Source organism: Cervus elaphus, chromosome 15 (assembly GCF_910594005.1).
Source record: "Cervus elaphus chromosome 15, mCerEla1.1, whole genome shotgun sequence".
In the NCBI taxonomy this organism is placed as follows: domain Eukaryota; kingdom Metazoa; phylum Chordata; class Mammalia; order Artiodactyla; family Cervidae; genus Cervus; species Cervus elaphus.
This window is the reverse complement of record NC_057829.1, coordinates 19,063,053-19,135,141: the sequence shown is the minus strand read 5'-3', so window position 1 is coordinate 19,135,141 and position 72,089 is coordinate 19,063,053. Positions and strand designations below refer to the sequence as shown.

Genomic DNA, 72,089 nt, shown 5'->3' with positions numbered 1-72,089 from the left:
GGTGGAGTCATCTGCATATCTGAGGTTATTGATATTTCTCCCAGCGATCTTGATTCCAGGTTGGGCTTCTTCCAGCCCAGCATTTCTCATGATGTACTCTACATATAAGTTAAATAAGCAGGGTGACAATATACAGCCTTGACATACTCCTTTTCCTATTTGGAACCAGTCTGTTGTTCCATGTACAGTTCTACCTGTTGCTTCCTGATCTGCATATAGGTTTCTCAAGAGGCAGGTCAGGTGGTCTGGTATTCCCATCTCTTTCAGAATTTTCTGATGTGGCCATTAGCAGATGGCAAATGCTGGTGCTGCTCCCTTCTTATTAAGCTGTGAGGAGTCTTGACATGAAAGTGGACCCCCAGTTTCTCATGTACACTCGTGCTGCCAATTGCAGTCAGTCCTTTAAAAATAAATAAAACAAAGCAATTCCTTATGTTCTTTCTGCAGCTACAGATCATTCAGGCTGACTTTGCAAAGCTCCTGCCCTGGTAGACAAGCCCTGGTGTTGGAATCTGCAAAGTTGATGATTAGTCGAAACCGTCTGGACTGCAGCCACAGGACATCTTGTAGCACAATCAAGCACCACTTCATCATGCCTGGTGACAGGAGTTTTCCCACTAAGTTTCCATCAGGAGTGAGGAGCCAGGGTCCAGCTCAGCAGCTAATTAGACAAGGCAAGGTACAAGGCTAGTACACGCCAACTTCAATAGACTGGAGTGGTGGGTCTGTCAAACGAATCTGTCTTGCCTTCTGTGCTTTATACCCATTACTGTACCTGGTTGAACATTAACACTCGGAAATCTGCTGATTTTCTCCAATATCCTGGCCCATGCAGAGAAGAAGCTGAAAAGGAACTGTATGTCTTTAAGGTAGTTCCATGCTTCATTATCTTGAAAAGCATCAATCTTCAACTAATTGTTAAAGAGGCACCACAAGATGTAGAAATGTTGAAAGGATGGGTGGAAATGCAGTGTATGGACTTTTTAGTGTCTCTGCTACAATTTCCTCTCTTTCCTGTGATGTTAGTTTTGAAAAAAAAATCAAAGATTTTTAAAAAATGAAAACAAAAGTCAACAAATTGCAAGTGTTTCCTTCCCTCTTGCTTCTGTGTCTCCCAAAAGATTAAGGTTTAAACAAAAATCTTAATTTTGTGTGTGTATTTAACAAATTGCAAAATCATGAAGGCAGAAACTCTAGAAAGCTTATAAACACATATCTGGAATATAAAGGTAATAGAAAAAATATTTAAATATGCAGCAGTAGAGCAGAAACACAACAAAAAGTCAAATATCAGGTTGTATCAGGTTGGGCTACATGCTTGACCACTGAAGCAAATAACACTATACAATATGTTAGCCCTAAAGGTGCCAATTATGCATGTGTTGTGTGTATGTGTTTTCCATCAGAAAACCTCAAATAAATCTCTATTTGCTGTGGTAAAAGCAGCATATGTTGAAACTTGGAGACGTGTGGAATCATCTTGTTCAATCCTGTCATTTTAAGGACGAGGGTGGACATACCTACTGCCAGTAGTCTTTACTGCTGGGGCCCACTGATTTTTCTGCAATACTATGCTTTCATGCTATAGGAATCTTAGGGTAGAACCTCTTTTCATAAGCTGAGATACTTGGGGCCCATCTACCCTGGAATCTCGAGGGCTAGAAACAATGACTTCAAGGGACCACTCCAACCTTCCACTTAACAGTCTGCCTGTAGAAAATATTTAATTGTGTATTTATGAGAGTGAGGTACTGTCATCTTCTGATTGAGTAATTTCAGGGGAAAAAACATTCAGAGCTGAGTCATAATGTGCTGAGTTCATCTGTGCACTGCTCTTCTGTGTAGCACAGTGGACCCTGCTACTCACAGAAAGAGGAGCAGAGTGGCTGAATAGGAAACCTTGATTTACTGCTAATTGAAAAAAAATTAAAAATAAAATAATATGATCATTTCCCCCCCTCTGGAGCTAAAGAGCTATGTGACATGCATCCAAAAGTAGGTCCCCAAATCTATGAGTGTGACTGACAAAAGGTATGCTACTTTTTTGCTCATTTTCAACTTGGTGAATAAAATTTCCAATCACATACAGTATTGTTAGAATTGCTAATAGATAGTAACAAAAAACACACTGAATGTGGAAACTGGAGACTTCAGTCCCAGATTCAGTTTCTTGACCAGGTAGCTAGGTTTCTGGCCACCTTTAAATATTGAATCTCTCTGGGTCTCAGTTCTTACTGGTGTAAAATGAATGGATTGAAGTGAGCTTATGGTTAAGGCTATATTCTACATCTGAAAGATCCTCTGATTTTAACAGTTTCAGTATTACTGCCATGACATATTTTTTGCTCTCATTGCTTAGTTAACTTGTTCCTGGGTATCTGGGGTTCAACTCAATGTGGGCCAATTGGCACTGTTACATTTCATGTCCATGGATGTGACTCCTCACAAAAACAGATTTTCTTTTAATACAAAGTGCTACTCACAGCAGAGATTGCACACAGGTAAAGGCACACCAGTTGCTACAATTGAAAGAAAAATCTCAAAATGTATGTCCTGTTCACTGTTAACCTCATTTAGGAAGCAGAAGTAAGCAAATGCTATCTTTGCTGATCCCAAAGTTGTGTACTGAATTTAGATTTAGTCAAAAGTGAGGGCTGTGCATGAAGGATGAGGGCTGTGTGAGTGACATGGAGAGATATGGGTAGTAAAAACTGTGGAGCCAACCTCACTGCGATCTCAGGACCTAAACACACAGGGTACACACAGGTTTTTTTGTTTTGTTGTTTGTTTGGGTTTTTTTGGACCACATGGTATTACCTGGAAACAGGGCTTCTTAAGAAAAGTAAAACAAACAACAACAACAACAGCAACAAAAAAATCCAGACTGAGTTGCCAACTTGGGAAAAGTCCAGATATCTGGTTTCTCCTGAAACATCAGTTTGGCAACCCTGGGTCCTGAAATGCAGCATGTCAGCAAGATGCTGGAGGTGTGCAATGTCTACCACTTTCATACGGGCTTATTGTGTTCCTATTTTCCACAGTCCCCATGACTCTCTACTGCCAACCCTGAGACCTAATATCAGTTGCCATTTACCATGTTTCTTGGAATGTTATTTTCAGATAGTAAAGTTAAAAAATAAAACATGTTCCTTATATCCATGTTTTCATTTAAAGAATACAGGACTTGCCTGGTGGTCCAGTGGTTAAGAATCTGCCTGCCAATGCAGGGGACATGGAGCGGGAAGATCCCACATGCCCCGAGCCAACTAAACCTGTGCACCACAGCTATTGAACCTGTGTTCTAGAGCCCGAGAGCTGCAACTCCAAAGCCCACATGCTCTAGAGCCTGTGCTCCACAAGAGAAGCTACCACAATGAGAAGTCTGCACACCACAACTTGAAAGCAGCCCCTGCTGGCCACTAGAGAAAGCCCATGTGCAGCAACAAAGACCCAGCACAGTAAAAAATAATATTAAATCTAGGCCAAGTGGGATGTGTGCTTCTTATACCCTCTGCTTTGCATCTTATGTTTTATGCCTCTCTCCTGCAAATAACTGAGTTTTCAAGCCTTGTTCTAACTTAAGCTCTGTCTTTGACATAAGCAGCAAAGAAGAAGAAAAAGAAATCCAGCTGAACTAGAGAAGAACAGTGTAGAATATTAGCTGAAATCCTCTTCCCCATTGAAATATATGTTTGATTGGATTGTGATTCCTTAACCAGTTTGAAGCAGTCAGGGCTAGATTTTTGGAGATCTTCCCTATTTTGTAGGTGAGGGCTGGGGAAGAAAGAACAGGGAGGAGGCAAGCAAGGCACTGATACGGGAGTGAAGACTCTTCCTCTGGCCTCTCTTGCCTGGGAGCCAGCTCACTAAGGATGCCAAGGAATGCCCTTGTGGTAAATTTGCCAGAGCAGCTACTGTCCACAATTCAGCTTGCTCTAATTATTTGTGGTTCCCACTTTAACCTGGAAATCTCTCCAGAGAAATACTTTAGGGTTTGAGGTTTGCTGTCTCAAATTCTGAAGGCCTTGGGAAAACTTGGAAAGACTGCTGCAAGGAACTTTTATTAGTTACTTCTTAGACTAGATCCACAGTAGCTGATCACTCCAGAAGGAACAGCTTAATAGTGAATCTAATTAAATATCCAAGTCTTGAGCTATGCGCTTGTTCTTGTGTGACCTTATTTCTCTCACCTTTTATGTTCCGCAGTTCTTTAATTAATGAGACTATGAAAATTTCAAAGGAACTACACACATGTGGCACCCTTAAAATGCTAGTATAGGCATGAAATTAGATTATGAAATTGGGAATAAAGACAAGTCATAGCATTTAAATTTAACTTAAAGTGAAGTTTTTAATCAATTTTATTTTCAGTTGCTCCCTTATTCCCCCAAGAGAAAACAAAACCTGGAGCTATCAGGGATGAAACTGTTAAATGACCGTAGAAATTGGCTTGTTTTCTGGGACTCTTTTAGAGACATGGAAACACAGTTTTTGTGTGAGCACATCCTGGTGGGAATTTGATGGAATATTTAGGTAGGAAAAAGTCAAACTCAAGACTCAGATAAACATGCCGACACTACAATATTCACCCAGTGCTTAGCCCTCTTTGGTTGGGAAACGACATGAGAACAGTCTTTGTTTTTATATTCCAGTTCATTACTGGTGGGACCTTAGCCAACAAGAAAATGCTGTCCGAACAGCTTCAGAATTCAGACAAAGAATCACGTCAGTTCTTATTTTAGACGAACTGGTTCTGCCGTTCCTCTTTCAGAGAAGTACAGTGGGTTTCCCCTGGTGAGCCTAATTGAAAGGACTTGCTTCCACTTGAAAGATGCAGTAAACATCTGGCAAGTGAGGAGAGGTTGGAACTGTGTAGAAATCTTGGAAGAAACCAGGAGCCAGAGGCATAACTAACTAGATTCAGGGCCAGGGTCACTGGTTTCATCATGACTCCTCCATTCATTTGACTTTGACCTTGGTTGTGACTTGATTATGTGTTTCCCTCTGTTCAATGGGAATGATGAGATGGTGAGTCACATTTGCCATTGAGACTATTAATTGTGAATAACTAAAAAGCCCTTTGCAAGCAAGGGCTTCCACGGGAGCCCAATTTTGCTAAAACAGTTGGAAAAAAATTGGTAGTGTACACATTTCAAGGCAGTAATAATAAACTGTAGATTTTGCTGTACAAGGAAATACATTCTTCCATCATTCTGGGATAACTGTGAGCTTTTATTTATTTACTTTGCCACTCCACTCAGAATGTAGGATCTTAGTTCCCTAACCAGGGACTGAACCTGGGCCTCCTGCAGTAGAAGTACAGAGTCCTAACCACTGTACTGCCAGCGAAGTCCCTGTAAGTTTTTATTATTAAATGCACCCCATGGTAGAACAAGGAGTGCAGAAGCAGCAGGTAAGACCAAAAGTAGTAAAAAGAGATTTTCATTTATTCATTCACTCAACAAATATTTATTGAACTCTTTCTATGATCTCTGCCCTGGGTTGGAAATAGTAATAAATACATATAGTCTTTGTCCTTATGAAGCTCACTGCCTAGTGAGGATAGAGAAAATTGCAGTAATAAATTCTAATCCCAGTAGTATGGGCAAGGAACCCCTTGTGTCTTTTTACATGTGAATATGAATTTTTATGTCAGAAAACTGGGATTGTACATAACCCTAGAATTCATTCTAGGATTAAATGGAGTATTTCATATAAAGTACTTAGCATGATACCTGAGAACAATGAGATATTTCTGAAAATAGAGAATATCTTTTTTTGCAAACTTATTTGTAAAAAATCTAGATCACTGGAGGAATTACTATTAACTATTGGAAGACTTCCATTGACAGAGGTTTGAAAAAAAATACAGAATTAGGTAGTTTAGCCTTGCACACAATTATAGCTTGACACACAATGTCAAAGAGGCATCCTGGTAGGTCTAAAAAAAAGAAATAGAAGAAAGGAGAGCTGGAGTCCAGTCTTGGCTGTGTTACAATGTAACTCTGAAATCTGGGAAAACTCACTTTATGGGTTTCAGTTTTTTCAACTATTAAGTGGATTGGTACTTGAATTTGTATCCTATTCCAGTTCTAAATTTGATGATCATCTATAACAAATATTAGAGTGTTAGTCACTCAGTCATGTCCAACTCTTTGCGACCCCATGGTCTGTAGCCCCCCATGCTCCTCTGTCCATGGAATTCTCCAGGCAAGAATACTGGAATGGGTAGCCATTCCCTTCTCCAGGGGATCTTCCTGACCCAGAGATTGAACCCAAGTCTCCTGCATTGCAGGCAGATTCTTTACTCCCTAAACCACTTGGAAAGCCCCAAAATATCATTACAACTAGTAGTCAAAATACTGTGCTAGTACTAATTTCTTTTAAGTGAGGATGAAGACATGGGCCACTGATAATGAACATCATTTATATGTATAGGAGAAGATAATAACAGAAAAGAAAAAAAATATTCCAGACTAAATTTTTGACAGAAAGATTAATATAAGTGTGTGTATACACATATTTAATAGTATTTCAGATTACCACTGATGGTGTTACTTAAGAAAACTAACAAGCAAATCAACTTAAAAAAATTATTTTTTGGCCATGCCATGCAGCATGTGAGAACTTAGTTCCCTGACCAGGAATCGAATCCTGCACTGCAAGCATGGAGTCTTAACCACTGGACCACCAGGGAAATCCGTGATAAGCAAATCAGAGAACTGATTAGGAATATGCTCAAGCATAAAGGAAAATATGCATGGACTACTTAAGTAGCTGAAAACCAATCTTTTTAGAGAAGGCAGTCCTTGAATAAGATAGATCAGTGGTCCTCAAAGGGCAGTTCTTGGGCCAGCAGCATTAGCATCACCTGGGAACTTGTTAGAAATTTAAGTTATCAGGCTATACCTGTCCTGTTTAAAAACAAAAAACAACTGAGCGTGGGGCCCAGCAATCTGTTTAACAACCCCCCCAAGTGATTCGGATGCATGCTTACATTCGATACCCACTAAAGATGGACAGGGAGGCCTGGCATGCTGTGATTCATGGGGTCTCAGAGTCAGACACGACTGAGCGACTGAACTGAACTGAACTGAACTGAAAGAGACTCTTGTCCAGATAAGTACTAAAAACTGAATAAAGACTAGCCAGAGAAAAATGAGTTTGGGATTAATTAATTCCTTCACATATTTATTCAGAATCTACTATAGGACTTGCCTGGTAGTCCAGTGGTTAAGAATCAGCCTGTCAATGCAGGAGACATGGGTTTGATCCCTGGTCTGGGAAGATCCCACAAGCTGCGGAGCAGCTAAGTCTGTGTGCACAACTACTGAGCCTGTGCTCTAGAGCCCAGGAACTGCAACCAGTGAGCCTATGTGCTGCTACTACAAAGGCCCATGCGCCCTAGAGCCAGTGCTCTGCAACGAAAGAGGCCACTGCAATGAGAGCCCTGAGCATCACAACTTGAGAGTAGCCCCTGCTTGCCAAACTAGAGAGAGACCTCATGCAGGAACGAAGACCCGGCCAAAAATTAGTTCACCAATAAAAATGAACATAAAAATCACTTTGCTTGATTGTGCAGGGAGGTAACAAGATATATACTCTGAAATAAAATTAAATGTCGTGATTGACAACATAGGAGCCTAGTGGAAAAAAGGATCATCAAAAGTTAAAATCAGAGTGAGATCACCCCTCTGCTTCCTCTAACCAGTGATGAAATCCTGAACATACCATCTTCAGTCTCTGGATCATGGTTTCTTTAGCTGAACCAGAATCAGAGATTCACCCAGGAATTAGGAGGTGGTAGGCATATCAAAATCATCTAGAAGGTTTTATTCAAAACAAGGAAATGTCTGCCCCACCTTGTCTTTAGAAAAGTATTATATCCTTTCCATGAGCTGGGATTGAGAGAACAACAGAGAAGGGGGAAAGGCGGGTGCGGGGAAGAGAGAAAGAAAAGAAAAGACAGCTGGACTTGAAGTCTATCAACTGACCTTGGCTAGGACCAGGTATGGTCTAGGAAAGCAAATTGGGTGGAGAATTGTGAATGAAGAGTTTTTGAAGGTTAGGTGGAATGATCTGGGGAATGAGGCCATCTGTAGACTGAAAATAAGCCCTATAGACTCATTGCTGGAGAAGTAGCCTCCCAGGGACCAAGTGCTTTGGCTGGATGGTTAATAGAAACAAGATCTGAATAAACACAGTACTTTTCTTCCAAGGATCCGATCTCCATTGTCTCTTTCACTCTCTTGGCTTCTCCGTGAGATAGGCGTGGGTGGGTGCTATTTCCCCATCTCATCGTAGAACAGGAACACCAGGAAAGCCAGTGCCTTTGATTGGAGCAAGCTCCATCAGTAAACAAATATTAAGTATCTGACATTTTTTTTTTTAAAAAAAGCATGTGTAGGGATGGTCCCTTCATTTAGTTCAAGGAAAACTCAACAAGTTAAAGGAAAATTAAGGTTCTACTGCTTGTCTCATATCACTGGGAAGGGTTGTAGGGATATGGGCTCAGTACTTTTTTTTCTACTAAGCACAGTTCTCATCATGACACATTCCTGCCCTTCCAGGCAGTTCTTGCAGCCTGTCTGTGACCAGCTATGAGGACAGGTTGTGGTAATGAGAGACCTCAATTAACCAGGAAAATTGGTTAGATTAAGTTTTGTTATTAAACAAAGTCCAATCAGAAAAAAAAGGTTTTGACTCTGCTGTTTAAATGAAAAAAAAAGAAAAAACCTGAAATAAGAATAATGTAGTGTGTGTGCTCAGTTGTGTCTGACTCTTTGTGACCCCATGAACTGTAGCCCACCAAGCTCCTTTGTCCATGGAATTTTCCAGGCAAGAATACTGGAGTGAGTTGTCATTTCCTTCTCAGGGGATCTTCCCACCCAGGGATGGAACCGGGATCTCTTGTATCTCCTGCATTGGCAGGTAAATTCTTTACCACTGCACCACCTGAGAAGCCCAAAACAAGAATAATAAAGGAGTGCAAGCATTTTATTTATTTTTTAATTAGAAGAAAATTGCTTTACAATGTTGTGTTGGTTTCTACCATAAAACAACTCAAATCTGCCATAATTATACATATGTTCCCTCCCTTTGCAAACAGTTTTAAAACTGAGGATAGGAGATCTTTGTTCTAGCCCTGCCTCTGCCATCCAGTGAATGTTATGACGTTTGACAAATAACTTAGGCTCTTTCTGTCTCAACTATCTCCCCTGCAAAATGAAGGGGTAGTTCCAAATAATTTTTATGATTCCTTTGAGTGCTCTTTTATAGTTCTATGCTTTCTTTCTGATGGCCAGGGACATCATCATTCCAACATGAGCTCATATCCAGGACTGCAGCATCAGACAGAGGAAGTGAAAGAGAATGGGTCCAAGTATGCTCCAGGAATAAGAAAGAAACTTATGTTAACTTTTGGGGGAAAAAACTTTGGTATGGTACCTGCTTGTTTTAATATATTTTCAATGTTTAATATATTTCACTATATTTGGTATAGGTTCATTACGATGTATTTGCAAATCCAGTTATCTCAGAGCAGTAAGATAGCAGATGATTTTAATTGGCTCCCCAGGTGGCGACAGTGGTAAAGAACCTACCTGTCAATGCAGGAGGCTCAAGAGATGCAGGTTCGATCCCCGGGTTGGGAAGATCCCCTGGAGGAGGGCATGGCAATCCACTCGGTGTTCTTGCCAGGAGAATCCCATGGACAGAGGAGCCTGGTGGGCTACAGTTCACAGGGTTGCAAAGCTTGGGCAAGACTGAAGCAACTTAGCACACTTATTTGTTATGACTACACACTGGACACATACTGCTTGAGTAATAAGAAAAATAGTTACTAAAAAATGAACATTGGTAAAACAGAATCATTGAGGTTAAAAGCTGAAAAAGTTTATATGTCTAGTTCAATCCACTCACTTTCAGATTGGAAAACTGAGGCCCATGGAGATAAGTGACATGCTCAAACTCTGAATGGCCTTGGGACTATTGACCAAGTTTCTAGCCTCTTAGCCCAAAAGTGCTTCTTTTACTATAGTACACGTTCATCATGTTTTTCTATTTTCTCCTTGAAAAACAAAAAAGGAGACAAACGGCAATAATCATTGGTCATCCTTGTAATTTAGATTCTGCTTAGCCAAGCTCACATAACCCCCCTGGCCTATCCAGCAGTGATGTCCTGTTCTCTGGGGAGCAGTGGTGGGGGGCAATCTATTAGAATCCAGGCTTCACCAATAGGCTGTGGCCAAAATTCATCTGCAGCAGTAAGGTGGGGTGGCCACCGTTTTGGTGGTTGTGTGTCTCTGCTTGCCGGTGAACATTATGTCATAATAGAGATCATTATTAACTTGTTCAAGAGACTAAACAGGACAGAGGAGCAAGGCAGAAAGGATACATGTGAGCCAAGGAGAAGAAGAGTAACGCCCTCAGCTTGTTTATCCAGAGACAGAAGCACACAGGATGCTCATCTGTAGTTAGCAGGGGCTGTGTGTGAAAACTCAACAGTCTCTTTATATCGGTTTCACTAATTATCCCACCCTTAATTCGGGCGATTTCAGAAAAAAGAGAGACATTTCTGTCAACTTGGAGTTAACTGATTTTTATAAATAATCTAATTGCATTGGTACTCCAAACAAGAGTTTCTTCTAGATAAAGAGTGACAAGCAAATGCCCTACAGAATGACAAATGTTTGCAGGTGGATCTGATAGGGACCATCTTTATAAGGAGACCAAGTTAGCAGAATACTTTCAGCTTATACTGTCAACAAGGTTCCTCAGAAACAAGTCCATTTTTCTGATCCTCATATGTAATCTTTATAAATAAATATTTCTTATGCTTTACATCTGCGTGGAAAATTTGCCTCCTACACAAGCCCCACCTTCCAGCCAGGTCCAAATCTCTCACTACCAATGTTATCATTATCCTTGGGAGTCCAGCTGCCTTGGGTTATGAGGATTTCTCACAAATATGAACCAAAGGGAGCAAAACATAAAGCACTTCCATTTTTTTCCTTCCCATTTCCCCAAGTTAAATAACAGTTTATTCTGCAGGCTTTCAAATCACTCCCACAAAATTGGCAATCCAAGACAATCGACACATTCATGCTAATCCACCCAGAAGTAAATACACTGTGGTAAAACTGTGACATTTGCAAAGACCATAGCTCCCCAATTACTGAAGAATTAACTAGGGATATAATGAGGGAGGGCCAAGTGTGACTCAGCCCAGAGGGAAGCAGCCTTGCCATCCTGTTTCTATCCTCAAGCGAAAACTTTCTATACATTTGAGAACTTAGAAGTGTGGCTCACTTTGACATCTGCTTTAAATAAAATTGTTGCATCACATTTTTCTTGGTTTCAACCTAACAGCTGCCGTAACACTCCTAAAAGGTTGCTGGCATCAAAATATTTCTCAATTTAGCCACTATTGGAACCTGCTCCAACCCTTGCAGGGACATTTGTGTCATGAAGCCATAGTCCATTGGGTCTAATATTTGTTGGATGTTTATTGAAAGAAAAGGGGGTTTAGTCCATGTAGATTATGCTGGATCCTGGAATAAGAATGAGCAACCTGGGTTTGATTCTGAGACTTGCCCTGTTGCTAAATAATGGCACTAGGAAGAACCAATTTGTTTAGCACTGTACAAATTACTGGAATTTTTAATGTGTTTTCCCCTTACACTGACCCTGTGAGGTAAGGAAGTCACTAGCTAGTCATTCCTGGCTTATAGATGAAGCAGTCCAGGCTCAGAAAGACTGGTAGTTGCATGTTATCTCATACCAGCCATTCCCATCATGTATCAAACAAACTCAGGTAGAGGTCCAGAGAAGGCAGGTGTTTCACCTGGCACCACACAGCAAGTCTGATGCAGGATGGGGCATAATTAGTCTGGAATTTCCAGCCCATTGCTCAGGTCACTGGACCATGCTGTCTCGGTGTGTCCAGCCTCGCCTGGGAGAGGAGCGACCTCACATTTCATCCCCTAGGCCAGGAAACTGTTTCTGGGCCCTGATTGGGTCATAGTGAGCATAACAACCATACCCTGGTAGTTGGGAGAGGAAATAAAACACTAATGATGTTCTTTGCAGTTATAAGAGCATCTCCCGTCCCTATAAATGGACGGCTTGGGTAGACTACTCTGTAGTAATAATAACTAAAGACTTGAACCACTTTAATCTCTGATCCCAGTCCACCCACAGGCTTCAGGAAAATGCCTGACCAAGCTTACAAGTTCATAGATTTCAGCCTGTGTCCGATCAGGAAGGGAAGAACATTCCGGAGGCGTGGGCCCTCAGGGAGAAGGCCTAGTCCACTCCCAGACTGCTCCTAGATTGCACGCAGGCAGCCTGGAATTATGGCTCTGCTTTGTCTGGAGCGTTGGACAGTAAAATGCAATAGTAAGAAGTCAATAGGAATATTATTCTCTCTTCCACTGGACACTCAAGAATAATGAAATAAATTTTATTGACATACTATGTGCAAGACCAAATTCAAATATCTAACAGGTGGTGCAAAACTTTACATGACAAACCTTCTTCTCCCAAGATATGAACTTTAAATAAAATAATAATAGTGGGGGGAAAAATCTATTGAAGACAAGGAGAGCAGATGAAGAAAGAGTTGAGAATTGTAGGACATAGTTACTGATGTTACGGTTGCTAAAAGCACCATTTATAAATCTGAACTTACTTGGTTTAGGAACAAAAGATGTATTTTGTGAATTTGGTTTTGTTTATAAAGTGGTCATGTTTTGTATGTTCCTGGAGATTAAATCCAAAGTGAAAAATCTAGAAAGATGTGGGACAAAGAAATTCTCCCAAGAAAGTCTTTAGAAAGAAGTATCTTTTTCTGACTTATTTTGCTATTTTTACCCTAAGAACTTATAATTATATTTAATTCCTTTTTGTAGTTATTCATTAACTGTAAAGATTGCTGTGGATAAAAAATATGATTGTTGGGGGGAAAATAACAAAAACATACATACACACAAAAAACAAACCAAAAAATCCCTGAGAATTTCCTAAATCTATCAAATTAAACCTACCTCATCTTATTCTTTTATTTTCCTTCATTTCATATTTAGTTTTTTCCTACTTATTACTTGTCTAATGACTTAGTAATTTCTGTGGCATTTTTCCCTAATATTTGACCTAAGTACCTATTCCCTTTAGTTGCCTTCAGGGGGACCTCTGTGTCCTTTTTGATTTTAAGCCTCTCATCTCCCCAGCAGAGAGGAGATAGTGGGGAGAGTCTTGTGCTTCCTCGCCTTCAGCAAATTCACACTTGCCATGTATATAGGAGCTCCCTGGCTCCCTGCTCCCTGGTGTCCCTTTGGAGCTATGGGAGGAGTAGAGAAGAGAAACTGGAACTCCACACTAGGATAAAAATGTAAACATTTGGTTTCTGGTGCTCATTAATGAATGGTATCTACTATTTAACTTGTCGGTTGAGTAGATATGAGAAATAGGGGATTAAAAGAATAAAGATAAAATGATTTAAATATAAAAGATAAAATGAGAAAAACAAAGCCGTCACATTTTATTAAATTAAAAACTTTGAATCTTGGGTGTATGTATTTTATCCCTCTTTGTGTCTGCTCACTTTTCGTTCAATATTGAATAAAATTTACTATATCAGGCTCAAGGCTTTATACTGAGGACTCAGAAATGAATGACACAATCTTTGCAGTATTTGGGCCAGGCATTTCCAAACACTGTTTCATTTAATTTTTTTCAATAATGCGCTAAGGTATATATCTTTATCCCTATTTCAGAGATGTAAGAATGGTCTTTGAAAATTTAAGCAATTTGCCTGAGGTCATGTAGTGAGTAAATGGAGGACTTGGAATTGCTTGATGACCCCAAATTCCACGCTCTCTCATGCTCGCGGTACTGGCTATAGCCTCCTAAAGAATCTAAGGCAAGACTAATATTTTAAAAGTGGTCCAGAGAAGGGTAGTGAAGTGCAAGAAGAATGAGAAAGTGGCAAGTGTGAATAGTAGAGGAAAGGGAGAGCATGCCTGTTGAAGTGGGGAGGCAAAGGCAGGACTGAACTTGGTGAGTCATGTGTGAGTGTGTGCTTGTGTGTGTGTGGTGTGACAGGTAAGTATAGAGGCGGTGGGGGAACTTAGCTAAGTAGGCACTGCGGTGAGTTTCGGTAAAGACTTGAAAACCAGACCAAAGAGTTTGAATCTGAAGTCAAATTTTGAATATGAGATTAAACTCTCCAGCCATTGGAGGATGGTGTAGGATTGGATTTTGACGGGAAAAATAAATCTCAATGCAGTCATATTATAAGTAGTGAGAAATGGGGTAGTTCACTGACTATTTCAAAGTCCATCTATAATCATCTATTCCTAGATTCCTCTGCTGTTTCAATGAGACTGGTTTACTCAGGTCTGAATGAAACCTACATGCTTGAGAACTCCCCTTGGAAAGGATTTCAAAGATCTCACATAAAGGGTATCATATTGGTTGAGTCTGGAAAAAGAATCAGAAGATAGTCACTTAACAGATATTTGCTGAGCATCTACAATGTTCTATGTTTTAGACATGGTTGAGAACAAGACATATGCAGAAAAAAGTATAACTAGACATACAGGGAAATCTTGATACACAATATCACAGCCATACAACAAGATACTTTCTGTTGCTATAAATCAATATGGAAAGTGGTCTATGAGATAGGACAGAATTGCTAAGTGTCAAAGAGTGTCAAGTAGGTGGAATAGGGCACTGACCGGGGTATCTGTTTAAGTGAGAACCAATGGAAAGATGTAAATGACACTCTTTTGTGAACTTAAATTCCCTGTATTTTACAGAAAGAAAAACTGATAAAGATGAAGATAATCCTGATGAAATGGATGATGATATTGAGGATGCCTGGGAAATAATGAGTCTGGCCAGTAACTGTTCTTTTCTTTTGAGCACAGAGAGCCTGAAAACTGACAGTATCTGAAGGACATTAAGCTGGTTGCAAACCAATATTTCATTTACTACAAATATTTTTCATGTTAATAACTTTGGATTCCTTGGGGCAGGGAGTATATATCCTGAAAAGAATATTGAAAAATTAGAGAAACATTCTTATTGCTAATGACTTGGTCAATTGAGAATGGGTAATAGACTTCATTTCTGTTTATTATTAGGCATAACATGTTTTATTCCTTAGTGTAGAAAATATGAGCTTTTGATATCACTGCTTAGTATAACTTAGTATAATTGACTCTTCTGAGCCCTGTTTGAACTTAGTGATTCATCATTTTTCAAATTAGTAGGGACATGGTTAGGGTAATCTGAGTCTGTAATCAGTAAAACCTTCCAAATGCCTTCCACAATAATGGATTAGGCTGTCATTTGTAGTATCTCTTATTTCTGTTATCATCTGAGCTTAGGATGTCAATTTAAGCTCATTAGTTTAATTTTTAAGGTGTTCCTCCTTGCTTCCGACAGTCATAGGAAGCATATCCACTTGATGCCTGCTGCCTTATTTGTTGAATTTGGCAGAAGTGACCCCCTTGTAAAAGACAAGATACTCAAGTGTCAAGCGCTAACAGGGTCATCCATCTTCTTTGGCCCTTCCACCCACTGGGGCTGGACCACATGCACCCACTGTTCAGGCTCTGTCTCTGCTTTCTCTTTGTCATTATGCTGTTGTCAATTCCGCCATTTATTCAGTGATTAATCATCATTTGGAAGATTCTGCTGGGAGTCAACAGAAAGGGGAGTATTCCTGCAGGTGGTTTCTCTCTGATTAGTCAGAAGTGATAATGACTTGCTGCTGGGGTTTTGTCATAAGGAAGGGAAGACAGTGAATTCTTTTTCCTTTACAGAAATGCAATTGAATTTTATAAACCTGGGAAATAAACTTAACTGCACAAAGAACATTTGGATGGGTCTTTTAAAAGTGTCCCCCTGAGACACTGTTTTCAGCTAAAGCACCTTTAGAATCACAACTTGCTTACAGTCTTACCATTATTATTATTTTAAATTTAAGGCATTAAGATGCACGTTCGTGCCAACTTAAATGCCTAAAAATAACTCTGTGGAAGATGAGCTATCTAATGGTGTATCAGCAATCACTTCTCACTGAAGTAATATATTTAGTATTTTTGACAGCCACAAGATGGATAATGTTGGTATTTAACTTGGTGCAGTATTACACTTTTATGTTATTTATTTAGGAAAAAATATCTCTGACAACAAAGATTTCAGTTGTATGGTTTAAAGATGACTGCTTCCACTAAAAAAAAAAAAAGTGTTGAAAAGGATGGACCTGCTAGAAAATTTTCCAGAGACTTGGGCTCTGTAGAAAGCAGGGATGTCTTTTTTTGTGGTGATGAAATGCAAGCAGTGAGGAAGTCAGCACACTTTTGACTGGTGGAGGGAAGTAAGAGACCCAGGGAGGGTGGGGAGGAAGGTGGAGTGTCCTTCAGCCAGCTGCCAGTCCGACCAACCTCCCCACCAATTATTATGCATGTGATTTCTCAGTGAGCAGGCAGGGTTTCCAGAACCAGGGGAGTAAGTCCTTCAGTGGAGAGTGAAAAAGAGTCTGAGTGTGTGTGAACCTTTTTTTTTTTACTTCTCAGCTGATCAGTGTGAGAAGAAGGATAAATGGACTCAGAGAATTACTCATTTCACTCTTAACTCCCATGGGCAAATTATTCAGAGATCCCGGATTCTGCTCTGTGGATTTATTCCTCGTTTTCATCCTCTCCTAAAGTGGAGTTTCTCTCAACTGACATGTCTGGATAGAGGAGACTAAACATGCTGAGATTATAGAACCAAATACTTACTTACTTTGAGTAATAAATGATATTTTTCACACCCTCCCTCTCCTTGGCACATTTTGCTGGTGACTAAAATGTCCCCTTCGATCTACGCTGTCTTGTTCTGAGGCTGAGCTTGGTATTTGGAGCCCAGGAGCAATATCTGAAGGATTTCTGTGTAGGTGGAGTAAACAGTGGCCTGCTGGTGCGCATGGTGTGTGTGTATGTGTGTGTGTGTGTGTGAAGTGGGGAAGGGGTTTCTTTGTGTGTGTGTATTATATGATCACGTGTGTATAAAATGGGGACAGGGTCCCTCCTCCAGGATACAGCTGCCTCTTGGGCAGGGAACGTGGGCCAGCACTGGGGCGATTTGCAATTCACAGCCTCAGCCACTCACTTCTTGACAGGCTGGTTCTGAGAACTGGGAGCAGATGTTGCCTGACAGGGAAATAGACAAGAGTGACAGCCATGCTGAGCTGCTAGTCTGGGAGGTGGTGGCTAAGAGTCCTGTGGTGGAGGATGGGTTCTTGAAGAAAATGGGTCAAGAGTAGCCAGGTGTGTGAGGGGCAGGGGTAAGTTCAAGGGGCAGCCCAGATTCCTCTTCTGGGAAAACAGCAAAGTACTGAACACAAGCCTCTACATTCCCTCCTGACCTTCTAATCCCTCTTCCCCGATCTACCCCCTCTTGGAGACTTTCTCCACCCTTGTATGTATGAGGCTGATGACAGCTTGAGTGTGATCTGTCTCAGGTGGAGATTGCTTTTGACTGGACATCATGAACCGAAGTGGTGATTCCCAAAGTGTGGTCCCTTGACCAGCAGTGTTGGCATCACTTGGGAATCATTAGAAATGCAGTTTTAGGGCCCTAACACAAACCTACTGAAGCAGAAACTCTGAGAGATGGGACCTGGCAATCTATTATAACAAGCCCTCCAGGTATTTCTGATGTATGATACAGTTCAAGAATCACTGACCTAAAGAGACCAAGCTATGATCCACTAGTATTTAGGTGCATTTGTCAATGAGTTGAGGCAAAAGGGTACTAAGGAGCCCAGAATTTTAATTAGCCAGACTATTTCAACTTTGGACAAGCAAATTGTTGAAAACTTGAGCAGATGTGGCTTTCCTTTGTTTTTTTTTCCTAGCACTCAGACTAGAATTTCTAACTGTTCTTCTGGAGTTGAACCATTGTCCTTTGTGAGCAGTTATCCAAGGTGTGAATTAGGGAGAAAGGGGACTTATATTGATTAAGACCTGGTAAGCAAAGACATTACTTTGCCAACAAAGGTCTGTCTGGTCAAGGCTATGGTTTTTCCAGTGGTCATATATGGATGTGAGAGTTGGATTATAAAGAAAGCTGAGCACAGAAGAATTGATGCTTTTGAACTGTGGTGTTGGAGAAGACTCTTGAGATTCCCTTGGACTGCAAGGAGATCCAACCAGTCCATCCTAAAGGAGATCAGTCCTGGGTGTTCATTGGAAGGACTGATGTTGAAGCTGAAACTCCAATACTTTGGCCACCTGATGTGAAGAGCTGACTCATTGGAAAAGACCCTCATGCTGGGAAAGATTGAGGGCAGGAGGAGAAGGGGACAACAGAGGATGAGATGGTTGGATGGCATCACTGACTTGATGGACATAGGTTTGGGTGGACTCCAGGAGTTGGTGATGGACAGGGAGGCCTGGCATGCTGCGGTTCATGGGGTCGCAAAGAGGTACAACTGAGTGACTGAACTGAACTGAACTGAAGCAAATGGTGCTAATAAAGAGTATTAGAATATAGGAAATTTCCCATGGTTACCAAGCCGTTTTCACTCCAGACCCCTGCTTCAGTACTGACACCAAGGATCATTTGATGAAAGAGTGGGACCTTCAGAAAATCAGGTGTGTGTCCAAAGTAGTAGTTAGTACATAGCAGTAGATCCTTAGTAGATTCTTATGGAACTGAAATCTCTTTCACTTCAAGAGCTTCTTTGTAACTCTTCATTTATGCATTTATCTCAACCTTCTTGAACCTAATTTTATGGTTTATACAGGCTCTTGCAGTAACAAGTTGCAGATGAGGCAATGCATTTACTACCCACAGTGTAAAGGAATGTGTCCCTTTATTTATCCTACAATGACCTCTTCCAAGTTTCAAGGGTGCTTATCTGAAATCTTAACTCTTGGGTTTGGGTGTTGATGCTTCCGACTTTGTCTGAGATAGTCTCTCTGAGATTGTGTAAAGATGAGTCAGTAGCATTGATCAGCACTGCCACGCCTCACCAGGCAGGAAAACCTCCAAGGAGAGGAATGCCATCTGCCTTCACACTGGGACTGGGCTTACATCTACTAGCCTTGGTGGATTTCTCCATCATGTGGTTACAAAGACCCCACTACATTCCTCCTGAATCAGTGCCTCAAATTCCACCATGGACACTCATTATTTTTTGGCTAAAACATGTCCTGTGCAAGTATTTTCTCCTGCTGGATCTAACTTTCCTGAAACAAGGAGCATACATCCATCATTTTTTGTTAGCCCCTACTCCCTGTTGTAGAGCCTGAACTAATAGATTTGCTATGACTCTTTATTCATACTTGTGTACATGTTTTCAGAGAAGGATAGCAAATTATTCATTTGTACCTGAGTATGAATAGGACATGAGGGGGGATGTGGCTCTATATTTGGAGGCAAATGACTGAAGCATGCTCCTTTCCTTCATGAAAGTTAAATCTAGCAGGAGAACAAACTTGCAAAGGAATAGCTTGACGCAGAGACATCAGTCTTCAGTGGTAGAAGTCTAAGCATTTCTGATCTGCCCAATCGATCTGGCCAAACAGGGGCAACTTTCCTCCTCCACTTCTCTATTAATGTCTGAGAGGAACCTCATCTTAGAAAAAACGTTTGTTCAGTCACTGAAAACCAGGAAGAGCAGGACAGCATGGGTGCTCTGGTGACTGGGAACAAAAGATGAGGATATGTTGAAATGAAGCTAACATTTATTGAGCATTTACTATGTACCAGGAACTCTTTAATGTGCTTAATATTTACTAGTTTCTTTGATTCTCACTGTAACCTTATGAAGTTATTCTTTCCATCCCCATTTTGTAGATGAGAAAACTGAAGTGCAGAACCATTAAGTAATTTGCCAAAGGAGACCTCGTTAGTGAGTGTAAAGGCTAGAATTCAAGCTTAGACAATTTGGGACTTCCGCGGTGGTCAGGAATCTGTCTGCCGATGCAGGGGTCATAGGTTTGGTTTGATCCCTGGTCCAGGAAGATCCTGCATGCCAAAGGGCAACTAAGCCTGTGCACTGCAACTACTGAACGAACGCACGTGCTGCAACTACTGAAGTCCACACACCCCAGAGCCTGTGTTCTGCAACAAAAGAAGCCACTGCAATGAGAAGCCCACACACCACAACTAGAGAGGAGCCCCTGCTCACCACAACTAGGGAAAGCCTGAGTAGAGCAACGAAAAGCCTGTACACCAATGAAGACTCAGCACAGACAAAAATAAATGAATAGGTTTAAAAAATCAAAAACAAACAGACAATTCAATTTCAAAGCCTGGCTCTGAAACACTATGCTTTACTGCATCCCTGTAAGGGGAAAAGGGGCACAGAGAGGCAGGATAGGGTTGAAAATGAACTACTTCTATTTTGTCATTTTTGCCAGAGATGAGCCCAACATACCATGTAGCAGTTTTGCAGGGAATCAAGATTGGACATTTCTGGGATTCTGAGAGGGAATGCATGAAGCACATTCTCTATGAGAACTCACTTTGTCAGGTACATCACAGAAAAAGGGTTCTTTAGAGGGGGATCAGAAGCCTCTTTTCAACTCCTGCAGTGGTCCTTGCCTCTCCTGTTCACCTCTTAATAATTTGATCAGCCCTCCGTGGAAAGCACTTAGTTGCTATGGCAATGAGTACTCTATAAATATTAATAGAATAAAGCCAAACAGAATATCACCCTGTTAATGCAGAGGCTCACAGAATTAGCCTTGAACATTGTGGTCTAATGATGTGCCACTCCATCATTTTGTTTTAAATCCCAAGAACACGTGTGCCAGCCTTGGACCTTGTAGTGACAAGGAACAAAGATCTAGAGTAAAGGCTGTCACGCTGCTTTGGAAGCCCTAATCCACCTCTTTCCAAGTGTTGTGTACATCATATACATTCACTGTTCCAAAGGTTTTAGTGAAACTTAGGAGAAACGATTGTTATTCTGGCTCCTTGACATTATCTTTGGAAACTTAACTCATGGGATTTTATCACTGAAGGCATACAGATTCATCTAATTTAGAGGAAAAGGGTATCTTAGTGATGGGTTTAACTAGGAGTCTTAAACTCGAATGTCTACAGAGTTGAGGTCAATAAAGTAAATGAGAAAGGCAGGCTTGCATAAAACAGTTGTGAGTGGTAGGCACTGTGGCATGTCCAGAGCTTGGAAGATGCAGTGTGTATAGAAATATTCCAGTTATGGAAATGCACACCACATATATGTGTATGTATGTATGTTTATATATGGGGTGTCCCAGGTGCCACAGTGGTAAAGAATCCACCTGCCAATGAAGGAGATGAAAGACACACAAATTCAATCCCGGGGTTGGGAAGATAGTAGGAAGTGGCAACCCACTCCAGTATTCTTGCCTGGAAACTTCCATGGACAGAGGAGCCTGGAGGGCAACAGTCCATGTGGTCACAAAGACTAGAACATGACCAAGTGACTGGGCACACATGCTCATATGTACATATACACACATACATATAAGCTAAAAACCTGTAATATCTTTACATAGAGATTAAATTGTGGGGAATTTTCTAGATAAGATTCAAATTTATATTCTATTATTTGTCAGAAAGAAACAAGAAAACATAGTTATTGAGACTTAACATTCAGGTCTTCTGGTTTATTAAAATCTTGACTCTGAGAAGAAATTATATACCTTGACTTTCTAAGTGCATATGACTCACTTATTTTCTTCATTACCTAACCGGCTTTTCCCTAGTCAGTATTACTTTTTAAAATCACAATTAGCCTTCTCAGGATGGTACAAGGTCCTTTCAAAGCTGCTATTCTTCTCACAGACAAATCAAAATATTGTGAATAAATCTTTAAATAGTAGCTGTCTAATTCCATGGTTTAAGTTCAGTCTTTAGCACAATTTATAAGCATCCAGTGCAGGCTCAGTAGTGAGATCATATCTCTCGAATTTTCTAAGACTATCTTGGTTTCATTAGTTCCTTGTTTTCATAAAAACCAACTATATTTTCTACTCTGGGGTTCAGAAAACCTGGTGACTATACTTTTAATCTTTTTTCCTCCAGCATCTTTTGAAGAAGATTTTTCTGTATGAGTAATCCACCCTGTTCATCTCTTAGTAGCTAAGTACCTAAAAAGGTAGTGTTATTCAGTATTTGACATGTTAAGAATTACAGTTCTTACAATATGCAAGTTGTTTTCGGTTTTGCCTTCAGGCTCCAAGTGGAACTGAGTCACCATACATTAAAGTAATTTTGTTTATAGGAACTGTTTCATCAGGGAAACAAATTTGTCACCCCTTCTTTAATTTTTATAGTTCAAATAAATGTGGAGTTTGCATTTCTCCCAGGATAGAATCAATTATTGTCTTAGTTATCTTTTGCTCTGTATTAAATTATCCCAAAACTCAGTGGCTTAAAATAACAACAAACATTTATTATCTCACTGTTTCTGTGGGTCAGAAATTTTGGAAGTGGCTTGTTGAGATGGTTCTGGCTCAGGATTTCTCATGAGGTTAGAGTTAGATGTTGCCTAGGGTACCAGTCATGTGAAACCTTGACTGGGGTTGGAGGATTCAATTCCAAGATGGTTCAAAATGGCAAGAAAGTGCTAGCTCTAGGCAAGAGCTTACCATAGGGACCTCTCTACAAGGCTGCTTAAGTGTTCACGTGACACTGTCACTGGCTTCTCCCAGATACAGTGATCTAAGAGAGAATAAGACAGGAACTCAAACATCTTCTATGGATCTAGCCTCGGAAGTTATAAACCTTCAGTTACCCAGAAAACTAAAAATAGAACTACCATATGATTCAGCAATCCCACTACTGGGCATATACTCAGACGAAACTATAATTCAAAAGGATACATGCACCCTTATGTTCATAGCAGCACTATTCACAATAGCCAAGACATGAAAACAACCTAAATGTCCATTGACTGAAGGACAGATAAAGAAGAGGTGGTATGTATATACAATGGAATACTACTCGGCCATTAAGAATACGACTTGGCCATTAAAAAGGATAAAATAATGCTATTTGCAGCTGCATGAATGCAACTAGAGATAATCATATTTTTTTGAGACAATCAATTAAGTGAAGTAGAAGGAGGAAGACAAATTCTATATGATATCACTTATATGTAGAATCTAAAATATGGCACAAAAGAACCTATCTACAAAATAGAGACAGACTAACAGCATAGAGATCAGACTAGTGTTAGCCAAGGGGCAGGGGTGGAGGGAGAGAGATGGACTAGAAATTTAGGGTTGGTGCAAACGATTACATTTAGAATGAATAAACAAGGTACAGAGAAGTATATCTCGTCTCCTAGAATAAACCATAATGGAAAGAATATAAAAAAGAATATCTATGTGTGTAGCTGAGTCACTTTGCTGTACCGCAGAGATTGGCACAACATTGTAAATAAACTGCACTTCAATGAAAACCAGTCATAATGTTTCATTTACACAACATCCTATTTTACATACAAGTTAGCCCTGTTCAGTGTGGGAGAGGACTATACGAGGACATGAACACCAAGAGGTGAGAATTGGTGGCATCTTGGAGACTGACTTCCACAGATATTCATTGAACAATTCCTAATTGAATATTGTCAGTGTGACAGATAGGAAGAAATACCAAGTGTGGTTCTGCCTTCATAGGGCCATAGAGACTAGGAAAAGACACTAGCCGTCAAAGACAGTACATGTTCAATAAATGGTAGTCATTTCAGGCAACAGTATCTACTGAGAGTGAGCCTGCATGGAAATGGTCAGTGAAGGTTTCAAGGGCAAGTGTGATGCTGCTGAAGTTGGAAGGATGGATGAGTGATTAGGAAAAAGAAGGCTCTTGTTCTTCCTACTTCCCTCTCTGAGCCACTAACCATTCCTAACACAAAATACCAAATTATATCACCTGGGGTTTGTTGGTTCAAGCAAAGATGACATTTACTGTCTTTGAGGGACCGTTTTAAGAGTTCTACCTATACTGTTTCATTTACTCCCCACAACTTTGAGAGATGGGTTCTTTTTTTAATCCCTGTTTCTCAAGTGAGAAAACTAAGGCACAGAGATGTTAAGTGATTTTGTAAGGTTACTCATGATGTAAGTGGTGAAGCCAGGATTTTGATTCAAAAAGTCTAAAGAAAAAGAAAGCGAGTTGTCTGGAGAATGCTGGAGTTCCTCCAAGGAGCCAAAGACAGATGAATAACAAGGGCTATGGAAAACAAGTGTCACAGTAGCCCTGGGAATCACGTTTGCAGGAATGCATAGACAAGTTCTTCAGGGTGAGACATCAGATGAACTTGCTTATTGTCCTTGCTCTGAGTTCCCAAAAGAATCTGATTGGTTCAGCTTGTGTCATGTGACCACTCCAGTGGAGCAGACAAGAGAATCCTTAATTATCAATCTCCCAGAATCTGAAGAAATGGAGAAGGGCTGACTCCAAGAAAGGTAGCCCAGAAAGATACCTCTTTTTAAACCCAAATAATTCTCTATTTTTAAAAATTAGTATTTTAAAGAACATGAGAATCTGAGTCTTAAACACTATCTTATTTATTTTTAATTTCTCTATACTGACAGTGTTGTTGGAGATGATGATACCACATTTCAGAGGGAAAACAGCACAACAATTGCCTTAGGCACTGAAATTGTTTTCTCAGAAAGGTACCCAATTTATCTTTGGGTTTCTGATGTGTTTGGGTTTCTAATTAGTTTGCCTGAGATTTTCCAGAATGCTGTCCTCTGGAAATGACCTTTATCTCTTCCTGCTCAGAAACAATATGTATCTAGACTTTCCCAATAATTTTTTCCATGATATTTCCCAATTTTTTCCATAGTATATACCCATTTATAATTATTATTTATTATTATAATAATCTGTTTAGAAATTGAAACATCTCCATCACTAAACCAAAATCTTTACTAGCACTTATAAAACAAAATTCCTCAACCTCAGCACTACTGAAATTTTAGAAGGGATAATTCTTTCTTATTGGGGTTTCTTCTTCATATGCATTCCTGTGCATTTCAGTATGTTTAGCAGTACCCCTGGTCTCATCTCACTAGATGCTAGCTATTGTTGTTCAGTCACTCAGCTGTTTCTGACTCTTTGCAACCCCATGGACTGCAGCATGCCAGGCTTCCCTGTCCTTCACTATCTCCTAGAGTTTGCTCAAACTCATGTCCATTGAGTCAATGATGCCATCCAACCATCTCATCCTCTATTGTCCCCTTCTCCTCCTGCCTTCAATCTTTCCCAGCATCAGGGTCTTTCCAACAAGTCAGTTCTTCGCATCAGGTGACCAAAGTATTGGAGCTTCAGCTTCAACATCAGTTCTTCCAATAAATATTCAGGGTTGATTTCCTTTAGGATTGACTGGTTTGATCTCTGTGCAGTCCAAGGGACTCTCAAGAGTTTTCTCCAACCACAGTTCAAAAGCATCAATTCTTTGGCTCTCAGCCTTCTTCATGGTCCAACTCTCACATCCATACATGACTACTAGGAAAACCATAGATTTGACGGTATGGACCTTTGTCAGCAAAGTGATGTCTCTGCTTTTAAATATGCTGTCTAGATTGGTCATAGATTTTCTTCCAAGAAGTGTGCATCTTTTAATTTCATGGCTACAGTCACCATCTGCAGTGATTTTGGAGCCCAAGAAAATAAACTTTGTCACTGAATTAAAATTTTCCCCATCTATTTGCCATGAATCATATTGCCTAGGTGTTTTATAAATCTTATAAATATGTCTGGGATTCCTAAATAAATGTTTTGAAGAAGTTAATTAAGTGGAAAAGTCCTTAGATGTAAATGTGGTTCTAATCTTACTTCTGCCATCAGTCTAGCTTTGTGACCTTGGGCAGGTTGCCTAATTGCTGAGGCTCACTTAATCTATGAAATGTTAATTATTTTACCTGCTCCACAACTACCTTACAAGGATATTGAGGGTGTTAAGTGAAATAATAGATGTATTCCACAATTTTAAAAGCACTATACAAATGTAATATGCTGGCATTATCAACATTAAGAATAATACAATAATATATAATAAATACATACTTCTTGGGGCTGTATTTTTACATATCTTTGTAGAAACCACCACATGGCTAAATATCTGTAAGGAGCGTCACAAGTGATAGTTGGTAATGCTGATATGAAGTATGAATCTCATTCATTATATAAACTTAACTCTGATTATATACTAGTCAAATGAATAGTTGTAGAACCAAATTGAATTTCAGATAATCACCCAAGAAGTCTGTATTATTACTTATGCATATGAATGCTGACACCTTCTGAAGTTATGAGATGTAAATATTCTATATGAAACATATTGGGGTTTCATATAGAATACTTATGGTGTCATGGATTTTTATTGACAACATTAAAGAATATTTTATTTTATACAGCAACATATTAAATAAGATGGAAATTCTGGTAGGATTTCACTCTGAAGTATATTAAGATAAAAAATAATGTGCACTTGGGCAGACTCATTTTCTTTTTTGTTTTTATTATAAAAGAAAGAGACAAATTCTCCAGAATACAGGAAAAGATTAATCTGAAAGACCCATCTTTCCCAGATATTCCTTGAGTTTTAAAAATTGTTTTAACCAAGGTATAAACTCAGCTGACTAAAATTTGTTATCGCAAAACTCACAGTTGGTTTTGCCCTCCTGATATTGGCCTATTTCACAGTAATGCTAAAATTCAACACCATGGTAACAAATTTGTTTTACTAAAAATATTGAGATAACACAAATAAGACATTAAGCAAACTCATGCATTAGGTGAGTTGACCTTTCTTGAAAAATAAATATTAAGGAAATATTTAAAGAAGTCCCTTTCCCTCCCTCACCTTAGGGTTCATTTCCAGTCAAATATTGCTTTTGCTTGAAAAGAATTAGGTTAATACCTGTTAAATGTGGCAGTAAATTTTTACTACATATAATTAAGTTGTAAAACTAAATGGACTTTATGGGTATAATTTCCAGTACAAGCTTTTATATTTTTTAATGAAAAATAATTGACTTGCTCATTGTACTAAATATTATACTAGTAACAGAGCTTTGAAACTATTCAGTTTGCTTTCAAAAAGAGAAATTTAGAATGAGATTTAAGTCCACTTTAAAAAAGTGATGTGAACAGTATTTAATTAACAGCACTGAAATTTTTCTCTATATAAATTCAGATTCAGAGTATATTTACTGACCATCTTCTGTGTTAGCTTCTTCAGATGTACTCACTTAATCTAACAACCGACTTCTTGTATCCTCATTAGAAAGAATAATCTGAAGCTCTTCGAGGTAAAGAACCTTGCCTAGTGTTAACTAAGTTTTAATAGTGCTAAAATTAGTTACCAGATTTCCTTATTGTGAAGTCGATACTCTTGTAAGTACACATAGTCAGGGTGCTGGGAACTTGGGTACCATTATGGTAGTATCAACTTTCCTGAGTCTAATGTGCTAAGATCTTTGGACCTTATGCTGGACCAGCTAGACATGCCTATAAACTCTAAACTTCTATAAAGTTTCCCTGAACTTGACAAAAATAACTATTACTCTTGGCATACATATTTGAAAATGGCTAATTTTTTATTTCAAGATGGTGGGCTGAATTCATAATTTTATTGGTTAAAATTGGTTAGTTTCTTCCTGTATTATCTTGCAGAGGACAAGTATGAAATGCTCAGTGGTTGAGTTGAAGCTAAAACCTCACTTCAGTCATTCATTCATCTGCATGCTTCTAGTTACAAATCCATCTGGTTCTGTCAAAAGGTCCATTTGAAAAGAGGTACTAGACCTACACTATGATCAGAAATGGGTAGAAAATAACTTTTTAAAGTAACCAAGAATCTTGTTTTTTTGGTTAAAACTGGCTTAACTTGTAGTATAAACATACCAGGAGCTCTTCGAGTTAAGGAGGAGGGTAAGGGTAGACAGGATGCAATGATTTGGCAAGCTCTAAGGTGATACCGGAGAAGGCACTGGCGACCCACTCCAGTATTCTTGCCTGGAAAAACCCCATGGATGGAGGAGCCTGGTAGGCTGCAGTCCATGGGGTCACTAAGAGTCGGAAACGACTGAGCGACTTCACTTTCACTTTTCACTTCCATGCATTGGAGAAGGAAATGGCAACCCACTCCAGTATTCTTGCCTGGAGAATCCCAGTGAGGGGGAGCCTGGTGGGTTGCTGTCTATGGGGTCACACAGAGTCGGACATGACTGAAGCGACTTAGCAGTAGCAGCAAGGTGACACCATCACTTCAAATTCAAGAGAAATCTGGTCTAGGCAAAATCTAGTCCAATACAGCAAGAATTAAGACACAGGGGTCAGGGCTGTGACAGAGCTTCTCAGCCAATCCACGTCTCAGCATCTAGTAGATGTCCCAGTGGAGTTATGGAAGTTATATAGGTATTATTATTTGCTTATCCAATATCCTTTATGTCTTTCTTACTTGTAGATGGTGATATAAATGGATAATTATCTCTAATATGCATTTCTTCATCTTCAAGAATTAGAATTCCCCCCAAATTAGCTGGTAATGGCCACCTAGAATGTATTTCTCAGCCTCCTTTTCAGCAAACTGTGCCCATGTGACTAAGATCTAGCTAATGGTATGTAAGCAGAGAGATACATGGAACTGTCAGTGTCTTTAAGGTCTCCAGCTTCTCTCTCTTCTAGCTAGTGGCACTAAAGATATGAATGCTGAAACAGGGCATCCATAGTGTGTTATGGACTGGATGTTTGTATCCGCTAAAATTCATATGTTGAAGCCCTAACTCCACTGTGATGGGATTAGAAAAGATGACTTTGGGAAGTTTTAGATAAAGTCATGAGGGTGGAGCTCCCATCCTGGGATTAGTGTTCTTATAATAAAAGGAAAAGAGATCAGAGCTCTCTCTTTCTGCAGGGGCTCTTCCAGATCATGAGAGTCTCTGAGGAGCAGAAAGATGAGTGTTCCTTTGTCTTTTCCAAGGTTCCCTGATGCCTTTGTGAAGCCAATTTACCAGTACTGGACCACTCACGTTTGGACTTCTTTTACTCAAAGAAACAAATTTTCTGGGTTTAAGTCACTTTATTCTGGTTCCTATTTGGCACTAATGGTAAAGAACCTGCCTGTCAACGTAGGATACATACAAGACTCAAGTCTGATCTCTGGGTTGGTACGATTCCCTGGAGGAGGAGATGGTAACCCACTCCAGTATTCTTGCCTGGGAAACCCCATGGACAGAGGAGCCTGGTGGCCTACAATGCATAGGGTTGTAAACAGTTGGATGCAACTGAGAGACTTAGCATGCACACATTCTGGGTCTTCTATTAGGTGCAGCCAAATCTAATCCTATCTGATAGAGCAGTTCATTAGAGTTATTGAGAAGGTACAGGAAAAAATGGGCCAAACCCAGAGACCTGGGACATGGGGCTTGTGTCTCATCTTGCTGGGAAACTGTAGTGGAAGTGTCAGCTTCCTGACCAACACCTGGCTGACCAGTCAGGGTCACTAATGGAGTTAGTTCCAGGTCAATGTAAGAACCCTGATCACTGGTGGGGAGGAAGCTAGCATGCTTCCAGAGCAGGTACTCATGGCTTTGGCACAGCTGGGTGTGCAAGGGTCAGGCCTTTAGTGTCTGACATAGGCTGGACACAGGCAGAAGCAGGCAGAGTTGACCTAACCCGTGCCTCTTTAAGATACAATTAAGGCAGAACAATATGCAGGACAGCTCTCTTCTCTAGGGTTGAAAGCAGCTAGATGACTCTCTAACATCCACACTTGTGAGACCCAGCTTTGCTCCTCTCTCTCTGTCATGTGTGGGCCAGCTGCGTCCTTACTGGTCCTCATTTTCCCTGCATTGAGCTCATTTACTCCCAGGGGATCAATCCGACTGTGAATACTCTGGACTCCAAAGTGTGGGAAAACTGGAGACACAAACAAGTGAAGCCTCAGTGCTCAGGGGCAGAGAGTACTGTCTTGCCCTCGCTTAGTATCAATATAAGACCTGGAATGTGGTCTTGTTGCAGTGACTTCATAGTCAGAGACACTTCTAGACAGTGACTCTGGGAGGGAGCCTGCTGCTGAGTAAGGAGGAGGAAGGTCTGTGTGCTGGAGTTCAGAGGATCCTGGGCTCATATGAGAACTATCAGCTTTGAGCTTTTATTATCAAAGAGGTAAGGTGGGTGGAAGCATGCTGTGAAATACAAAGTGCCCTACAGATTTCTGTATTAATGGAGAGAAAAACAACAAAATCACTATTCACCACTGTTACTGAGACGATGAGGTACTGACCCCCTTCAACCTGCCCAGAGACTGCAAGTTGCCCTTTTGTTAATTTCTTTCCATCTAGGCTGCTCTTGGGGTTTATTTTACCCAAAGATCATGTAGATTAACAAAAATGGGGGGAATGAAACCTTTAGAATGACTTGCCTCAGAACCTATTCCTTTCCAGGGGCGACCTGTTCAGAGTCCTATTGCAAACATAAATGACAGATCAGTGTATCTTCAAAATTAACTATGCTAATGATGTGTGCTCGGTTGCTCTTGAAGTGTGCTCAGTCGTGTCCTACTCTTCGTGACCCCAAAGACTGTAGCCCACCTGGCTCCTCTGTCCATGGGATTTTCCAGGCAAGAATACTGTTGTGGGTACCATTTCCTACTACAGGGGATCTCTCTGACCCAGGGATTGAACCCACATATCTTGCGCCCCCTGCATTGGCAGGCATGTTCTTTACCATTAGCGCCACCTGGGAAGCCCCTAGGTGACACTAATGATGAGATACCCTAATTATGTATGATATATATTAATCACATGCCCCAAATAACATGCTATTTACTACTATTTACCTCCATTTCCAAAAGTGTGTTCTACTATTAATAGGTGCTATGTGAAGAAATCGTATAGAATAATTTGGGAAAATGCTGAGTTAAGCAAAGTTGAGCTAGACAAGTATTACTAGATATATGTCAGTCTGGAAGAGGGAACTGTCTATATGTAAATCCTGAAGTGAGGGCCTTTATTATCCTCTGCAAGGAATCTGACAGGATAGATAATAATTTTCTCTGTCTCTGGCTTGCCTGTCTAGATGCTTCCTTTAAGATGGTTCATCTGGGGAATGACATAAAGTCAAAGGAATAAATGAGATGATTCATGGTGGCCATGGCAGTGCTTGAGATGGATTTTTCAAGTGTTTTTTCTGTACTTATCATCCTTAGTCTTCCAGCTTTACATATATTCTGGAGGCTACTTCATATCTTCTCTCTGACTCCCTTTTCTACTTATGATAGGCAGAATCCATCCTACTTCTTGCAGCCTAGGTCATTGAGTAATGCAGAACTTATGTGAGTTTCTTTACTGCTGGACTCTCAGAACCTTAAAATTCTAGTTTGCATTGTGATTCTCCAAAAGGCACTCAAGAGTGTGGCATTTTCTAGGAGTGTTTGCTCCAGAAGATCCATCTCCACACCTCTTTCCAGCTCCCTGTCAACATCTCTTAGGGTTATTGTTCCATGGAACACACTGGTGGAAATGCTGATTTAGCTAAATGAGAAGACATCTTGGTGGTCTTGGTACAAAAGAGTTAATTTCACTGAAAGAAGGGAACAGTTTCCTTCCATGATAAATCCAGGTTATCATAATAAGATTATGTCTTATCATGAATTCATAGTGAATTTTCTCTAGAGGACCATCACTGACCTCACATACACATCTCCTGTAAATATCCTCCAAGCTGGCAACAAGATCTGGGGACTATAGTAGATGCTTGTGGAGCACTTTAAAGTGCTTATAAGAGCCAAATATGTCTTACTTTTATGCTATCCATTACATTTGCTAATGATTTAGGTCAACTGGGTAAGCAATGTGGTCATTCATAATTAATTTTGCTTTTCCTTATAGCCAATGACTTTAACCACTAGATCATTTGTATTTTTATACAATATGCAGTCTTCCAGGAACACACAAAAGCTTAATGGGTTTTATTATGTGCAATCCCTGATCCATGATTAACATGCAGTTTAATGAGTATAATTTCAAGAAATCTTGAAACTTGAGGCCCCCTGCTTCTTCTACAAAGCCAGGCACTGGAATGAAAAGTTTGCCACACTAATGGGTTTTGAATGTTTTAAATGGAAGGTTATTCTCACATAAATGAGACTTTCCTTGAAAGCTTGTTAACAATCCTGATTTCTTTTCCAGTCCTAAATATTCTGATTCCGTAGGTTCATGGTGGGTGAGGCATGAGCTTTTCCAGCAAATGTACCAAGAAATTTTTTTTAATTAATTTATTTATTTCAATTGAAGGATAATTACAATATTGTGATGGTTTACACTGGGGCACACTTCTCAAAATAGTAGACTACAGTTCTTTTTTTTTTTTTTTTTTTGAGGTTTATTGAGGGTGCAGGGAACTGGCTGCCCCAGCTGGGGAAGCTGGAAGCCAAGAGATTGTTCAGGGCACTTAAGCATGGTGTTTGTTTCTGGTTTCTCTAACTGTTTTCTCTTTCTGGAGAAATGTGTGGCCTCGCTACAGCTGAATTTGAAAGGGAGGGTGGGATGAACCGGGAGATTAGGATTGCCATATATAACTCGCATGTGTAAAACTGATAACCAGTGGGAACCTGATGAATAGCGCAGAGAGCGCGGCTTGGTGCTCTGTGATGACCTGGTGTGGTGGGGCTGGGGGAAGCCAGAGGAGGGTACAAGAGGGAGGGGATATATGGACACATATAGCTGATCCCCTGCATTATACAGCAGAAACTAACACAACACTGTAAAGCAACTGTACTCCAACTTAAAAAAAGAACCAGAGGAACTCAGTATTTGTAAACATTCCCTGAACGCACGCACACAGCTTGCAGGCACGCAGTTTGTCTGGAATTCTGAGTATGGAAGGCTATAACGTAGCAAAAACTGGGCTGTCCAGCTTATATTAGATCTTACTTTCTGTAGATGCTCTTTCACCAACACCTGGCTGGGATCATGTTGGCCATTCTAAGAACCATAAGAAGATACACTGGAGCTATGCTTGACCTGTCCCTGTCTCTGTGGCCTCCATTCTTCCAACAATTGTCTGCATCCTTACCTAAGTACACCACATACTTCATTCAACCTGATAGGTGGGTGGACATGTGTGTTCCTGAAATGCTGTGGAGTGAAACGATGGGCTGCTTTTATCTTACTCCAGTTTTCAACTGCTCCCACTGAAGTGTCGGGGGAAGGTGATGCTCAGTGATAAGATCATTTACTCAATCCTCTAATAATTTCTGAGTACTTGGCTTTGCTTCTTTACTGGGGATTCAAGGTAGTTGTTTAACCTTTTTAATTTTCTAGGTTGAAAAATAGCATAATAATAGTATTCCCCTTTCAGGGCTGTTAGGATTAAATGAGATAAGGTGAAGTATTTAACATGATTCCAGGCAGATGGGGCTCAAAAAGTGTTAACTGTATCTCTTCTTCCTTCTCCTCTCTCTCTTTATCTCCTGATCTTCCTGCCCTCTTTCCTACTCCTTTCTCCTAAGTGACAGGCAGCTCAACTTCTATTTAGGAAGCATGCTTAGGTTATGCAATCAGGTTGGAGGAGGAAGAGGAGTGGGGTAGAGAAATTGTCTTAATACATTTGTTCAGTGCAACTTCCCTTGAATAATGTGTTTATTTGAAATGGCTGAGAATGGGACAATGAACAGCCACAAGCTGTCCCTTGGTTCCACCAAGTACTATACCAAGGACCTTGGGAGATACGATGATGATGATGGAGACACTTTTTTCCCTCAAGGAATACAATTAAGGGAGACATTTGTGGTTTGATGAGCTACTCATATATAATGCAACTTACATTACTCAGGCTTCCCTGGTGGCTCAGACAGTAAAGGATCTGCCTACAATGCAGGAGCCCTGCGTTTCATCCCTGGGTTGGGAAGATCCCCTGAAGGAGGGCATGGCAACCCACTCCAGTACTCTTGCCTGGAAAATGCCATGAACAGAGGAGCCTGGCGGGCTAGTCCATGGGGTCGCAAAGAGTCAGACATGATTGGGTGACTAACACACACAGGTTACATTACTTATGTTAGAAATATCCTTGGCTATGGCAGCACAGAGGAGGGAGCAATTAATTCTTAGATAATGTGTTATCTCTAATTCAGAATCAGAAAAAAGGATGTGCCCGTCTGCTAAAAATAACAATACTGTCATGTGTATATTGCATCAAGAAGATTATTAGGGAGAATATCAACAAAGACAATATTGTATCCATCAAAGCATATCTATAGGCTCAGGAAGAATGTGGTAGTGGGAAGGATCTGAGGAGCTTCTTCCCTACAGCAGAGTTCTGATTTCACCCACACACCTTGTTAAAGGAGTTCTGCTCTTATGCAGAAATAGTGATGGTGAAGTTGAGAGATACCAGGAGAAACCAGTGTTTGCCTTTAGTTGTAGGCAATAAATTGTGTGGGAAATGCCAATTTCAAAATTCCTTCTTCCTACATGATTCAATGTGAGTAAGACAGAATCATTGTTGTTGACTATAAAATCCATCTCAAAGACTCAAAAATCATTCATGTCCAATAATACTGATTTGTTTTCTGTTAAATCTCAGTCTTGCAGGTTCTATAAGTCTTTCCTTTGGCAGAAAATTCAATAATTTGTTATCACTGAAGGTAAAAGTAGTCTCAAAAATGTTTAGTTTTGTTTTGGTGTTATACACCTTTAGTCCATAAAATGTTGGCTGTGTCTCCATAATTCTCTCCTGGAGAATTAATTAAGCTTCTTGTTTCTGAAGTTTACTACTTGACTATGTTTTTGTTGGAGGTCTGGTGGGAATTCTCATTTATTTTTGGTCTTATGGGAAAATTTTCTATGTTAAAAATTGCAGAGTGGAGAACCATAGACTGATAATACTGTGATATGGCAACAAGTTTTCTGTCTTATTTTTAAATGAAAACAATATTGGTAACCTCAAAACCTGACAGAATTTTTTTTTAAATGCTTCCTCAAAGTCTTCATCTGAAAAAAAAAAGTGCTGATTTTCAGACTGTAAACTTACATTAAAGTATTCTTTGTTGAACAACGAACAGTATGCTGTTCATCAGTCAAAAATCCCACGATATAATGATATTCACTGGGGAAAGCTCATGGGACACATATACGTATGTATTTTTATGTATACATATAAATTTCATTTTTAATGAAAGTATGTGTTAGTCACTCAGTTTTGTCTCACGCTTGGCAATCCCATGGACTGTAGCTCACCAGGCTCCTCTGTCCATGGAATTCTCCAGGCAAGAATACTGGAGTGGATAACCATTCCCTTCTCCAGGGGATCTTCCTGACACAAGTATAGAACCCAGGTCTCCTAAATTGCAGGTGGCTTCTTTACCATCTGAGCCACTGGGGAAGACCATTTTTAATGGGCTCAAATACAAATAGTAGAATGCAATCTTTTAGCACAAGAGAGTGTTCCAATTTGGATACAAAATTGAGTCTATTTAAATTTAGGGGACTTTTAAAGAGGGTTGACACAAGAGGCTTCTTTGAGACAAACCCTGCTGGTTTTCATTTTGACTGATCAGACACACTCAGGCTAATCCAGGTGGGTTCCAGGTTGCTGATTTCCTTCTGTTCGTGCACTTTCAAATTAAGGACACTTTTCAAGAGACGAGCATGTTTGAAAAACAGAAGAGGTAAAATCAGAGGGAGCCAATGGCACATTTTAGTGTGTTACAAGTAATAATAAACGTCCCTAAAGGTCAGTCTTTGTCTCTCAGTCATTCCTCTTCAATATTATTTCTTTCCCCCAGATTCCCTAGGTTGTTCATTTTTGTACAACATGCTTCCTTCTTCCCTATTTGACACCTAACAGATGAGGAATCCCAGCCCACAACTGGGCTGAGTCAATCAGATTTTCTCTTTTAAGATGAGAACAGAGGGACCTGGGAAAGAGAGTTGCAGATGCTTAACTGAAAGGTTTCTCAGCATCTGGGGCTGTGGGAAGAGATATGTGTCTGTATAATGTTGGGGAGTCATGAGGGAGCTGAGAAGCCTTGAGGAAACAAAGAAGCTGCCCTGACTTGAAAAGTCAACTCTTCTGTCTCTGCGAGGATGCAGGGAGTGGGTAGGGGAGTCAATTTCTACTTCACAGTTCTGGTTCTGCAGGGGGCGTCCAGATGTCACTTCACCTGCTGTTTGTGGATTCTGTGTGCTCCCCTGAATCCTTACAAACACCTTACTACACATTTGCCTGGTGTGACTACACTTCTGTTATTTGTAACTACAAAAGCCTGATCAGGATGGAAATCAGGTTAAAAGTGCTATGGTTCTCCTTTTAGAAAATTTTATACATGGTCATGACTTTTATAGCAGTGATTGCAGCATTAAATATGAAAGCAGGATTGGCCTTTTAAAACAGAGAAAATTCCTTTCTATTGGAATTAAGGAGAAGGAGACTCATCCACTGACCTTTGAGTGTCGTTTGCTAAAAGCAAAACATGGTATTTGCCCATATCAAGAAGTGTTACGGGCCAATCCATTGCCTCACTGAGCCTGCAGCTAGGTTGAGGGAGACAAATACAACACCTGAAACAACCAGAGAATAATTCAAGGCAGGTGATGATTGCTAGCTAAATCATGGGGTGCTGACTAGATGGGCATATGATCTGAGAAGAAGAGGTTGGAACAGACTGGAACCTCAGAAATGAGAGAGGCAAGCTCTCTTCAAGAGAGCTGCAAGAGCTTCAAGGGCTCAGTCTCTGGAATGGGTAGCTGAACTGGGGTGGAGGAGGGTTTCAGCAAGGGCAGGGAGGTAGGAAGGAGCCAAGAATGAGGATGCATGTGTGAGTGCTCAATGTCTCTGTAGATGGGGCCCCATCTGACCCCAAGCCTCTGGTCCGCTGGGCAGACGAGACACAGAGATGAAAATGCTTCCGAGATAGATGCAAGGCAAGACATGGCCAGAAGTCAAAGAAATGTCTTGAGTTACTTATGACTTGGAGGGAGTTAGGAGGAGAATGAATGTACTGAGAAATGATGGGCAGGAGAATGGTTTCAAATCGAGGCTGGTACAGCCAGTGGGTCAGATGATGAAAAGTGTGAACCCAGGCTTGCAGTGATATACAACCATTGTTCTTAAAGTTATTTTGGTAATGAAAGCATTTTCCTTCCTTCTTTCTTATAAGCATTAGAACATTCAGTTCAGTTCAGTTCAGTCGCTCATTCAGTTCAGTTCAGTTCAGTCACTCAGTCGTGTCTGACTCTTTGCGACCCCATGGACTGCAGCACATCAGGCCTCCCTGTCCATCACCAACTCTCGGAGCCTACCCAAACTCATGTCCATAGAGTTGGTGATGCCATCCAACCACCTCATCCTCTGTTGTCCCCTCCTCCTCCCGCCTTCAATCTTTCCCAGCATCAGGGTCTTTTCAAATAAGTCAGTTCTTCGCATCAGGTGGCCAAAGTGTTGGAGTTTCAGCTTTAACATCAGTCCTTCCCCTGAACACCCAGGACTGATCTCCTTCAGGATGGGCTGGTTGGATCTCCTTGCAGTCCAAGGGACTCTCAAGAGTCTTCTCCATCACCACAGTTCAAAAGCATTAATTCTTTGGCGTTCAGCTTTCTTTATAGTGCAACTCTCACATCCACACATTACTACTGAAAAAACCATAGCCTTGACTAGGTGGACCTTTGTTGGCAAGGTAATGTCTCTGCTTTTTAATATGCTGTCTAGGTTGGCCATAACTTTCCCTCCAAGGAGTAAGCGTCTTTTAATTTCATGGCTGCAGTCACCATCTGCAGTGATTTTGGAGCCCAGTAGAACACTAGGTTTTGTTTTTTTAAAGTATTTTAAAATTTATTTTAATTAATTAATTAGGCTGCACCAGGTCTTAGTTGCAGCTTATGGGGTCTAGTTCTCTAAGCAGGGATTGAACCGGGGCCCCCTGCATTGGGAGCACAGAGTCTTAACTGCTGGACCACCAGGAAAGTTCCAAATTTTATTTTTTATTTTTTTTTACTTATTTACTTTTGGCTGCACCACATGGTTTGCAGGATCTTAGTTTCCTGACCAGGGATCAAACCAGTGCCCTTGGCAGTGAAAGTACAGAGTAAAACCATTTTCATATTAAGAAATCTCAAGTGGAAGCTCAGTGAACAAAATAGATGAAAATTACTAGTTCTGGCAGAACTGGAGGAGTGGGTCTGGAACCCACTTGTTAAATGCCATGCCCCTTTCCCTACCCTTAAGGCTTGCTGACAGTACTTAGGTTTTCCTTTAGTTAGCTGCATGAAAATCCGAAGCACTGGAAAGTAGAGGGCTGTCACAGTCAGGGATGGTCAGAAAGCAGCGATTGTGAAAGAATTCAGGTGTGAGGTGGTGCATCTCAGCCTGGGAAGGAGGGGGAAGTAGAGGGAACAGAGAGGAAACAGTCACTCGTCCTACTTCCCATGTGTTTATCAGAACCGAACATCATACCTTCTTCTGCTCCTTGATGTTCATTTCTACCAGTGGTGCTCATAATCTCCTTTGGAATACTGAGTGAGGAGTTTTCAACAGATCCCTAAGCTGCAGTCCTTGTGCTGGGAATAAAGAAAAGTTAATAGATGAGCAGTGCCAACTGCCTAATTTTCAGGGTTCACCTCAAAGGTGTTTCTTCTAGAAGTGTACCTGTCTTTCCTCTTTCAGATATAAGCTGCCTTTTATGTATTTCTGACATTTTACGGTTTCCTGATTAGGAAGAAAGTGGGCTTCCCAGGGGGTTATATTAAATTGAATAGATTGTCAGATAGCACTCACTGAAGAGTTACAACAAAAAAGAGGACCACATTCATGTCTAGCTTTTTATGTTCACGTAGAATTCTTTTTTCCCTGCTTCCAAATTAAGTCTCTATTGGTTTTGGCCAGTTAACTTGGCTTCCCATCCTAAAACGTGGATCTACTTGAGCTGATTTCAATGAGAGGTGAGGTTATAATGACACAGCCTCTAGAAGGGACACTGATGGACTCACTTATCCATCAGCATTCATAGTCTTTATTAACCAAGCAGAGTTGATTGAAATATCTTGGCAACCAATCCACATTTGCTGTACTGAAGTAATTTGGTGAATGGGAAAATAACATTATTTTAGTCTATAATGTCTATATAGTTATTATAGTCTATAATGAAAGACTAATATGTGAGGTTCAGACAGTGAGTTCTTAAATGGTCAAATTTACACTGTTGTTAAGAACTTACCTAAGGAAATCTACATACTAAAAAGTAGAAAAGGACCCCCCCCAAAAAAAAGCCCAACCTTTCAAGATGGCCATTATTTGCTCTTCAACAATCAGAATTGCCTTATGAAATTAAAAAGGGGGAAAACATCAACTGGACCAAATATTTCTAAGTAAGCATTCTGAAGCACAGCTCTGAGAATGCTGTTCCTCTGCTCAAAATCTGTCCATGGATAAATTCAGGCTTCTCTAAGGCTTGGCTCAGAACTCCCTTGCCAGCTGTGTCTCCACCTGTTGCCTCCATGTGCCCCACAGACACCACTTCTCAGGCAGAGCTCCTAGGTCCCATCTCTGTGCATGTGCTCTTGCTGTTGTGAGCTGCTGAGACATTTCGATACCATCCTGCCAGAATCTTAAGGAAACTCCACTGCCTGGTTTATATGCTGCTGTTCCCTTTTGTGAAGATGTTCATTCATTCAGTATCCCTGAAGAGGTGCTCTCTTTCCTTTGTCTTACTTTAGATGTTTGAAATGAGCTTATAGGACATTCCTGCCTCCTGCTTAACCACTTTTTTAAAGATATTTGTGTGCATGACTTATAAATCTCTAAAGTAGATGCTGACATATTGATAAACAGTGGGGGATATGTGGGCTTTGGGATGAGCTTGATCTGAGCTCAGATTTTAGCTTCACCAGCTAGTATCTGGCTTGGGCAAATTCTGTATCTGCTCTGTTCCTCTATGTCATCTGTTAAATGAGGATCAAATTAATGACCCCCAGAGGGGTGATTATCAGTGGCGTTTCCCTGATAGCTCAGCTGGCAAAGAATCCACCTGCAATGCAGAAGACCTTGGTTCGATTCCCGGGTTGGGGAGATCTGGAGAAGGGATAGGTTACCCATTCCAGTATTCTTGGGCTTCCCTGGTGGCTCAGTCGATAAAGAATCCGCCTGCAATGCTGGAGACCTGTGTTCGATCCCTGTGTTGGGAAGATCCCCTGGAAAAGGGAAAGGATACCTGCTCCAGCATTCTGGCCTAGAGAATTCCAAGGACTGTATAGTCCTTGGGGTTGCAAAGAATTGGACACGACTGAGAAACCTGACGTTCACTTAACTTTCCTTTTCAGTGTGATTGGGAATATGCAAGAGATCAAGAATATGAAGTTCAAGTTTGGCCCCTAACTTCAAGGTAGGAGCTCACTGAATTGGAGTTTGCCTTTGTATTCTCTACATCATTTAGTATGGGTCCCTGAACTGTTAAGGTGCTCAATAACGTTTTCCAAACTGAATTAAAATGAACAAGAGATTAGATTTGGGGAACTTCCCTGGTGGTCCAGTGGCTAAGACTGGACCAAATGCAGGGGGCCCTGGTTCATTCCCTGGGTGGGGAACTAGATCCCACCTGCCACAACTGAGAGTTTGCATGCTGCAACTAAGACCCAACACAGTCAAATAAATAAATAAAAATAAATTTTAAAAAGGGATTAGATTTGGAACTTTACTGGCAATATTAACTCTTTTCAGATCTCTTAGTACTACCTTGTACATCAAAACACTAATTTACAAAATTGGCTAGAAAGCAAAACACTGTGCTTTACACATTTTTTTTTCCCTTGGGAAGGTGGAGGCCCACTTACTGGGATGCAGCAACCAAACAGGAAGTGTGATGAGGCCATTTTCTCTTCATCCTCCTGCCTTAGTCCTAGAGGCCAGGCTCTTTTTTGGAGACAGGCTTCTAGCTATGAGCTTCTATAGTGGAGAAACCATATATGGTATGCTGGACCCCACAGTGACCAGGAGAGCAAGCAGTAACCTGGTTGGTGTCCAGGCTCTGAGGTGATGGAAGCCTTCTGCTTCAGTAACCCCAGCTTCCTAACATGGTTCAAATGATTAGGCAGTGCACTTCAGAAAGCCCTAATCGAGCTTATATTAATGTGCCTAAGTCCAGACAGTGTAAAGTGCCTGACCTACAGCTAGAGAACAGCTTTCTTCAGAAGGGTGTGCCATTTTATTGTGAGCTGCTTCCAACTGAATTTTTTAAAATCATAAATGCATACTTGCCTCCACTAGGTTTTTCATTTTTAAACAAGTACTATTTGTTCATTGTAGGCAATTTGAAAAATATATAAAAGCACAATGGCATACCTGAATGTTAACATAGCTTTTATTTTTAAAATGATTACATCCTATAAATGCTGTTTTGAAAACTGCATTTGTATCTCGATTTACTGTGTTCCTTTTCCTATGTCAATAAATTTTCTTTGACAACAGCAAGTTGAAAGATGCCTAGTCTTCTGTCACAGAGGTTCCATGCTTTACTTATCCAATTCCACAGAGCTGAAAATTTTTAATAATGCTGAAATAAATATCCTTTCGTATATGTCATTTCACATATTCTTTTTGGGTAAATTCATAGAAAAATGATTTCTAGATAGAAGGTATCTGTAAATGTTGCCAAATTATAACATTTGTACCAATTTTCACTTTTCTATTGTCTGACAGTCATTTCATTTTATTACTATTGTACTTCTACTATAAAAATATCCTTGAACATGATTTTCTCATCCCTATTGTTTTTATAGGGCACATACAATTGCAGTATCAAAAATATAAGCATGTTTGAAGATTTCACCCATATTGCCAAATTTCCTTCTAGAAAGGTTATTCATTCTCACCTCTAGTGATTAGAATTCTTTTTATTTCTCAGGATGCTTGCCAGTAACTTATCATTATACATTTTTTTGCTAATAAGATTGTCCAAGAACAGCAGTTCAGTATTTTGATTTGTATTTCTTTGATTGATAATGAGGTTGAACAAAATTTCATGTGTTTGTTTTCAGTCTTAAGATTTATTAATATAGTAACTCAACTTTACAAGTAGTTTTTTTAGTATTAGAATTAGATCACAACACTCCTGTTCTGGCTGAATTAATTAGCTTTGATACTGTTAATCAACAGCTATTTATTGAGCCCTGACTGCCTGCAGAACTGTGACAGCCAAAGAGAGGATGCAGCAGAGGAGAAAAAGTGAGTTCCTATTTCTAAGAAAATGACCAGCTGGAGAGAAAATTCAGATGCATACAAACAGATCATTTAAAATTGGAAACCTTGTATGTTTTGTTTAATATTTATAATATGTAAAATAATATTAATAATACAAAAGGATCTGTTTAAGTGCTGCACTCAATAAGACAGCAAATTTGGAAAAGTCAACAGTGGCCACAGGACTGGAAAAGGTGTTTTTATTCCAATCCCAAAGAAAGGTAATGTCAAAGAATGTTCAAGCTGCCATACAATTGCACTCATTTCACATGCTAGCAAGATTATGCTTAAAATCCTTCAAGCTAGGCTTCAGTGGTATGTGCACCAAGAAATTCCAGATGTTCAAGCAGGATTTAGAACAGGCAGAGGAATGAGAGATCAAATCATCAACATCCACCAGATCATGGAGAAAGCAAGGAAATTCCAGAAAAACATCTCCTTCTGCTTCACTGACTATGCTAAAGCCTTTGACTGTGTGGATCACAACAAACTGGAAAGTTCTTAAAGAGATGGGTAAAAAAAAAAAAAAAGAGATGGGTATACCAGACCACCTTACTTGCCTCCTGAGGAACTTGTACGCAGGACAAGAAGCAACAGTTAGAACTGGACATAGAACAACCAACTGGTTCAAAATTGGGAAAGGAGTATGTCAAGGCTGTATATTGTCATCCTGATTATTTAACTTATACGCAGTAAATCATGAGAAATGCTGGGCTGGATGAAGCACAAGCTGGAATCAAGATTGCCAGGAGAAATAACAACAACCTCAGATAGGCAGATGATACCACTTTAATGGCAGGAAGTGAAGAGAAACTAAAGAGCCTCTTGATGAAGGTGAAAAAGGAGAGTGAAAAAGTTGGCTTAAAACTCAACATCAAAAAAACAAAGATCATGGCATTCAGTCCCATCACTTCATGGCAAACAGATGGGGAAAAAATGGAAACAGTGACAGACTTTATTTTCTGGGTCTCCAAAATCACTGCAGATGGTGGCTGAAAACATGAAAGTAAAAGATGTTTGCTCCTTGGAAGAAAAGCTATGACAAACCTAGATAGCCTCACTTTGCCAGCAAAGGTCCATATAGTCAAAGCTATGGTTTTTCCAGTAGTCATGTATGGATGTGAGAATTGGACTATAAAGAAGGCTGAGTGCTGAATAATTGAGGCTTTTGAACTGTGGTGTTGGAGAAGACTCTTGAGAGTCCTTTGGACAGCAAGGAGATCAAACCAGTCAATCCTGAAGGAAATCAACCCTGAATATTCATTGGAAGGATTGATGCTGAAGCGACAAGACTTTGGCCACCTGATGCAAAGAACTGACTCATTAGAAAAGACCCTGATGCTGGGGAAGATGGAGGTCAAGAAGAGAAGGGGGCAACAGAGGATGAGGTGGTTGGATGGCATCACCAACTCAAGGGACATAAGTTTGAGCAAACTCCAGGAGATAGTGAGGGACAGAGAAGCCTGGCATGCTGCAGTTCATGAGGTCACAAAGAGTTGGACACAACTTAGTGACTGAATGACAACAGTTTTTATCAGCATGATCATTTCTTACTATAACAACAACAAAGATGAAGGCATAGTATTACATTGTAGTCCTTAGTATTAATATTTCTGAAGAAGTTAGATGCATGTCTTTCTGATGATCTGATTTAGTAAAGAAGTAGAGCCTTCAGAATCTAGAGTCAGAATTACTGCTAAATCTTTCCCCAATTCATTAAAAAATTTTTTATTGAAATATAAGTGATTTTCAATGTTGTGTTAGTTTCAGTTGTATGGCAAAATGATTCAGTTAAATGCACACACACACACACACACACACACACACATATACACAAGATATTGAGTATAGTTTCCTGTGCTATGCAGTAGGTCCTTGTTATCTATTTTATACATAGTGGTGTGTACATTTTAATCCCAATCTTCCAATTTATCACTCTCTCCTTACTTTCCCCGCCCTGTGACAATCATAAACTTATTTTCTATATCTGTAAGTCTATTTCTGCTTTGTAGATAAGTTCATTTGTATCATATTTTTAGATTCCACACATAAGTGGTATCATATGATATTTGTCTTTCTCTAACTTACTTCACTTAGTATTATAATCTCTAAATCCATCCATGTTGCTGTAAATGGCATTATGTCATTATTTTTCTTGGCTGAGTAAATATTCCATTCTGTCTATATACCACATCTTCCTTATCCATCATCTGTTGACAAACACTTAGGTTTCTTCCATGTCTTGGCTTTTGTAAATAGTGCTGTTGTGAACACTAGGGTGCTGGCCAACCCATTTCAAAATCAGTTGTTTCGATTGGTATTTTGACAGCCACAGTACCAATGATTGAAGGAGATTAAAGATGAGAAAAATACGAGATTGCTAATGCCCAGGAACCCAAAGTTTAGGTATCCAGTTATTGATCAAAACTAGTTTTCAATGTTTCATTTATTTATGCATTCAACACATGTGTAATAGGGCTTCCCAGGTGACTCAGTGGTAAAGAATCCACCTGCCAAGCGGGAGACATGGGTTCAATCCCTGTGTTGGGACGATCCCCTGGAGAAGGAAATGGCAACCCACTCCAGTATTCTTGCCTGGGAAAGCCCATGGACAGAGGAGCCTGGCAGGCTGCAGTCCATTCAGTGGCAAAGAATCAGACACAACTTAGTGATTAAACAGCAGCACATCTGCATGTTTATTAAGTCTGAGATACTTAGTTAGGGACTGTTTTACAAGGATCAACAGATTTTCAGGAGAAGAGAAATAGCTAAAACATAATGTGGTAAAACTATTACAATAGTTTTAAAACTATTACATTTAGTTTAGGGTAAAACTATAAGGTAAGGTAACTGTAAGGTAAAACTATTACATTTTGATAAATGCAAAGTGCAAGGGAGCACAGAAGAAAAAGTAAATCTGTGTGCCTCTGTATTTGATGTCAGAAAAGGCTTCTGAGAGAAAGTGACATTTTATCTAGGTTGCAAAGCTGCATAAGAGTTCATCAGATCACTTGCTACTAAGAATTTAAAGTGAGTGGAAGTGGATACACAGAAGAGTCTTCAGAAGGAGTGAGTAGAGACTGCTAAGGTGCTCAGACTCCATCAAGAAAAACTGGAGGCTAGTAGCTATGATGACCAGTAAAGTTCGTCTATGCTAGAAAGACCTGAATGGAACAAGAAGTTAAGGAAGAGCTTAACAAACTCAAGATTTTAGTCAAAAGAAATCCCTGGGGCCCAAAACAAAAGGTGTTCCAAAGGTAATGTTGCTGTGTGGGGCAGATATATCAGAGTCCTTTGATGTTCTCAATCTGAAGAAGAATGAGGATTTCACCCAAACTGTGGGAAACTAGGAGCTCATATGTATTACTAAGGCTAGAAATGATGCTCAGAAATTCAACTATGAACCTGATGTGCTGTGGAAACACCAGAACAACATTCACCTGGTGAATGAGCAGATCACCAGTGACATCTCATCCACAAAGACCCAGCAAGCCCTCAGAAGGGGTCAGAGCATTCACTACTTGGTACCAGATCTTGTCCAAGAATATAGTGAAATATATAATTTGTATGGCTCTATGAATGAAGAAAGGCATTTGGGGATTATTTTGGCTCCTTTGCAGAAAAACACTACAGAAGCTAACTCCTGAGGAACTCTGTAGCATGATATTCTGGACTTCCATTTTTGGAATTTGAAATAATCAGGGTATTAGTAATGGAGGAAAGTAATTATGATCCTGTCTCATAAACTAAAACTTAAAAGTTTGGTGAAAATCATTAGCAAATTAACATCAGGTTTGTCTGTAAAAAAAAAAAAAAGTTCATCAGATTGAGGAGGTAAGAAAGACCTGGTAGGCAAAGGGCACAACATACACAAAAACACAGATGTATAAAAGTAGAAAATAAGCAGACTATTGGGGTAGGGCATAGGGGATGGGGATGGGGGAACATAGGTTTTCCAAGCCAGGTTGGGCGAGCTCTGTCTTCTAGATAGAGCTGTTGACTGTTGACAGGTGAAAGACTGTTGAACAGTAGAGTAATGTAACCTTGGACTACAAGGAGATCAAACCAGTCAATCTCAAAGGAAATCAACCCTGAATATTCACTGGAAGGACTGAAGCTGAAGCTGATGCTCCAATACTTTGGCCACATGATGCAAAGACCTGACTCATTGGAAAAGACCCTGATACTGAGAAAGATTGAGGGCAGGAGGAAAAGGGGGTGACAGAGGATGAGATGGTTGGATGGCATCACCAACTCAATGGACAGGAGTTTGAGCAAACTCCAGGAGATAGTGAAGGATAGGGAAGCCTGGAGTGCTGCAGTTCATGGAGTTGCAAAAAGTTAGACATGACTTAGCGACTGAACAACACTAATGTGACCAGACTACTGACCTGAAGTAGACTGAATTAGAAAAGGAAGAGAGATGAGTGACAGTGCAGAAATGGGTCCAACCTATGGCATTTGAAAGGCAGAAGCAACATGACCAACTAGATGGTGAAAGCAAGTAGTTAAGAGTAAAACTGATATGTCATGGCTGGATGGAGAGTGATAACTGATACCATTCATGCAAACAAGGAAAAGAAGAGGGGGTCAATAGGGAAAAAAGGACAAATTCAGTGTTGGATATGTTGCAATTGAGGTATCTACGGGATCGCCACGTGAACAGGTCATTTAATGCTCGTGAAAGATGATAGATCTCACAGAAAATCATAGGAGTCTTCACTATATAGGTAAGGTGACCACATAAAATGACAACAGCTAACAGGACTTCAAATGCTAGGCATGTTCCAAATACTTTGCATATAGTTTAGCTCTTGTAATCTTCCCTATAACTACATGAGGTAGGATTTCCTATTATTAACCCCATTTTACAGGACAAGGAAGCCAGAGAGGCACAGAGAGATTACATAATTCATTTTGAGGCACAGAGAGGTTACATAATTCATTGTCCAAGTTCATACTAGTAAGTGGTAGAGTTGAGATTTGAACTCAGATAAATTACCTAACCAAAAGTCTACAGCTTTTCTCTAAGAACTAGCATGACAGCAGCTCAAATGCTGGAAGAAGCACTTCACTGAAACCATGACATTTTGAATCTCAAAGAATCCAGGCACTATATAATTACTATACATTCAACATTCATGATTTACCTTGTGAGAAATGACAAGGAGGATCATGACATCAATTTGGCACTTTGCTGAGGTAGGAATTTTAACTGTGTGCCTGGTGAGGCTGCTAAGAGGGGGTCCATCTCTTAACTGGTTTGTGAACCCAGCAGACAGACCCAACAGTATCATCTTCCTCAAAATTAATCCTGATTATCACTAAATGTTCTTTACTTACTTGAGTCCTGACTGCTTAACACTACTTTTCTTTTTTTTTTTTTTGTCTTTGTGTGTGTGTGAAGATTTAAATACATTGATGAATTTTAAACCTTTTTTGACGAGGATATCTGCAAGGCACATCAGAAATTCTCTTAGTATAGAATATCTGATGATAACTCAATACACAAAGAGACATTATAACATATATGAGCATATGTAAGACATTGGTTGTAGACCTTTAGCACAGTGAAAACCAAAATTTTTTGTTATGCTTAAGTAACACTAGAATAAAATAAAATAAAATAACACTAGAATAAAAATAGACCCAACTCTATTATTTCTATACAGTCTGACCTTCTTTTAATTTCCACGATGTATTACTATTGCTTACTCATATTTGAGAACATTAGAGATACCGTTGATAGAGGGGGACAGGGGAGAGAAAAGAGGGGAGAGAGGAGTTCTCCAGAGATTCACGTCAGGAGGTTGAAAATGGGAAGGGAAGGGAAGGGAGAGAGGAGGGAGGAGGGGAGAGGGAGAAGGGAGACTTAGGACTTTGATTCTACTTGGGATAGCAATATGCCTTGCCTAGAAACACATTTCCCGAGCATGCTTAGTCATTCAGTCTTGTCTGACTCTTTGTGACCCCATGGACTGTAGCTTGCCAGGCTCCTCTGTCCAGAGGATTCTCAAGGCAAGAATACTGAGTGGGTTGCCATTTCCTATTCCAGGTGATATTCCCAACCCAGTGATCAAGCCTTTGTCTCCAACACTGGCAGTGAATTCTTTACCTCTGTGTCAAACCACATTTCCCAACTTCTCTTATAAGCAAAAGGAATAGTGATGTGACCTCATTCTGGCCAGTGAGATAAGTGAAAATCATCTGGTGAGGCATCTAGGAAAAGCTATTGTTCTTGTGTTAAAGGAAACATGCTCAGCTAGTAAACATTTTTTGCTTCTTGCCTTTCCCTTTCTTCCTACCAGACTGCAGATGTAAGAACAGAGACAGTGCTGCCATCTTGGACCATGAAGCAAAGGGCATGATGACATACAAAAGATGCTGAAGGAAAGATAAGAGTCTGATAGCACTGTAGATCTTCTTTGCCAAATTTGAAATACCTTCCACTTGAATTTTTTTTTTTCTGCCAAAGAAAAATAAGCCTTTACTTATTCAGTCTGCTATTGTAATGGAGTTTTGTTATACTGTGTTATGGACTGATAAATTCCTTGTTGATAAATCAGATACTCATCCAATTTTAGTAACACTGTCTCTCCTTCTTTGAGACACATTCTTGGTGCCTGAGAAGAGTTGTGAAGATTAAATGAGTTAGTACAAGTGAGATGTCTGGCATAGAGACTAGTATTTAGTGACTGTTGGCTACCATCTTGCAGCCGAAGATGGAGAAGCTCTATACAGTCAGCAAAAACAAGACCGGGAGCTGACTGTGGCTCAGATCATGAACTCCTTATTGCCAATTTCAGACTGAAATTGAAGAAAGTAGGGAAAACCACTAGACCATTCAGGTATGACCTAAATCAAATCCCTTATAATTATACAGTGGAAGTGAGAAATAGATTTAAAGGACTAGATCTGATAGACAGAGTGCCTGATGAACTATGGATGGAGGTTCATGACATTGTACAGGAGACAGAGATCAAGACCATTCCCATGGAAAAGAAATGCAAAAGAGCAAAATGGCTGTCTGAGGGGCCCTTACAAATATCTGTGAAAAGAAGAGAAACAAAAAGCAACGGAGAATAGGAAAGATATACCCATTTGAATGCAGAGTTCCAAAGAATAGCAAGGAGGGATAAGAAAGGCTTCCTCAGGGATCAGTGCAAAAATATATAGAAAAAAAAAAAAAAACAGAATGGGAAAGACTAGAGATCTCTTCAAGAAAATTAGAGATACCAAGGGAACATTTCATGCAAAGATGGGCTCAATAAAGGACAGAAATGGTATGGACCTAACAGAAGCAGAAGATATTAAGAAGGGGTGGCAAGAATACCCAGAACAACTGTACAAAAAAGATCTTCGCGACCCAGATAATCACGATGGTGTGATCACTCACCTAGAGCCAGACATCCTGGAATGTGAAGTCAAGTGGACCTTAGGAAGCATCACTACGAACAAAGCTAGTGGAGGTGATGGAATTCCAGTTGAGCCATTTCAAATCCTGAAAGATGATGCTGTGAAAGTGCTGCACTCAATATGCCAGCAAATTTGGAAAGCTCAGCAGTGGCCACAGGACTGGAAAAGGTCGGTTTTCATTCCAATCCCAAAGAAAGGCAATGCAAAAGAATGCTCAAACTACTGCACAATTGCACTCATCTCACACGCTAGTAAAGTAATGCTCAAAATTCTCCAAGCCAGGCTTCAGCAATACATGAACCGTGAACTTCCAGAACTTCAAGCTGGTTTTAGAAAAGGCAGAGGAACCAGAGATCAAATTGCCAACATCTCCTGGATCATTGAAAAAGCAAGAGAGTTCCAGAAAAACATCTATTTCTGCTTTATTGACTATGCCAAAGCCTTTGACTGTATGGATCACAAAAAACTGTGGAAAATTCTGAAAGAGATGGGAACACCAGACCACCTGACCTCTTCAGAAACCTATATGCAGGTCAGGAAGCACCAGTTAGAAGTGGACATGGAACAACAGACTGGTTCCAAATAGGAAAGGGAGTACATCAAGGCTGTATATTGTCACCGTGCTTATTTACTTTATATGCAGAGTACATCATGAGAAATGCTGGGCTGGAAGAAGCACAAGCTGGAATCAAGATTGCCTGGAGAAACAGCAATAACCTCAGATATGCAGATGACACCACCCTTATGGCAAAAAGCAAAGAGGAACTAAAAAGCCTCTTTTTTTCTTTTTTTAAATTTTATTAATTTATTTTACTTTACAATATTGTATTGGTTTTGCCATACATTGACCTGAATCCTCCATGAGTATACATGTGTTCCCCATCCTGAACCCCCCTCCCACCGCCCTCCCCATCCCATCCCTCTGGGTCATCCCAGTGGACCAGCCCCAAGCACCCCATATCATGCATCGAACCTGAACTGGTGATTTGTTTCACATATGGTAATTTACATGTTTCAATGCCATTCTCACATATCATCCTGCCCTCGCCCTCTTCCACAGAGTCCAAAAGACTGTTCAATACATCTGTGTCTCTTTTGCTGTCTCGCATACAGGGCTATTGTTACCATCTTTCTAAATTCCATATATATGCGTTAGTATACTGTATTGGTCTTTATCTTTCTGGGTTACTTCACTCTGTATAATAGGCTCCAGTTTCATCCACCTCATTAGAACTGATTCAAATGTATTCTTTTTAATGGCTGAGTAATATTTCATGGTGTATATGTACCACAGCTTTCTTATCCATTCATCTGCTGATGGGCATCTAGGTTGCTTCCATGTCCTGGCTATTATAAACAGTGCCACGATGAACACTGGGGTACATGTGTCTCTTTAAATTCTGGTTTCCTCAGTGTGTATGCGCAGAAGTGAGATTGCTGGGTCATATGGCAGTTCTATTTCCAGTTTTTTAAGGAATCTCCGCACTGTTCTCCATAGTGGCTCTACTAGTTTGCATTCCCACCAACAGTGTAAGAAGGTTCCCTTTCCTCCACACCCTCTCCAGCATTTATTGCTTGTAGACTTTTGGATAGCAGCCATTCTGACTGGCGTGAAGTGGTACCTCATTGTGGTTTTGATTTGCATTTCTCTGATAATGAGTGATGTTGAGCATCTTTTCATGTGTTTGTTAGTCATCTGTATGTCTTCTTTGGAGAAATGTCTGTTTAGTTCTTTGGCCCATTTTTTGATTGGGTCTTTTATTTTGCTGGAATTGAGCTGCAGGAATTGCTTGTATATTTTTGAGATTAATTCTTTCTCTGTTGCTTCATTTGCTATTATTTTCTCCCATTCTGAAGGCTGTCTTTTCACATTGCTTATAGTTTCCTTTGTTGTGCAGAAGCTTTTAATTTTAATTAGGTCCCATTTGTTTATTTTTGCTTTTATTTCCAATATTCTGGGAGGTGGGTCATAGAGGATCCTGCTGTGGTTTATGTCGGAGAGTGTTTTGCCTATGTTTTCCTCTAGGAGTTTAATAGTTTCTGGTCTTACATTTAGATCTTTAATCCATTTCGAGTTTATTTTTGTGTATGGTGTTAGAAAGTGTTCCTCTTGATGAAAGTGAAAGAGGAGAGTGAAAAAGTTGGCTTAAAACTCAACATTCAGAAAACTAAGATCATGGCATCTGGTCCCATCACTTCATGGGAAATAGATGGGGAAAGGGTGGAAACAGTGTCAGACTTTATTTTTTGGGGCTCCAAAATCACTGCAACTGGTGATTGCAGCCATGAAATTAAAAGACGCTTACTCCTTGGAAGGAAAGTTGTGACCAACCTAGACAGCATATTAAAAAGCAGAGACATTACTTTGCCAACAAAGGTCTGTCTAGTCAAGGCTATGGTTTTTCCAGTGGTCATGTATGATGTGAGAGTTGGACTGCGAAGAAAGCTGAGCACCGAAGAATTGATGCTTTTGAACTGTGGTGTTGGAGGAGACTCTTGAGGGTCCCTTGGACAGCAAGGAGATCCAACCAGTCCATCCTGAAGGAGATCAGTCCTGGGTATTCATTGGAAGGACTGATGCTGAAGCTGAAACTCCAATACTTTGGCCACCTGATGTGAAGAGTTGACTCATTGGAAAAGACCCTGATGCTGGGAGGGATCGGGGGCAGGAGGAGAAGGGGACGACAGAGGATGAGATGGCTGGATGGCATCACCGACTTGATGGACATGGGTTTGAGTAAACTCCGGGAGTTGGTGATGGACAGGGAGGCCTGGCATGCTGCAATTCATGGGGTTGCAAAGAGTTGGACATGACTGAGCGACTGAACTGAACTGAACTGAATTAGAGTAAGTGGGTATAAGTTCCAAGGAAAATCTCAAGTCCTTCTCAGTATTTTAATCTAGGAAAAATTAGGTGACAGTAATTATAATTAGTCTTTTTAGAATTAGGCAATCCTTATCAGACTTACTAGAATGTTTCTGTTGGTAGTAGCAAATATCTCATTTTTCATAATAAAGATTATTTTATGCTCTGTTCAACACTTGATTTAAGGTGGCCTGTAGCTGAAAAACATGCAATAAAATAATCAAAGATAAAAACATATGTCAGGGGAAATTAATATTAAAATAGGAAGTAAGAGTCGGACATGACTGAGCGACTTCACTTTCACTTTTCACTTTCATGCATTGGAGAAGGACATGGCAACCCACTCCAGTGTTCTTGCCTGGAGAATCCCAGGGATGGGGGAGCCTGGTGGGCAGCTGTCTATGGGGTCGCACAGAGTCAGACACGACTGAAGTGACTTAGCAGCAGCAGCCAGGACAGTGAGAAAAATAGAGAACTGAACACCATCCAACCTAGTAACACAGTAGTGGGAAGTTATACATTTAGCCCAGAGTTTCCTGGTGACCACATGAAAAAGAAATATCATTCAATAGCATTAATTCAGTAGCAGCTTATTAAGTGTCTGTTAGGTATCAAGCACTGTACTAAGTTCTAAGGATATAATGAGCAGATACATTCTCTGTACCATGAAACTGATAGTCAAGAGGGAGGAAAAACATAAATAATCACACATGTGTTTTTCAATTTGGACAAGAAAGAAAATGTACACTCCTTAGGGAAAGCAAAGTTTTTCTCTGAAATTCACTCCAGATAGATTTTTTAATGTGGAGTATTTCCAACCCAGTTTTGGTGGCCAAGTGTGACCATGAGACTGTGACTCTCCATTTCTAACCTGGTTCCAATGTAGCCACTTCCTCCTCTACTGACAGGTTCTGATTTTTTGGTTGGAAAGAGGGATATAATATATAGCCATCAACTTTCTGTAACTGAAGGTCTGTTCTGATTACTTCACAAACTGCTAAGATGTTAGATATTTTTATTCGCTATATGAAAGCTCAGGAGAGGATGCCACTATCAAACAAAATTTTTATTGCAGATTCTGTTGACAAAGAGTAAAACAAATCCCTTTGGTTTTACTCAAATTTATTTCTTATCACCCTGTAGGTAAAGTTTTTGAAACTACATTCTATAAGAAATAAGGTCTTTCCCAGGCCATAGAAATTTGCCATTGGCATTGCCACTGAATTAAGGTCAAATGGAACTTAACCTATCTGTTTATCTGACATCACAAAGGGTGAAATATTACACGTATTTCTAGATAATACATGTGCACTCTAGCAAGTACCAGGACCTCATATTTGAGAAATATGTCTAGAATGCCTTTTGAATGCTACTGCTAAGTTACTTCAAGTCATAATTACAAACATCTGCTTTGATACTAACTAAACGTAATTCTGATTTTCACTTTTTGGTTTTTCTTTGTTTTGTTTTGTTATTCTTTCTTTAAGGTCAAGCAACTTTCTTTCTCCTGCTGCTCTTGCGTCTACCTCTATTAACACCTCTTTTTAGTTTGTCGCTACTTTTAACTTACTTAAGACTATGAAATAACCTTGTCTCCTAGAATTGTGTGCCTAATGAGATCCAATAAGCTCTGAGTGAGGGCCCACACTTTGGGACGAGCTGCTTTCTTCTGCAGGTTCTAAGACACTACCTGTTTGTTCCTAAATTTAAGATTATCTTCCAGAAGGATGAGGTTTCCACAAGTCTTATCTCCAGCTGCTAGAGTTATAGTGCATCTTGAGGACTATGAGAGTTAGTGTCTCACTGGTCTCACTTGGCAGGATGTGTGTGACTTTTGCCTCACTGTGTGCAACACTGATAAGTAAAACTTTGTTTGCTACAATATGCAAAGGTGTTGGCAGGAGCTGAATATGGACAAAATCATGGACAACAAACAAAATGGGAATATTCATGTATTTATGTAGCATCAGTTGTGTGTACAGCTTGGTTTTGGTCCTGTGATCTGGGGTAACTTTTGTCATCAAGAAGGACAAATGGTTTTATGGGGTTTTGAATAAAAGAGAAACAGCCATCAAGACTCAAGCAGCATGAAAGCATTTACTTTGGAAGTATGTATATCACAACTGAAAAGACAAAAAGCAGCTCAACATAGTCCTTGCCCAAAGAGATGTGCAAATTCATGAAACAGGTCATATTTTTAAACTAAGCAGATTTTTAAAATGAAGTAATTATTAACTCCAGGAGAGATAAAAATTACACCAGGAATGTAATTAATCATAGTATATACTGTGTGGCTTATCAGTAAGCAGTATTTGCTTAATCATAATAGCTAAAACACTCAAAATGCATTAATACCCAAACATTATCATGTAACTAATGGGGAGGATGAGGGAGGAGAAGGATATGAAAGAGAGCTAAGCCTTCCTGTACTATAATAAGAAGCCAATAGACAATTTCCATAATTGAAGAATTAAGTAACAGTATATTTATGTTATGCAACAATTTGGGGGTAAATTAGAGGAAAAAAAGTCACTAAAAGATATAATTGCATGTGGGTGAAGTGTGGGAAAGGCAAGGAACTGCTCTTTCTAGTGACAAACATTTTAGAGTCTTTGACTTTTGATAAGTGTTTAAGCTAAAAGATTAATTAAAAACTACATTTTGAACCAAACAAAAAAAGGGATTGTAGAGTGAAAGATCAAGAGGGAATAATTCCTTGGGAGAGGCAGTTGACAAAGCCAATTACAGAATATACTCAATGAGAATCAGATGAAACACGGGAGATAAAAGGCTTGGGACCAAGAGGTCCCAGCTAGGCATTCAGAGGAGAAAGGCTGCAACCAGGAAGTCCACACACTCACAGCTGCTTCCAGGCCCCGGTGCTCACCCAATAACAAAGCCGCTTTTGTTTGCAAAAACCACAGCAAGGCCAGGCAGGGAGCAGAGCATCTTTAATTGGGGTGGCGAATGAGTGGCCCTGTGAACTCCAAAGGCCTCTAGCAGGCTGGGACAAGCTTTTCCATTCCTCCCTTCCTTGCCCACCACTTGATGGCCTTGCCTTGTAGTACCAGGTCTTTTGGCTTCTCCCTCAGCTCTGAGTCCTGAGCTGTCTTTCTGCCTCTCTACTCTTCCATCCTGAGCACCCTGCAGACCAGTGTTCCATAGTCTCACCTCACTCTCCTGTCAAAATGCGTCCCTTTGGGTCCCGTTCCCTCAGAACCAGCTGACTGGTCAACTAATCTAATAATCCAATTATATCATTGACGGTAAAAAAACAACTTAACATGTTAATCTTGTCTATTAACATTTCTAATTAAATAGCACCCTTCAGCACTTCAACTCAGAGGAATTATTTATGTGGGAAAGTTGGGCAGGCAGTATACTCACTAAGTGAAATAAGTCAGAAATAGACAAATACTGTATTCTATATGTAGAATCTAAAAAATACAGCAAGGACTTCCTGGTTGTCCAGTGGCTAAGACTGTGCTCCCAATGCAGGTGGCCTGGGTTTTATCATTGCTCAGGTAACTAGATCCTATATGCAGTAACTAAGAGTTAGGATGCAGCAACGAAAGAGTTCGAATGCCCTAAGTAAAAGATTCCACATGCTGCAAAAAAAAAAGGATCTGCATGCCCCAATGAAGATCGAAGATCCTGTGTACTGCAGCTAAGACCCAGTGCAGTGAATAAATAAATACATATTAAAAATAAAGTTAAAAATACAACAAACTAGTGACTAAAACAAGGAAGCAGACTCACAGAAATAGAGAGCAAAGTCGTGGTTACTAGTGCAGGCGAATGGCAGCGGAGGAGAGGGGAGTAAGGGGGTGTAAAGTATTGGGTGTAAGGCTACGAGGATGGATTGTACAGCATAGGAAATACTGCCAATATTTTGTAGTAACTACAAACGGAGCATAATCTTTAAAAATTGTATTTAGAAAAAAGTATCCAGAGGAGAGGGACATGGAGTAAACATCTGTTTCCCTGAAATTGTTCTATGGAAAAAACACCAGTGCATAAGGCCAGCTACAATGTCCCCAGTTAAAGATTTTTGGCATTGAGCCTTTACCACCTTTATCTTGTCTCCCTCGATGTTTTGAAAATTTAGTCCATTCTACACCCTACTTTGTGCTTGTTGATACATAAGTTTTCTTAAGACAGGTCACAAGTGTGTTCTTTGTCTTTCTTAATTGGTCTGTGACCTCCTTGAGGGCTGGCATCCTGTGTCAAATGACGTGGTATCTTTATTGTCCTTTATTGTCTACTCATGTCCTCATTAACTAATTTCTGAGACCTTGATTAAAGAGGTATAGCAAGGTCCTTTGGCTGAGAAACTTCTTTCAGTCATGAGATGAATCTCATAAAGGAGAAGATACCAGTCTATTCTGTATGGACAGAGCTGAGAGAAAAGTAGAGAACCTCTCCTGGAGTAGAGAGAAGAAGGCAGACCACAGAGGCCAAGAACTGAGGTGCTTGATAAGAGCTGATCCACAGTGGAGAGGATTTTCTTCAATGTGGATATCACATTGGGCTTCTGGGAGGTTAGGAACCCACATGGAACTCTGGGGACTTGGTCATTTTAAAAGGTTCTTCTTTGCTTTGACTGTCCAATCTAGGCTCATAAGAAGCATCAAGTATTGGGAAATGACATATTATACTTGTAATACTCAATATCTCATGTACACAGAACAGAGATGTTAAGATACTATGGAAAAATCCACCTAAATATTTTTTGACCTGTGTCTATCTGATGATTTCAAAATGCCAGAAATGGTGAAGGCTTGACTGCTTAAATGGACCCAGGTATAAAAATGGTTAAATTATTTACTTGCAAGGAAGGACAATGGATCAATTAGAAATAGGTAGGAATGGAAATCATAGAAAAATAAAAAGGTTTTTACTAATTTAACCAAAAAAGTACCCTTACATTAAAAAAATGTTTTTCGATTTTTATCCCCACAGGTTTTAAAGAAAATATAACCAATTCTGAATGTTCTTAAAAATTGAAAGGACAGGTGAGAATGTAAATGTTTTCTCACTCCTTTCCATTTCTGCTGTGAAAGCCTGAATGCCATGTCTGTTGTCTCTTTACTTCCTAATCCTCAACAAGCAACAGTTTCTAGAGAAGCAAGTAAGGTCAATAGGAAACAGTTTAGGACCTCTAAAATGTAACCTGAAATTTGAAATAACAAAGACAAACAAAAACAACAAACATGGGTAAATTCACAAACTGGATACAGTCCACAAAGTTCCACAATCATGGTGTCCATTATGGTAACCACTGGTCACATATGGCTAGGATGACTTAGGAAGTGAATGTTTAAGTGATTGTTTAGTTTTAATTAGCTTTAATTTTAACAATGAAGCAGTGTAGAATGCTTTTTGTTTTGGTAGGACTATATTCTACTTTCTTGTATCATGTATTACTCTGTTATAGTGGGTGTGTTGAGCACATGTGTCCTTCCTAGTGTTATACACAAACACATAGTCAAAGGATTGATTAAAATTATTTTTTCTATGCATCAATGTAACACAATAACACATTTCTCTGATTATTATATTTAGATTGCACACTACAGGGATACAAACTGAAATGCTTACTATTTTAATTGTAATATAACGAAATTAACTTTCTAGGTGAAAATATCAACAACTTCAGATATGCAGATGACACCATGCTTATGGCAGAAAGTGAAGAGGAACTAAAGAGCCTCTTGATGAAGGTGAAAGAGGAGAGTGAAAAAGTTGGCTTAAAGGTCAACATTGAAAAAATGAAGACCATGGCATCTGATCCCATCACTTCATGGCAAATAGATCAAACAGATGGGGAAACAATGATAACAGTGACAGACTTTATTTTCCTGGACTCCAAAATCACTGTGGATGGTGACTGCAGCCATGAAATCAAAAGATGTTTGCTCCCTGGAAGAAAAGCTATAATAAACCTAGACAGCATGTTAAAAAGCAGAGACATTACTTTGCCAACAAAGATCCATCTAGTCAAAGGTATGGTTTTTCCAGTAGTCATGTATGGATGTGAGAGTTGGACCATAAAGAAGGCTGAATGCCAAAGTCAATCCTAAAGGAAATCAACCTCAAGGATTCATTGGAAGGACTGATGCTGAAACTGAAGCTCCAATACTCGGGCCATCTGATGAGAACAGCTGACTGACTGGAAAAGACCCTGATGCTGGGAAATATTGAGGGCTGGAGGAGAAGGGGGCGAATGAGGATAAGATGGTTGGATAGGATCACTGACTGAATGGACATGAGTTTGAGCAGACTCTGGGAGATGGTGAAGGGCAGGTAAACCTGGCGTGCTGCAGTCCACAGGGTTGCAAAGAGTCTGATACGACTGAGCAACTGAACAACAACAATTAGTAAATGTGGATGAACTTTAAAATTAAGGCACAGTCCTGCGGAACTGAGTGGAGATGCAGGAGCAATACAGCAGTGAAGGAAAAAAAAAAGACTGGAAGAAGGTATGTTACATTCTTCACAGTGAAAGGCATTTGCTATTTGCTGTGGCAAAGCAAAGTGAAAAAGCTGTTGTTTGTGTAAAAAATTACTTTTTAAGATTATAAAATGGACAGCATTCAGATATATTTTTAGCAAATTGTAGTGAAATTGATAAGAAGTTTCCTCTTAACAGTCAAATAGCTTGATGAAATAAGTTGCCTGATACAATTTTATGCCTGATAAAGTTTTTAAAATGATTTTTAAGAGGACCTGAGCTTTAAATTTGGCCAGCTGTAAAACTGCTTAGATTCTTGAACACATTCAAACACACGTGCACACACACACATACAATAGATCAATAGTAAAAGAAATTATTATTTCAGTTATGGGGATTTTGATAGAAAACTATAAGGAAAAGACTAAAAAAGATATTTTACGAAAGGTGAGAGATCTTTAATTATGATACCAAACAGATGCCCAAATGTGAACATTCTAACAATAAGATCATTTGATTCAAACTTTGAAAAACTGCAAATGTTTTTCTTTAACTTAAAATATCATGTTACAGGAGAGATACTGCCCAGTTAATTCTGCAGTTACATTTTTTCTTAAGGAAATGTTGTCAGTTTGTGACCTAAAATCAAACTCATGATGTACATCTTTGAGTGTTCTATCTGTCAAAGAGGAGTTTCAGCTAGATTTAGAAAAAAAAATTACATTTTAATGATAGTGGATGGTGCTCCAATTGCATTAGGTAAAAAAATTCAAATTTATTGGAATTTTAAAACAAGTGACTAAAATTTTCCTTACACAACATGTAAGATATCTATTGAAAATTCATGTACTCGGTTTACTGAGGCAGACTCTATGACTGTTACGGATATAGTTGTTAAAATCTTTTAATATATGTGCAAATGCTATGAATCATCAGAGGTTTATGGAACTGTTGAAAGAAATAGAAGACAATGAGTTGTGTCTAATGATCTTATGTTCTTTGCCAATGCTCACTGGTTGAGCTGTGCATGAGCTTTACACATTTACTGTATTAACTCTGACTGTCTTAGAAAAAAGGAATGCTTTCCAAGTATTCAATAATCAAAGGGAAAAATGGCCAATGGGATTTACATTTTCTCCCTGTTGTTACAGTGCATATGAATGAGTTAAATTTGAAACTCCAAGAAAAAGGAAAATTTAAGCTAGACAGAACAATTTATGTTGAAATGAAAACTTTTCATAATACAAATTAATGATAATTTTTAATAACATGAATCAATATGTAGAGTGTTTTCATGAAAATTGGCTGCCAAAAGTAAAAAAAAATTTAAACACATGATAAGTTTAAAGTTTTATTTCAATTTATTAAATACTTTTTTGAATGGGATGTTAATTATCCTGAAAGGATACAGGAGGGAGTCAATTTATTTATCTTGGACAGATGTAGCTTTGAAACTGATATGCTTTTGCTTCAAAGTCAAATTAAATCTTCTTAAAAAACAGTTTTGTCAATGTAGATGCAAAATATTAAAAGAAATGATTTTTAGATAATTGATTACGTTGTTGGAAAGCTTTTAAGTACATTTGGAACAACTTGGGTACAGGAATCTTTTTTAACTGTAAATATTACGTATACATTGAGATGATGTTCTGTAAATATAAAATTTATAGTAGATTTTGAAGACAGTATGAATATAAGAATATCTCAATAACTTTTTATGTTGATTACATGTTGAAATTATAACATTTTGGACATAATGGGTTAAATAAAATTTATTATTAATATCAATTCATCTATTTCCTGTAAAAATAGTAAAAACTATTTTTTTAATGTGGCAACTAACACATTTTAAATTATGTGTTGCCTGCACTATATTTCTGTTGCCCATCACTTGTCCCAAAGTTCCGGCAATATGCATTTTGCCAAAATGCCACTGGGTATCAGTATCTAGTTATATATGGCAGCTCTTCAATCAATGCCAATTGTCATGTAATGAACATCAAGTTGTTTATAAGTCACTGATCCCCTCACACCCTCCCCACATTGTAAAGTAGGCCATTTCTTTGTGAGATTCCTGGTGAGAGTTCGAAGTCCCGTCTGTGGCCATGAAACAAAATACAGCCTGTCGCAGAGGAAGGGCACCAGGGACCCCAGACTGGTTACAATTTGCTTGAACCAACCAAGGTAAATCATGACTGGAAGGATAACCAGAAATCAAACCCTGTAGATTACGTCAGTCAGTATCTATATGCTCACCTGTACCTGAAAACAAATGGATTTATAGTGCCAAGATCTTAATGAGATAACATAACAGCTGAAGTCATTGTCTAAGTTCCTGAAAAAGAACAGAGGAGCCAGAATCAATACATTCCTGAGCTGATTAAGGAGAGATTGCTATGGAGGGGAAAACAATGTGGACATCTCTCCCTGTGTCCCCTAGCCAACTTTTCCATACTATCTTCATGTCTGGGTTCATGCCAGAGTCAAGTTGTTCATGGCAATGACGTCTTAGAAGATCTGGGTAAGGGGTTCCATCTTGTTATCCACTGAATAAATGACTTCGGGTAAATCAGTCTCTCAGTTTTCTATTCTGGGTCAGATCAGGTGATTGTTAAGACACTTGTACAACCAAGTTTGCATTTCTAAGTTATTCTGGCAGTAGCTGAGACATGAAGGCTAAACTACATTAAACTCACTTAAGAATCTCAATTCCATTCTAAGAATTGGAATTGAAAAGCCACCACTTTCTTTCTTAATCAGTGGAAGAAGAGTGGAATGATTTATTTGATTTTTTTATTTATAAAGAGTCTTTATTATATTGTTTTATAAGACCTCTAGATATTTTCCCCTTATCAAAAACAAAGTAGCATGAAAGAAGATTTAGGTGTTCTGTTACATTTCTAATCTTGCTCTTAATTAGTGTGGAACCCTAAAAATGAAAGGCTGTACTAATAACAGCATTATGAGAAAAATGGCCAAGGAATCATTTCTTTATTTCACTCATTTGATAAAGCTTTCAAATGTTAGTCTGAACCAAATTTTAGTGGTATTAGAAGTGGAAACTAACTCTCCAGGGTAGATAATTTTATGCTAATTTCCTGCACCTCAATGTACACAATTATTATAGGGCACGCGAATGATCCATTCACTGAATGAAGAAAAATTATTCCAAATGATTATTGATGAGTTAATCAAGATCACCATGTCAACTTTCTTTACCCATTAGTGGTAACATCTACAGTATTTCACAATCATAATAATAAAAGAGCCAAATGCTAATGGGCGAGGTAATCAGACCTTAATGAAGAACAGTGAAAAATCTGCTTTTTAAAATAGTTTACAGTCTTCATAATCACTGAAGCGGTCAGTTGGTCCCAGGATTCTTCATATTTCATAATGTGTGCTTGCAAATTTTTTGCTTCGTTTCAAAAATAGTTGGATTAACTAATGTAAGAAAGAGTAGAAATAAATGGAGAGAGACTCCTTTTAAGTGAGTATATATTTTAAAAGCTATTCATGTTGCAATGATGACTTAAAGGGAGGAATCTCTATCCATTAAAAAACTAACAATTATACATCTATGCTTTTCCTTCCATTTTATCCTTTCACTCAAATTTGGTCATGTTATTAATATAAACTCAGATTTTCGTTTATACATGCAACTGTATTATAATTATTTTTATATATTCCAGCTTAAATGTGTATTTGTTGATTGATTCTGATATTCCAATGTACTATCACAATAACCTGAGGATCCGCCATGCATAATCCAGCTCTGAAAAAAGCAGTTTAAAGTGATTCCCTATGAATATGTCGCTGTACTTTATATAACATGACCTCATTACCCTGGCACCATTAACAAAATATTCTAGGGGGTGGCAAATGACTCAAACTCACTTTTCTATAATTTACACTTGACCTGTAACCCATAAGATAACTTAACACAAGAGCTTGCCCCAAAAGACACACCATACTGAATGTTGACTGGGCAACACAATAAGATTCTTTGGGCATATGAATGTGAGAGAGACCCAGAGATACAGGAGAAGTGATATAGAGATCAACTATAATCCAATATAAAATGAAAAAAATTTTTAATAATTAGGAATTAAAAATACAACAACAACCATGGGAGTATAAGAAGAGAGTTGTTTTTAATAAAATTCGTTTGAATGTTTGAATTGCCTTAAAGTCAAATGGATAAGTGAAGTGGAAAATTTTAGTTTTTCATAAAATTATAGGTTCTAAAAATTCTGTACTCATTAGACAGCTTTGCAAATGTCTAAATTCCTTAAAGAACCTATTTGCATTAAAGAAAATGCACTTTAACTTTTGTTGAGCACCATCTTAAAATGTGAGGTTAAGAGGCTTATTTTTTCATCCGAGGCTCTTTTTTCCCCTCTCTATGCAGTTTTTTTTTTTTTTTTAAAGCACTAACATGATGAAATGTCAATCATATACATCTGCAGTTCTTCTGCCATTTTTTCCCACCAGGTAACTTTTAAAGCTACTCTGTCATTTATTTTTTTTCTAATTTTTTATTTTCTATTGGAATGTAGTTGATTAAGAATGTTGTGATAGTTTCAGAGATACAGCAGAGAGACTGAGTTATACAAATACATGTACCTATTCTTTTTCAAATTCTTTCCCCATTTAGGTTGTTACATAATATTGAGCAGAGTTCCCTGTGCTATTCAATAGGTCCTTGTTGGTTATTCATTTTAAATAAAGCAGTAGGTGTATATCAGTCCCACATTTCCCAACTATCCTATCCCCCCACTTTCCTCCCTGGTAACCATAAATTCATTCTCTCAGTCTGTAAATGTGTTTCTGTAAATAAGTTCTTTGTAAATAAGTTCATTTGTATCAACTCTTTTTAGATTTTGTATATAAGTGGAACATCATATGATACTTTCTGTCTGATTTACTTCACTCAATTTGTTGTCATTTATTCTTCAGTGCAATTGGGCAGCATCCCCCAAACCTGGCTGGTATTGAGAATCATCTAGAAACTTTATAAATAGCAGTTCTCTGGGCCTTATCTTCCATCTAAAAGCATACCTTTGGAGACCAGCTTCTGGAGAAATCTTTATTTCTAAAGCTCCCCAGATAATTCTGATTCTCAATCTAGTTTTAACACCACTATATTAGACCCCCTTGGTACTGATTGCCAATGGGGGCAGGGTTGGGAAGAGAAGCAGGCAGGTTAGATGAAGTGTGATTCTAAGAGGAACCGAAAAATTCTCCTAATTTACAATTTCATTTAGAACTGACCCAGGGAGAATCTGTTAAGTAGAAGTGTTCTTATTCTATGCTCTTATTCTTCCTGTAGTCTCAGGACTTCTCCAACTATACAGCACTGATAATAAAACTTCTAGGTTAATGGCGAAAAGATTCTCCCCTGTTAGGGACACCCAGAGAGGTTCACAGAGTTACATGAACAGGAGAAAAGGGAGGAGGGAGATAGAGATGAGCAGGAGGAGGAAAAGGGGGACTCAAGAGGAGAGAGACAGATCTACGCAGCTGTCTGTTCCCAGAGTGTTCTCCGTATCTCAGAGATTCACAGAATTGGATTGGGAAGAGAAGGGGAAAGGAGGAAATAGAGGTGTTCTGAGGTAGAAAACAGAGAGTCAAGATTGGGAGAGAATAATCTTCGGTTTAAAGATAGGGCTTCTCTTTTTTTTTTTTTGGTAAGGTTATAGTGTAGTAAAAATGAAAATGAAGAGTAGTAGAGGAGTTCTAGAGGACTTTAAAAGAAATAAGAGAAAAAGAAAAATAGAAAATAAAAGAGAAAACGGAAAGGAAAAAAAAGAAGAAAAAAGAAAAAAAAACAAAAAAAAAAAAAAAAGAAAGAAAAAAAAAAATTTTTTTTTTTCCCCTAATTAAAAAAATCGTAAAAATCTATGAAAATGAAAGTTAAGGAGTAATGGGGGAGTAATAGGGAATTTTAAAGGAAAATAAAAGAGAAAAAATGAAAAAGAAAAAATATAAAAAGAAAAAAAAATTTTTTTTTTTTCCTTACTTAGAAAAAAAAAAGTAAAAATATATCTAGGAGTTTCTCTGGAGCTGTTGCGGTCAGTGTGGGTTCGGCTCAGTTTCAGATAGCTCCTCGTTCCAGCTTACACTTCTCGATATCTACAGGGCCCTTCCGGTGAAGTCGGTGTTTTCTACAGGGATTTTAATCTGTTGCACCAGTCCCTTCTGAAGCGGGTCCCTTTGTTTATTTGGCTTCTGTTTGCCGGTCTCTTCAGAGCCTCATTTCCGCCCTGACACAGGCGGGCGGAGGTGGACTCCTATTCAGTCAGCCAGTTCCCTTGCGCTGCTGGGAGGGGCTGACGCTGCGGGGAGGGGCTGGCCCCGCGGGGGCGGGCTGGCGCTGCCGGGAGGGGCTGACGCTGCGGGGGGGGGCTGGCGCTGCGGGGCGGGGCTGACGCTGCGGGGAGGGGCTGGCCCTGCGGGGGCGGGCTGGCGCTGCCGGGAGGGGCTGACGCTGCTTTCTCCGTCTGCGCTGCTCAGGCTCCCGGCTGTTCTATATGGAGCGCGCCCCGCGCTGCGCTAGGTCCCAGCCCTCGGGTGTTACACAAAAGCGCGGAAGGAAAAGCTGCGCCTGCTCTCTGTGCCTTCCCCGTCAGAGCGGTCCAGGCAGCGAGGGGCTTGATGGGCGCACTATCCCCAGGTGTGGCGCACTCACTCCCTTCCGCGGACCCAGTCTCAGTTTCCGCTGACGCCAGTCGGGTGCGCGCGCCTTCCGCCCTCTGCGTCCCCAGCCCCAGTCCCCGCCCGCGCCAGTCGGGTGCCTGCGCCCTGTGTCTCGCCGCGACCCTCCCCTACCCCCTGCCTCCTGCCTCCGGCGGGGCTGGGCGGGTCCGCAGCCTGCGACCTCTTCTTGGGACTCTCTCCGTCCCTTTGTTCTGCGAACAGCCGGCAGTGTGTTCCGGCCGGTTAATTTTCTCTCTTTTGGTCTCCCACAGTTCAAGTTGGCACCTCACAGAAGCTCCCTCCGATTGTCCTCAGGGCACTCAGGCCCGGACCCTAGCCCAAGCAAGGCCGCCTAAGACTCCCTTCCCGGGACGGGTCTCCGTCCTTAGCTCTTTTGTCTCACTTTTTATCTTCTATATTTTGTCCTACCTCCTTTCGAAGACAATGGTCTGCTTTTCTGGGCGCCTGATGACCTCAGCTAGCGATCAGAAGTTGTTTTGTGAGGTTTGCTCTGCATTCAGTTATTCTTTTGATGAATTTGTAGGAGAGAAAGTGGTCTCCCCGTCCTACTCCTCCGCCATCTTGGCTCCTCCTCCTTATTCTATGCTCTTAAAACTAGTGATTTGTAGGTGAAATTTAAAAGTGAGTAAGGAATAATAACAATACGTGTAGAAACTTTCACTATTTTATTTCAACTTCAGATGTGTAAACATGCACTGTTTAGTCAATCTTTTATGCAGTCATGGCCTCCTGTTGGACTCTGCACCTTTGCTTATGTGAGTTTACTGTCATCTGTCTTGCAAAAACCACACTTATAATACTTCATCTACTTTTCAAGTTTCATTAACTCTAAAGTGGGTTCTTTAAGGAATTTAGATATTTGCAAAACTGTCTGATGAGTACAGGATTCTTTTAGAATCTATAATTTTATGAAAAACTAAAATTTCCCACTTAGCTTACCCACTCGACTCAAAAGTAATTCATTGAACTAAGTTTTTATAAAAACAATTCTCTTCTTGTACTCATAAGGATTTCTAAACTACTTGATTAAATTACATAACAAGGAACAAATAGAACCAGTGTAAACAGATTTTGGGAAAAATACAATTGAGTCTCAGTGCAGACAACTTTATTAGAAGTGCATACTGCGGAGCTGTCTATAGTTGTAGGTATGCAGTCAGTGTGGGTCATCAGTCAGTGTGTTTTGTAGAGATCATGAGTCAGTTTGGTGAGCTGGTTAAAGTAGAGGTTGGTTAAAAAATCTTCTATTGCATATTATTCTATATATAGAGTAGGGTTTTAGAAATTTAAAGTTACTATTACTCTGTGAAATATGTTACCCTTCAATGCCTCAAGCTCTGTTTCTGACATACTAAATTCTATATATTTTTAAACTAAGCACAAAGCTGTGATAATGGCCAATGAGTTGGGCAGAAAGAGTTCTTCCCTGTGACTTAGCCAGAATTATGTTTTATTATATTAGGACTGCATCTTATGCAATCCTGTACATCAAAGCTTAAAAGTAATTGAAAGAATGGGAGAAAGCCAATTTGAGGTTATAAAATACATGGATTTTTTCAAAACAAAGAAATGCCATTTTATTACTTCAAAGTGCATGAAATAGCTTATGCCAAATTTAAAAGTTTTGTTTCTAAGTGAGGATCTCAATGATCTGATGGTCACATATCAATTGTTGGTATGTAAGCAGTTACTAGTGCATAAAGAAGCACTGTCTTGTCCTTTACACTCAATAAATATTTCATGAATGAATGACTGAAATATGTAGGTGCTTCCAGAGTGTTGAAAGTTATTTTAAAATCTTCATCTCTATAATTTAAAAATATTAAATTACTTAGTAAATAATCAGATGTCTTAAAAATGGTTTTGTGGGCATCTGGTATTTTGTTTTCCTAGAGAGCACATTATGACATATGGTGGAGTGATTAAGAGCATGGACTATGGAGTCAAATAGAGTTCATATCCCAGTTCCACCACTTAGTTTTTTGAAATATTGGGCAAGTTAGCTTGACCTCAGTTTCCTCATCTGGGAATAATAATGGGAATAATAATACCTCTGACCTCACAGACTTCTTAGGAGGATTAAATGTGATAGATAACACTATTTGTTGAAAAAAATACTATTTGTTGAAAGCACTATCCTTTCTCCATTGAACTGTCTTTTCATCTTTGCTGAAAATTATGTATGGATGTGTTTCTACAATTTTAGTCCTATTCCACTGACCCTGGATGCCTATCACTATGTCGATCCACTCTGTTTTGATTAGTATACATTTATAGCAAGTCTTGAAATCATGTAGTGTCAGTTGTCCAACTTCGTCTTTTTTCAAAAATCGTTTTGGCTATTCTAGATTTTTTGAATTCCATATGGGCTTTAGAGTCAGCTAGTCATTTTGCACAGTGAAGGAAACTGTCAACAAAATAGAAAACCAACAGGATGGGAGAAAATACTCGCAAACAAATCAACCAACAGGGGATTAAACTCCAGAATATACAAATAGCACACACAGATGTCAAAAAATAAAAAACCAAACAACCCAATCAAAAAATAGGCAGAAGATCTAAATAGACACTTCTCCAAAGAAGACATAGGGTGGCCAAAAAAACACATGAAAATATGCTCAGCATCACTAATTATTAGAGAAATGCAAATCAAAACTACAACATATCACTTCACACCGGTTAGAATGGTCATCATAAAAAAAAACCAATACCTACAAAAACCCATAAAATGCTGGAGAGAGTGTGGAAAAAAAGGAACACTCCTACACTGCTGGTGAGAATGTGAATTGGTACAGTCACTATGGAGAATAGTATGGAGATTCCTGAAAAAACTAAAAATAGAACTACCTTATTGTCCAGCAATCCTACCTCTGGGCATATATCCAGAGGAAACCATAATTTGAATGGATATATGCACCCTAATGTTCACTGCAGCACTATTTACAATAGCCAAAACATGGAAGCAACCTAGGTATCAATCAACAGAGGAATGGACAAAGAAGATGTGGTATATACACAATGAAATACTGTGCGTCATTTCAGTACGCTAAGTGTGCTAAGTCATTTCAGTCATGTCTGGCTCTTCATGACCCTAGGACTGTAGCCTACCAGGATTCTCTGTCCATGGGAATTTTCAGGCAAGAATACTGGAGTGGATTGCCATGCCCTCCTCCAGAGGATCTTCCCAGCCCAGGGATCAAATTCGCATCTTTTATGTATCCTGCATTGGCAAGCAGGTTCTTTACCACTAACACCACCTGGGAAGCCCAATGAAATATTATTAAGCCATAAAAAAGAATGAAATAATGCCATTTAGAGTGACATGGATGGATTTAGAGATTGCCATACTGAGTGAAGTAAGTCAGAGAAAGATAAATATATGATATCACTTATATGTGAAACCTAAAGAAATGGTACAAATGAACCTGTTTACAAAATAGAAGTTGAGCCACAGATGTAGAAAACAAATTTGTGGTTACTAGAATGGAAAGGGGGGCAGGGATAAATTGGGATTGACGTATACACACCACCATACATAGAATAGACAACTGACAAGAACCTATTAAATAGCACAGGGAACTCTATTCAATACTCTGAAATGACCTATATGGGAATAGAATTTTAAAAAGAGTAGATATATGTGTGTGTATAGCTAACACAACATTGTAAATCAACTATACACCAACAAAAAGTTAATTTAGAAAAATAAGAATCAGCTGGTCAATTTCTAAAAAGAAAGCTAAAAGAAGCCTGCTGGTTTCTTCTGTGTGTGTGTGTGTGTGTGTGTGTTTTCTTACTGTGTTTGTATTTAATTTATAGATCAATTATAGAAAAATTTATTTCAACAACATTAGGACTTGTGCCTATGAACAAAGTATATTCATCCATTTACTTGTCTTCTTTAATTTCCCTCAGTGATATATTTTTATTTATTTTTAATTGGAGGATAATTGCTTTACTACATTGTGTTGGTTTCTGCCATATATCAACATGACTCAGCCATAGGTGCAGGTATGTCCCCTCCCTCTGAACCTCCTTCCCACCTCCCTATAGTTTTTGATGTTCAGGGCTTATACATCTTTTATTAGACTTTCATATTTTTAATGCTGTTATAAATAATATTTTATTAAACACAATTTATAGAACTACTGTTTCCAGTTTATAGAACTACAACTGATTTTGTGTATTCATCCTGCCTTCCATCACCTTGCAAAACTTACTGGTTTCAGGAGTTCTTTTAACAGATTCCATACAATTTTCTATACATGTTTATGCCATCTATGAATTAACACAGTTTTACTGCTTTTGCAATCTAGATGCTTTCTTTCTTTCTCTTGCCTTATTGATGTGGCTAGCACCTCCAATACAACGTCATAAAGAAGTAAAGTGGATATCTTTAACTTAGTCCTGATTTCAGCATGATGTTCAGTATGACGTTAGCTGTAGATTGTCATAAGTTCCCTTTATAAGACTGGAGAATTTCCCTTCTACTTCTAGTTTGTTAAGAATTTTTCAATAGAAATTTATATCGAATCCTGTCAAACACTTTTTCTGCATCTATTGAGAAGATATCATTTTACTTTTTTAGTTCATTAATATGGTGAACTATGGATTGATTTTTGAATGTTAAATCAATCTTGCCTTTCTGGGATAAACTTCACTAGGTCAAATATATTGTTCTTTTTATGTATCACTGTATTGAATTTGTTAAACTTCTGTTTAGAATTTTTGTAATTACACTCACGAAGGATACTGGTCTGTAGATATTGTTGTTTTCCTTGTAATATTTTTGTCTGTTTTGGTGTCATGGTAAGACTAGTCTTGTAGAATGAATTAGGAAGTTAGTTCAGTTTTCTGGAAGAGCTTATACAGAATTGGTATTATTTCTTCCTTAAATATTTGATAGACTCCACTAGTGAAGTCAGTTGAGCCTGGAGTTTTCTTTGTGGTAAAGTTTTAAACTAAAATTAAATTTTCTAATAGATTTAGGGATATTTAGATTATTGATTATTTAGATTATAGATTATTATTCAACTTCTTGAGCAAGTTGTGGATTTTGTATCTTTCAAGGGATTTTTGCACTTTAAGTTATTAAATTGATAAGTATAAAGTTGTTTATATACTCCCTATCTTCTTACTACATGTAAAATCTGGAGTGATGTCACTCCTCTCACTCCTAAAATTAGTAATTGGTGTCTTTTTTTTTTCTTATAAGTTGGGCTAGAAATATACAAACTTTATTGATTTCCTCAAAGAACGTTTTCATTTTATAAAAATTATTTTTTCATTTTGCATTTTATTTCTTTCTGCCCCGATCTTTCTTTCCATTTGATTTAGAATCAATTTAATATTCTTTTTTTGTAGCTCTTTAATGTGAAAGCTGAGGTCATTTATTTAAGATCTTTAAAAATTTCTACTAAATTTTAATTTCTATTAAGATAAGTATTTTGTGCAATATATACTCTAAGTATTGTGTTAGCAGTAGCCTACCATTGTGTTTTTTGCATGTATTTAATTTGTATATTTAACTAAAAATATGTTCTAATTTTCCTTTTGATTCCTTGACTCATGAAATATTTGCAGTGAGTTCTTTAGTTTTCAAATATTTGGGAATTTCCCAGAGATCTTTCTGTTATTGATCTGTAATTTACTTCCAATACACTTTGCAGACTTGAATCCTTTAAAACTTATTGAGACTTGTTTTACAGCTCAAATATGGTGTATCTTGTTTGATGTCCCATGTATACTTGAAAAGGATGTATGTTCTTCTGTACCATGGAGTGTTCTACAAAAAGTCAATTATGACAAGTTGGTTGATAATATTATCTTGTACATCAAAGATCTAGAGGTTTATAAACTTTTTCTGTAAAGAGCCAGATAGTAAATATTTCCAGTTTTGTGGACTATACATTCCTTGTCACAATTACTCAAATTTGAAGTTCTATTGAGTCACAGCTTCAATAGATATGACTGTATTTATGCACCATGAGCTTAATTTGGACCAAAGTTCAGAGTGTACTGATCCCTGCTTTATATCCTTACTGATTTTCAGTCTATATGTTCTATCAATTATTGAGAGATGAATGTTGTAATACCCAACTATAATTGTAGATTTGTCTATCTCCTTTCAATTCTGTCAGTTTTCACTTCATGTAAATTTGGAACTCTAGAGGTCCGCCTAGTCAAGGCTATGGTTTTTTCAGTAGTCATGTATGGATGTAAGAGTTGGACTACGAAGAGGGCTGAGCACCAAAGAGTTGATGCTTTTGAACTGTGGAGTTGGGGGAGAATTTTGAGAGTCCCCTGGACTGCAAGGAGATCCAACCCATCCATCCTAAGGGAGATCAGTCCTGAGTGTTCATTGGAAGGACTGATGTTGAAGCTGAA

The 72,089-nt window shown here is 39.2% G+C and overlaps 1 pseudogene; it reads left to right on the top strand.

Annotated features, from left to right (window-relative positions):
- The first annotated feature begins 13,856 nt into the window (after positions 1 to 13,856).
- Positions 13,857 to 45,893, top strand: LOC122709227 (annotated as a pseudogene).
- The last annotated feature ends 26,196 nt before the right edge of the window (positions 45,894 to 72,089 follow it).